The sequence below is a fragment of the Papio anubis genome, chromosome 2 (assembly GCF_008728515.1).
Source record: "Papio anubis isolate 15944 chromosome 2, Panubis1.0, whole genome shotgun sequence".
Lineage (NCBI taxonomy): Eukaryota > Metazoa > Chordata > Mammalia > Primates > Cercopithecidae > Papio > Papio anubis.
In genome coordinates this window covers 107,876,421-107,937,890 of record NC_044977.1, presented here as the reverse complement: position 1 = coordinate 107,937,890, position 61,470 = coordinate 107,876,421, and the positions used below count along the sequence as shown (strand labels likewise).

General features: G+C 40.0%; 1 protein-coding gene across 4 annotated transcripts; it reads right to left on the bottom strand.

The window, feature by feature from the left end:
• Positions 1-4,599: 4,599 nt before the first annotated feature.
• DCUN1D1 (defective in cullin neddylation 1 domain containing 1) lies at positions 4,600-50,034 on the bottom strand. Of its 4 annotated transcripts, XM_021934629.2 has the most exons (8): positions 49,495-50,034; positions 44,512-44,612; positions 29,502-29,718; positions 27,152-27,320; positions 24,469-24,599; positions 10,709-10,791; positions 10,395-10,491; positions 4,600-8,362 (listed from the first exon to the last, which is right to left on the bottom strand). In XM_021934629.2, the coding sequence occupies exons 3-8, from the start codon at positions 29,674-29,676 to the stop codon at positions 8,283-8,285; spliced, it is 735 nt and encodes a 244-aa protein (XP_021790321.1). In that variant the 5' UTR covers positions 29,677-29,718; positions 44,512-44,612; positions 49,495-50,034; the 3' UTR covers positions 4,600-8,282. The 4 variants fall into 4 exon arrangements, with proteins under 4 accessions (XP_021790321.1, XP_021790320.1, XP_021790319.1 ...); XM_021934628.2 differs by lacking the exon at positions 44,512-44,612; XM_021934627.2 differs by lacking the exons at positions 44,512-44,612; positions 49,495-50,034 and adding an exon at positions 44,170-44,372.
• Between the last annotated feature and the right edge of the window lie 11,436 nt (positions 50,035-61,470).

The window sequence follows — 61,470 nt, the reverse complement described above, 5'->3', positions numbered from 1 at the left end:
ATGCAGAGCAGCCCCTTCACACACTCCTGCTAGTAAGAAAACATTGCAAAGTTACAGTCTGCTAGGCTTTAAACTACTTTCAAAAACCACTGAAAATAAATTCCCTACACACTCCTTCCAGATATGACAGAAGTAGAAGTATACTTTTATCTTCAGTATTATTAGCTGGATTTTCTATTTCAGGTTTTTACCAAGTTCCACTCATCAAAAATTATTAGAAGGTGCAGGGTTTCCTGTTTTTAAAGAGGGAAATTTTGAAGAGGGAAAATGTACAGCTACATGTGTATGAAACAGAAATGCAACAATCCTATGTGTAATCAGTTCTCTCTCCAAAATCAGATAAAATGGGGAACTATGTATTATCCTGATGCTTTCAAAGAATGTATTATGAAGTTCCATTGTACTGTCTTTAGATATGCATGCTTATATTTTTAAAAATCACTATGGATATGTAAATTCATATGCCGTAAGACTGTCTTAAAGCCTAAAATTTTTAGTATATTCACAAAGTAGTGCAATCATCACCACTATCTAATTCTAGAACATTTTCATCATTCCAAAAAGAAATTTGTATCTATTAGTTCTCACTTTGTATTCTCCACCTCCAACCCTAGCCCCTGGCAACCGCTAATCTTTTTCTCTATCGATTTGCCTATTCTGGACATGTCATACAAATGGATTAGTACAATGTGTGCACTTCTGTGACTGGCTTCTTTAACTGAGCATAATATTTTCAAGATTCATGCATGTTGCAGCATGTATCAGTACTTCCCTCATTCCTTTTACTGCCAAGTATTATTCCACTGAATGACTATTAAGATTGTGCTTATCCAGTCATGAGTTAATGGACATTTGGGTTTCACAATTTTTAACAATTACGAATAATGCTGTAAATACACACAAATTTTTATATGAACATGTTTCCAATCCTCTTGAGTATATATCTAGGAGATTTGCCGGTCATATCCTCTGTGTTTATTAAATGAGGAATGGCCAAACCGTTTCTCAAAGCAGCTGCACCAGTTTGCAGTCCTATCAGCAACTTACAGATGTTCCAGTGGCTCCACATCCTCAGCAACACTTGTTACTGTTTGTTTCTGATTAAAGCAATCCTAGTGGGCATGAAGTGTTATCTCATTGTGGTTTTGATTTACATTTCCCTAATGGCTAATGATATTAAGCATCTTTTCACATCCTTAGTGGCCATTTGTATATCTTCTTTGGATAAATGTCCATTCAAATCCTTGGCTCAATTATAAATTGGGTTGTTTTTTTCATTAAGTTGCAGGAGTTCTGGATACAAGTCACAGTGTATTTTTAAGTTAAAGGAAAATCTGTTGATATAATAACTTCTTATATACTACATTAACTTTAAAAATATATTCAAGTTAGAATATATTTTTTATTAAGTACATCAAAATTTCACCTTAAATTTGAAAACTGCATAGAAATTTAAAGTGCTAAAGCAATCACTGTTTTTTCAAATAAATGAATTTGAAGCCAAAGAGTGGAGAGTGTGGGGATCCATTGGGTAGGACATTTGAGATCTATGTAATGTAGAAATATTTGAATCCTGACTTGAATTAGAAAAAAAAAAAAAAAGGCACAACTTGAACACTGCTGGATAGTTATTAACACTAACAAACTGTTAACAGTTAAGTCTAATAACAGAATTGTGGTTTTATTTAACAGTCCTTATCTTTTAGACATACCTATTGAAATATTTACAAATGAAATGATTCGCTATCTGGGATTTGCTTCAAAATAAATAGGGGTTCAAAGATGAATGGCATTTAGATAAATCAAGAATGAACTGATCATGTTAAAATGAGTTCATTACGCAATTCTCCTTTTACATGTATCTTACATACCCCATTAAAATTTTTAAAAAGCACTCACTCCAATGTCTCCTAGGTATAAGAAGACAGGTGGCTGGCAGCAACTGAACGGTATCAACTAAACTTTTATAAATTCAAAGAGTCATTAATTCTCAGTTATCTCAAAAGTAAAATCTCTGGGAAACTTAATATTAAGACAGTAACTATCTGCACACAGTAATGTGTATAAAATTTAATTACCACCAGCAGTCACAGACTAGTCGAGCAGCTGTATCAACCATGGTACAAACAGTAACAGAGCAAAAGCACCAGTCATCAGCACCACTCTTCACTGACACATTTCTTCTCACCAGAGATCACTGAGGGACTGGAACCCCCATCGGAAGTATTATTACTACCCTCACTGACTACAGAAAATACTACCTTCAAGAGAGTACGTGTCTACAGTAACTAATTTTACAGCAATCCCTCAGGCCACTTGAAACTCACTCAAATTGCACATCCAATCAATACATGAGTTGGGATGCCTAGGCGTAACTTACACACATAAAATATATACCCACCAGAATGGCTGTCATCAGAAAGACAACAACAAGTATTGGCAAGGATGTGGAGACACTGCAGCCCGCATGCACCTGGCAGGAATAGCTCTAAAAGTACAGTCAGTTTGGAAAAAGTTTAGCAGTTTTTTAAAACGTTAAATATAAATTTACCACACAACCTGACAATTCCACAACTAGGAATCTGAGATGAAAACATGTCCACACAAAGACGTATTTATGAATCTTCATAGCATTGTTATTCACAATTTAAAAAAACAACTAATTGTAGGCCAGTCAAATGTCTATCAACTGGTGAATGGATAAACAAAATGTTGTATATCCAAACAGTGAACACTAAATCAGCAACTAAAGGAACCACACGCAGGTGTAAGCTACAACATGGATGAACCTCAAAAACATGCTAAGTGAAAGATGCCAGATATAAAAGACTAACTGCATGATTCTAACTCTGTGAAATTTCTAGAAGGGTAAATCTGTACAGAAAGCAGATCAGTGTGGCTGCCTGGGGCTGGAGGTAGGAGTGAATTAACTGCAGAGCAGCATGAGTAAATTTTGGGGGCTGATGGAAATGTTCTAAAACTGGATTGTACAATTCCTAAGTTTACTAAAACCAATTAATTGTACATTTACAATCGGTGAATTTTACAGTGTGTAAATTATACAAAGCAATTTTTTAAGTACCATTGTAACAAAGTCTTAGAAATCACTGTTTTAAAGCTCTGGCTCAAAGCTCATTCATTTGATATATTCAACACAACAAAGTCTACTACTAGGATTAAGAATATTAGCATTTCCTTGAAAACTAAACACACTACTTTCAAAGGATTCCAAGTACACCCATCTCTAAATCTTACTGATTAAACATTGCTCTTTTAGCTATAAGTCATGTGACAAAATCACTGTTAACGATTCAATTAGCATTGTCCCTTAGCCATTTCATTAATTTGTCTTCCCCCAACTTTGTGCCCTATGGTATTTCTTTTTGTAAGAATCTCTTGCTTGCTATTGGATATTGCCCAAGTTTTCCATCAGATATAAGGTTTTCTCAGAATATTTCATAACCGGAAATAAAATTGTAATATTCATATGAACATGTATTTGAATACATATATACTTTTTAAATATAAAAGGAATATGTTCCTTTTAGTTTGTTTGCTCATTAAGCCACTTACATGATGCCCCTAAGTTTCAAACACTTCACTGTTTCCCATCAGGCTTTGCTTTTACGACGTGGGTTCAAAATTCTTCTTTTCAAAGCAGTGCTGCCTTCAGTGACCAAGCTGGCATGATTTTTAGTCAGACTCCATTTCTTTCCATTCCTCTGACAGATATGCCAAAGAGGTAATAGTCCCTCTAAAGCCAATCATTAAAAAAAAAATTTAACTATTTTTCCCCAAACCAAATCAAATATGAAACACTAACAGCCTACAACAGATAAAAGTCAAACACCACAAAGGAAGTGGGAAGGGGCCTGCCTGCTGTGGCCCTACCTCATGAAGGACAGCAACCCCAAGTTATAGCTTCAAGACCAATGCTCGAAAGTATTACAAACTACATTATGATTTCTGCACAGCACAACAGCAAAAACTTAAACTGAAAACAATCATGAAGCACTTGTAAGTAAATAGAAACTGGGGCTATACTTTAAAACACTTCAAATCTCAATTTAAAAAATGGACAACTATAACATGATTCCCTTTAAATAATTTCCCTTTAAAACTCCATAAAGACATTACTTATTAAGAATTCCACTAACTACAAAGGCTGTGCATCTTTCATCATAACTTCCTTATTTGTGACAGATTTTTAAAAATTAACCAAAGGAAAATAAAAAAACACATTAATAGGAAACATTGACCCTAGTGGAAAGTTGTCAAATAAATGAGTTGGTGAGCAAGAAATGCTACTTACTAACAGGTAGGAAAGAAAATGAGATAGCAAGAATGCTCTGATAAAATCATTTATGTAACTGTATTATGAGTTTGAAAAAATAGCACTATTTGCCTCCAGAAATCAGGTACAAATAAAGCAAATATTTAAGAAAAATGGCAACAAATTAGCAAAGATAAACCTGGAAAAGGGCATTTGTACTATTAGGAATTTTCTCATTTATCTTAACTACGAAATACACACCCCTTTCCCTCAGAAATCAAAGATAAAGGTGTCATGATAAATAACTTCACCACAGTTCTATGAAATAAAAATAGAAATTATTGCTATATTATGATTGTAAAAATGGAGGCAATAAAGAGTTCAGAAATATACTCATTTATAATCAATTAAATGATGAGTCATAATTTGAACCCTAATTATCACATTATGTAGAAATCACAATTCAGGTTTTGTGTCCTCATTTATACGTTAAATAATTCACATTTAAAAAACATTTTATCATTACATTATCAAATTTGATAAAATCTTATGAAAACATCTAAGTATTCAATATAAATCATATTGTTAAAAGGTAACATTTAAAGAAAACTACTGAGGTGCCAGATAAGTATTTTCTGTTAAATATACACAATTTAACATTTAGAACTACATAAATTAATTCTTGCTAAAAGTTGATTCAGTTTTACAAAGGCATACTTTGTGAACCATGGTAAATTTCCCCAGCACCACTTTCTTTTTATTCCAAAACTTCTTCGATTAGGTTTAACTTTCTCCTGTCATTCATATGTGAAAATTACAGAAGGTTTACAATACGTAGTCTTAATAGTAACATGTTTAAAAACCTAAGCAAAGTGTACATTAAGTTAGCTACTACTACTCACTTCTTATCATCAAATAAAAAATAGACACTTCATTCAAGTCTGAGGAAAAAATAGTGTACCTTGCTTAAATAAGAATTCCCCAGTAAAGATATTATGTAAAAGATTTCTCATGTTATTTTGTTGAGTAAATTTACTTTCTCTCGCTAAAACTTTTAAAAGTCTAAGGAAGGACATGTACTTATAATGCCATATTACACAAGTACAGTATTGTTAATAAAGCAGCCCAGTATCGTTGTAAACATTTTAAATGTAGTAAACAAGACTTGACATGTCTTTTCTCCCCAAAACATGCCATTACAATGCTCTTTCCATGAATAATTATTCTTCCTGGAAAAGTTTTCAGGGATATTTTTAATCTATAAAAAAAATACACTGAAATATGTGAAAAGATTTAGTCATGGCAATTTCACTGAAGCTTTTATTGCCTCTGTTGGTAATATAACAGGGACTGTAAGAAACACAATCGAACTTACAGAGATATGCAGATGATATTCACTAAAGATAATCTTCATCTCAAGTATTTTTTATATGTGGGCACTTCTAATTTTATACATTTTTCTATTTAAAAAGCATTACATTTTAAAATGTGTACCTGTTTTGACATTTGGCAAAAAGGAAACTGTACCTATGGTTCAGTTTAAAACAAAGAATCAGCCTGGGGAGTTTACCAGAATGAGGACTGAAACGCTTAGGAGTTAAAGCAATTCAAGGGGTGTGTGTGTCTCTCTCCCTTCCTCTGTCAACTCTCTCTCTCTCTGGCTCTCTCGCAGACACAGACTCAAACACACACAGCCATATGTGTCATCATTTTTTAGTACAAAATATTCCCTGTAACCAGACATTTATCTTCAGAATAATCACACCACATTAAATCAGTCTTCTCTTTTCAGCCCTAGTAAAAATTTTGTTTAATTCTAAGATGCCATCATAGTGAACAACCTTAACTTTTATGCTACATAATTATATTCAAAGCTTTATGTATTTTTGTTTATAATTACACAGTAATTATAAATGTTTAGTACCAACCTGATGACAAACACTATTTTGTTGAAAAGGTTTTGCATTTAAAAAGAAAAATATGTAAAATCCAAGGCACTAGGCCACAAACCAATATCAGACTTTTAAAGAAAACACTTTATATTGGAAAAAAAAAAAAAAAGCTAATGGGATCTCATTTCAAAACACAGCATATGTGAATTAATCAATGTGAAACCAATAACCATAACTCAAAATCTTCAAGACAGGAAACAAAACAGTACATATATATAGATATATATATATATCTTTTAAAAATTTTTCATAATTGAAGTTCTTTATATTTACAAAAAATGAAATCAGGAAATACTGAAAGCAGCAGGATTCTTTTTCCTTTTTCTTTTAATAACCAATTACAGTAGCCTGAATAGAAATTTCAAATTTTTCTTTTGGTAAAACTGCATTCTTGAATTAAAGTTATGATTGGAATATTAATATGTTTATAGGGAAAGCTTTCTAGTCTATTTCAAAATCATGTACATAAAAAGCAGTTTTGATATGTCATTGTTTCTTAAAATAATTTCCATATTTGCATAAAATGTACTGCTATTCTAAAGTACATTCCTTTGTTAATATCAACCCTAGAACCTTAGAGAGTGCCTGGATGTATATCCCAAGCAGAATGTATTCCTATCAAAAGACCATAATCATCTGACATTTGAAGTTTACATTTCTAGCCTGCCTTACAGAAATGTTTAAGAAAGCAAGAAACCCTTCTTCACATGTCAGTAAGGGAACAGGGAAATGACCATTTTCAGCATAAAAGCAGCTCATGGGTCTTGTAATGAAAAAAATACATACAAGATAGCATTCTGCTTTGATGAGAAAACTGAGCTAATCTGAGTGAAACAAAAACAGTAGAGAGACTAGAAGCCAGATTGGTATTTTGCATCGTGTATGCTTGTTTGAAAATCTTCACTCCTGAAGTATTTGGCAACCACAGTGATTAGCAGTTAAAGCAATTTCAACAAAATAATAAGTCATCGAAAATGGACTATTTGTCTGAAAGAGCAGTACCTATATTATAAAGATTGAACTTCATGGCTCATTACAACCATTTTCAAAATTCAACTGCAACTATCTTCTTATAAATTAAGAGAATTTCATTTGTGTTCCATAGTGCGATGACAAAAAAAAAGTAAAAACAAAACAAAAAAACCCTCATGCCTAAATTTAGAATATTGTATTGTGTAGCAATCCAAAACATTCAAAACAAATTAAATAGTTTAACTTATGTGACAGGCAGATAAGCATTTCAAAAGCATAATGAAGTCCAATTATGTAGTGCATAATGTAGACAGGAGAAGAATCTAACATTATGCAGACATTTTCTAAATAAAAGCTCCCTGTAGGACAGCTATATATAAACATGGGTAAGGTAAGCGCAGACAAGTTCTGTGGAACCTTTTGAAATCAAGAGTCTAAAACACAATACATTTTTCAGGTAGGCACCAAGTTATCCTAAAAAATTTTCATGTTGGTTATTCTGACATTGTTTTTTCATCAGATACTCACATCAACAACACATGTGATTTGCCAGGAAAAAAAAATTCCCCCCAAACCAAAACACCATTCCAGATCCAGTACACTTAAATATATCACTCTCATTGGAAGTGCTATTAGCATAGTCTTTGCAACTAGCCCAAAGCGTATATTTAAGAAGTTTTTATAAATTGTTTTGTGATGTTCATATGTTTAATTCTTATGCCAACTGTTTTCTGATGAAGACAGCATTGTGCTTTATGCGAGAATGAAAACCTCAAAATAATCACCATAAAGCTTCTAAGACTTATGGGAGAATAAACTAGGATGGTCCACAGATATAAGATGAAATCCACAATGTTGGAATTATAAATGTTTAGAGCGGCCCAGACTAGAAGACAAGCCCAAACCACCATTAGAAGAATGAAATACGATATGGTCCAAGATGTATCCTTAAAGTTTTGTCTCAACCCTCAGTCTGAATTGTGAGGATTGATCTTCAGTTCAGTCCAGCCAGCAGAAATTGACTGTGCAATTTTCTGTTGTATTTATTGTACAGACTATGTACATTCTAGAAGGTTCCTTTAGTGCTACACTGTTGTACTTTTTGTCCCAGCAATTTGAGGGCGTGCAAATTCCACAAAGTCATCAATAAGAACAGGCCATGCTCCTGGAAAAAAGAAAAAATATGAAAGAAAGAGAAGGGAGAAAAAGAAGAAATAAGACTAATATTTCAGCAGAATCCTTTTTTTAAGACTGCCTCATAAGTGTTAAAGTATATCATTCTTATCTATTCCCACTGATTAAGTCTTTCAAAACTCAAACTTTTTGGAGTTTTTACCCCAAATATTCCTTGTATTCCTTGTGACTACTCCCAACATTTGGTTGTTCCTTGAGTGATAAAAATAACTTGTCTGGTAACTAATCAATAATATGATTTTCTGAAGGCCACTGAAGTCAGGCAATGGAAGTAATTTGGTCAAAACTGGCAGACTGAAGCAGGAGAATGGCGTGAACCCGGGAGGCGGAGCTTGCAGTGAGCCAAGATCGCGCGACTGCACTCCAGCCTGGGCAACAAAGCGAGACTCCCTCTCAAAAAAAAAAACAAAAACTGGCAGCCTAAGGAGGGGCTATGATATGATAGCATGCTGCCAGTGCTGAAGGCATAGGAGGAGAAACAAGTTTTCAAGCATTCTGTGGCCATCTCACAAAGGAAATTAACAGCAAGTGTCAAATTCCATCCTATTTCATGCTAATACATTACTAAGAGGTGTAAAATTCAATATATGCATGCCTCTACACATTCAGATGCCCATCTCCAACTCAGAAAGCTCTCCATTTTTGTGTAAAACGTAACAGAAGACACAATTATTAGGTATACGCATGATTCAACATTTCTCACTTTGGAGGGAAGATTATAAACGACAATGAAAATGAAGAAAAGAAATAACATCATCCCTGATTAGCCTTAATGATTCCAGGACACTTTTAAAGACACCAAGATCACAGGGGGTTTTTCAAAAAAAATCTCCATCCTGCATCCTGCCAATTCTCAAGTGGACTAGGGAAATATGTATGAAGAAATCAATGTAAATCACTGCCACATATAGAAAAATACAAGTCCACATCCTAGTAGTGGATGGTAGCGCCATCTTTATACATTTATGAAGAAATAGCAGAAAAGTATTCGGTGACTATTTACTGAATGCCAACAGTACTATATTAGGCAGTTGAAGTAAGTTTCAACAAAAAAATAGGCCGGGCGCAGTGGCTCATGCGTGTAATCCCAGCACTTTGGGAGACCGAGGCGGGTGGACAATAAGGTCAGCAGTTTGACATCAGCCTGGCCAACATGGTGAAACCCCATCTCTACTAAAAATACAAAAAATTAGCTGGGTGTAGTGGCAGGCACCTGTAATCCCAGTTACTTGGGAAGCTGAGGCAGGAGAATAACTTGAACCCAGAAGGCATAGGTTGCAGTGAGCCGAGACTGCGCCACTGCACTCCAGCCTGGGCAACAGAGCAAGACTCCATCTCAAAAAAAAAAAAGTCACTGAACTTAAGGAGTTTACAATCAAGCTTACACAGAAGACTAACAGATGAAAAAGATATACAAATAGGTACAAAAGTACATCAAGTAAAAAGGTTCCTAAAGTAAACTGAAAACCTAAAACATGGATGAAAATTACTCATGCCTTTCTGGAAGACATGAATGCTGAGTTGGAATTGAAGGAAACAGAAAAATATAGACTGGTAAATGTATGAAGGTATTTCATACATTCAGAAGAGCATTAAAAAAAGCCTGGAGCTGGGCACAGTGGCTCATGCCTATAATCCCAACACTTTGGGAGGCCAAGGCAGGAGGACTGCTTGAGGCCAGGAGTACAAGACAGTAAGACCCCTACTTCTATAAAACATTAAGAAATTAGGCACTGTGGCGCATGCCTGTAGTCCTAGCTACTTGGGAGGCTGAGGCAGGAGGACTGCTGAGCCCAGGAGTTTGAAGACTTGCAATAAGCCATGCTCGCACCAGTGCACCCACCATGGGCAACAGTGAGACTCTATCTCAAAAAAAAAAATCATAACAAAAGCTCAGAGGAGGGAATTCCAACTCCGAGAAAAACAAAAGTACTGAAGAAGTTCAGGGGTGTGTGATAAAAAGACAGGTCAAAAAAAATTGGTGTGGAAAAAAATTTCATTACCTTCTTCATCATAATTAGACATGTCATCTGCAATCATTGTACTGAAGTCTAAAAGAAGATTCCAAGTGTCTTTTGGTATTGATCGTTTATGATGTTCCTATTTAAAAAACAAAAACAAAATACATTTGTATCACTAAAATGAGCTGGACAAAAACAGTTTGGAAAATTTTAAATACAAGAATGCAAAACAACTGTGTAACAAAATTCTGGTAATCAAATTTCTCATTCTATATTCAATACATTATGTTAATTTATCTTTAAACATAGCAGAATTTTAGAGAAAACAGAGAGAAATGCAGAAAATGTGAACTTACCAACAAAAATTTATTCCATAAGTCTAAGAATTTAAATCTTCCATTAAGCACTAAGTTCCAGTAGGCAATGGCCATTTCTAGATCTGAAATATTAAAAAAGAATTATGTGTTTAAATGCTATACATATTTGTCCCTGCAAAAATCACAAACAAACAAAAGGTAAGACCAAAGAAAGTCTAAAAATAAAAAACTTGTATCCTGAATAGTTTTGTATTAAAAATTTCCTATACAAATGAGTCCAAAGTTTATATCCTCCTTCTTCAAAAATGACCAGGGCCTTTAGGGCAAAAAGTGATACTACTTATCTCACAGGGGAATTCTGTATTTTAAATTAGATAATGCAGTTAAACATAGTACTTCACAAAAGTGTTCAAATATTAGTTACTGTACAACAGGATTTCTCAACCTGGGTACTTCCAACATTTTAGGCCAGATAATTATCTGTTGTAGGGGTGCTGTCCTGTGTACTGTAGGAAACTTAGCAATCTCTCTGACCTCCACTCACTAGCTGCCAGTAGCAGCTTCACTCAACCCCCCAATGGTGACAATCAAAAATGTCTCCATATATTGCCAAAGACCACCTGAGGGGCAACCCAGCTGAGAACCCCTGAGGTACACCTACAGGTTGGAATGTGAAGGACTGCTCCTCAATCCTAAGTAACCTTATGCTCTAAATTGTTTACTGACTGATCCTGACCACAAAGAGACCATTAAAAATACTCATCTAAAACTTAAAATTAATAAGAAACTAAGAATTTCTTAAAGTTTGCCAAAGACAATATAAATGACTTTTTAATTGGGCATGGAGCAGAGAAGGGTAGAGAAGGCAATAATGCCGCATGACAAAGGACTAACTACACTGATCACACGACAGAGAACTACACTTATCACATGACAGAGAACTATGATCTCTTTCAAGGAACCATAGTAGTTAAGAAAGTATCTAGTTTTTATGACTGAATTTACTCCTTCAGCACAAGAAAAATTAAATCCTAAGTAACTTAAAAGTCCTTTTATTGATAGATGACATCTCAAAACCATTTTTTTTTCCTAAGTCGGAGTCGCTCTGTCGCCCAGGCTGGAGTGCAGTGGCACGATCTCGGCTCACTGCAAGCTCCGCCTCCCGGGTTCCCGCCATTCTCCTGCCTCAGCCTCCCCAGTAGCTGGGACTACAGGCGCCCACCACCACGCCCGGCTAATTTTTTGTATTTTTAGTGGAGACAGGGTTTCAATGTGTTAGCCAGGATGGTCTCGATCTCCTGATCTCGTGATCCGCCCGCCTCGGCCTCCCAAAGTGCTGGGATTACAGGTGTGAGCCACCGCACCTGGCCAAAATCATTCTTTATAATTGAGAAACCATGAGAGATTAAGAAAGACAAAAATTGGGGCAAGTGTTGCCCCAATTTTTAAAAGCAACAAAGAGCCGGGCTCGGTGGCTCACACCTGTAATCCCAGCACTTTGGGAGTCCGAGTCAGGCAGATCACAAGGTAAGGAGTTTAAGACCAGCCTGGCCAACATCGTGAAACCCCATCTCTACCAAAAATACAAAACTTAGCTGGGCATAGTGGCGGGCGCCTGTAATTCCAGCTACTCGCGAGGCTGAGGCAATAGAATCGCTTGAAACCGTAAGATGGAGGTTGCACTGAGCCAAGATCACACCACTCCACTCCAGTCTGGGCAAGAAAAGCAAAACTCCGTCTCAAAAGAAAAAAAAAGAACAAAGAGTAGGCTAGGCGCAGTGACTCTCACCTGTAATCCTAGCACTTTGGGAGGCCAAGGCGGGCAGATTACTTGAGGTCAGGAGTTCAAAACAGGCCTGGCCAACATGGTGAAACCCTGTCTCTACTAAAAATACAAAAAAATTAGCTGGGTGTGGTAGCGGGCGCCTATAATCCCAACTACTTGGAAGGCTGAGACAGGAGAATTTACTGAACCTGGGAGGTGGAGGTTGCAGTGAGCCAAGATCACACCACTGCACTCCAGCCTGGGCGACAGAACAAGACTCAGTCTCAAAAACAAACAAAAAAGAGCGAACTTATGCTAATTCGCTGTCAAAAATGGATGATTTGTAAGAAATCAATTATAGGCTCCATGCAGTGGCACATGCCTATAATCCCATCACTCTGGGAAGCTGAAGAGGGAAGACTGCTTGAGGTCAGGAGTTCATGACCAGCCTGGGCAACATAGCAAGACCCCATCTCTAGAAAAAATTTAAAAATTAGCCACTCGTGGTGGTATATGCCTGTATTCCCAGCTACTCTAGGAAGCTGAAGCAGGAGAATCCTTTGAGCCCAGGAGATCAAGGCTGCAGTAAGCTATGATCATGCCACCACACTCCAGCCTGGGTGACAGGTGAGGTCTCTTAAAAACAGACAACACAACATAAAAAACAATACCTACCCCCCCACCCCCACATACACACACAGTAGCTGGAAATCTGCAAGACTGACCCTTAACTTTCTTAAATGATGGAGACTACATATTCCTCAACTAGCAGACTGAAATACACAGTAGGCATTCAGAAACTGTTAAGTGGACAAACTTCCTACGGTTTCACATACAAACGTACTTACCTTCAAATCCATCATCATCTTCCTTCAAACTCAACAGAAGAAACTCTCCTTTCTTCTATCCAAGGATAAGCCCCTTACACCTCTATTCTAAATCCAATACCATCCTGCCTCTTCAAGGAATCTTGTCTGTTGATTCACTTTCCCCTCTTCTCTACATCTCCAACTTTACCTTGTTCTCTGGCATTTTGAACTCCATCAAGAAACAGAAACATATCTTTTTTTTTTTTTTTTTTTTTTTTTTGAGATGGAGTCTCGCTGTGTCGCCAGGCTGGAGTGCTGTGGCGCGATCTCGGTTCACTGCAACCTACAACTCCCCGGTTCAAGCGATTCTGCTTCAGCCTCCTGAGTAGCTGGGATTATAGGCACACACTACCACACCCTGCTAATTTTTGTATTTTTAGTAGAGATGGAGTTTCACTATGTTGGCCAGTATGGTCTCGATCTCCCAACCTTGTGATCTGCCCACCTCGGTCTACCAAAGTGCTGGGATTACAGGCATGAGCCACCGCACTCGGCCAAGTTATCACTTATCTTTTAAAAATCTTTCTTGGATCTTTTTTTTTTGGTCAATCAAAATAGGTTTATTTATTTATTTTTATTATTGTTATTATTTGAGACAGAGTCTTGCTCTGTAGCTCTCTTGGATCTCTTATCACCTTTACTGGCTATACCCTTTTTCTCCTTCCCTTCACAGGTAATACTGAAATAGCACTCAGAATCTCCTACTTTTATACATAATTTGTTTGAAAATCAAATTCTGACGCCCATGTTTTAAGAGAACTAAAACATGCGTAATACCAGCTGGGTGCAGTGGCTCACAGATGTAATCCCAGCACTTTGGGAGGCAGAGGTGGGCGAATCAACTGAGGTCAGGAGCTCGAGACCAGCCTGGCCAACATGGCGAAACCCCGTCTCTACTAAAAATGCAAAAAAATTGGCCGGCATTATGGTGGGCACTTGTAATCCCAGCTACTCGAGAGGCTGAGGCAGGAGAATCACTTGAACCCAGGAGGCAAAAGTTGCAGTGAGCCGAGATGGCCCCATTGCACTCCAGCCTGGGTGACAAGAACAAAACTACATCTCAAAAAAAAAAAAAAAAAAAAAAAATACCTAACACCTATTTCTAATGGCACTTCCCTTTTAATCTTTGCAATCTGTAAAATCTGTAAAGCCAATATTCCTTCCAGGTTGTTCAATTCTGTTCTTTACCAACTCAACGTAAAATTATCTGGCTTAAGTGCCAAAAATGTTCAGTTGAGACTAAATATTTGCTGTTATTAGTGTGCTTAATTCACTTCACTTTAAATGCTTTAAATTTATGAGAACTAAGCATACTGCTAGTGTATTTTTTTCCTTTTCAACTAATTTGTATAAAATTAGGATGACAATGAAATACTCAAATAAGTATTAACCATGTGGCACCTATAAATGCCGATATGTCAAGCTGATATACCAAAATAAGAATCTGACAAAAGTAAAAGTTCAGGTTGTAATCCTGAACATAGTGAGACTTGGTCTCTACTAAAAATCAAAAAAACCAGCCGAGCATGGTGGTACATGCCTGCAGTCCTAGCTACTTGAGAGGCTGAGGCAGGAGGATCGACGAAGCCCAGCAGGTTGAGGTTGCAGTAGGTCATGTTGTGCCACTGCACTCCAGCCTGGGTGACAGAGAGACCCTGTCTCCAAAACACACACACACACAAAACAAAGAAAGTTCAGGTTGTAAAAGAAGGGAATTTTTTTTTTTTTTTGAGATGGAGTTTCACTCTTGTTGCCCAGGCTGGCAGAATCTCTGCTTACTGCAACCTCTGCCTCCCGGATTCAAGTGATACTCCTGCCTCAGCTTCCCAAGTAGCTGGGATTACAGGCATGCACCACCACGCCCAGTTAATTTTTTATTTTTAGTAAAGACAGGATTTCTCCATGTTGGTCAGGATGGTCTCGAACTTCTGACCTCAGGTGATCCGCCCACCTCGGCCTCTCAAAGTGCTGGGATTACAGGTGTGAGCCACCGCGCCTGGTCAAAAGAAGGGAATTTCTTACAGTCTACATTCATTGCCCTGTTTGCCCATTTCCCACACATTCTAATCCTGTTAACCAATGTCTAACCTGTCATCCACCCCAATGAAATTAAAACTCTGAAGGGTCATCAGACCCTCCGGTTACTAAATGAATACTCTTATGTCCTCTCTGCCATATCTTAGAGAACTGAGCATACCTCCTGATAGAACTGTCACTTCCTTCAGCTTCAATGATAAGCACTCTACTGATTTTCCTCCATTCAATCTAGGCTTCTCACTTTCTTTTCCAGGGGCTCCTCTTCCTCCATTCATCCATTAAATGTTGGTGTTTTTTAACAATATGTGTCAACAATAACCACTTTTCTAATCTCCCTCAGATTCTCAAACCTGTATCATTTTTCATGTTATACATTCAACCACCCCTAACAGCTCCTAAATCGAAACCTATCTCTATATTCTAGACTCAGATATCTAACTGCCTGAAGACATCTTCAACTTGGTATCCGCGAACAACTTCAACTCAGCAGGGCTCAAACTGAACTCTGTCTTACCTCTACAGACCTGCTCTTCCTTCTCTCTCTCAATGTCACCACCCACTACAGTATTTCTCAATGAAACACTTCTCATTAGCACTGCCCCCATCCCCACCACCCTGCACCCCCTTCCCATGGCCAGTAGAAACCTTAGGTCATTATGACAAAAACCCTACAGGTTCCCCAGATGTCTCCTGAAAGTGTTGATAATCCCTGAGAAAGGCTCCTTCCTTCCTCATCATATACAACCAACCAAAGTACCTTTTAAATCTATCTCTTCTCCATCCCCACTGGGAAGGCCTAAGTTAGGATATTCCTCATTTCTAACTAAATCACTGGGATAGCTCCATAACCAATCTCTCTTCTAGTCCAGCTTTCACTCCTTTCAAAGGGCCACAGTGCTTTGAGATGGACCTTTCAGGCATGAATCTGGTGTCACTTCCATGTTAAAATTCTTCAATGATTTCCAATTACCTTTAGATAAAATTTGCACTTCTAGTCAAATGAACTCACTTGCAGTTCCTCAAAGGTGGAATGTTCTTTCACCTCTGAGCAAGTGAACATGCTAACCCCTCAACCTGAAATGGCTTTTTTCCTTTGGTCTTGAAAATGTGCATTATTCTTCAAGGCTCAAAAACTATACCCTTTTTGAAGGTATTGCAAACTACCCCAGACAGACTAAAAATGCTCTTGACTCTACGCTCTCAGTGTAAGCAGTCAAGTGTTTTTGAATAAAAAAGGAAGGCTTTAACTCAAAAAGATTAGTAAGTTATAACTAAGAGCTGAAATACATAAGATTAAACAAGGATAAAATGTTAATTGTCACAGGTATAGGAAAAGAAGCCCTTAGAAAGAAGTTTCTAAGTGATGAAGAGAGCAGCTTAGCTAGAGAGAGGTGGTTCAACATAGTAGTTTAGAGTATGAGTTTTCGTCTCTTTAACCCCTAGTCTACAACCAGTTAAGTGACCTTGGGCAACTGGGCTGACTTCTCTTTCAGTTTAAAACGAAGATAACAATAGTACCTATCATTACTGGGTTGTTCTAAGGCTAAATGAGTTAATACACACAAAGCATTTATAACAGTATCTGGTAAATAACCTATCAGTTCTTACTATTACCATTATTTTAAATCATTTAGAATTATTATATTACATTCTGAAGCAGTATTGGAAAAGACAACAAAGTCATTGATAAGGTAACAAGAAGCAATAGCAGTTAAAATAAATGGAAGGAAAATATAGAGAAAAAGAAATAAGCAAGTCCTAATAACAAGCTATTGCCTAAAATTGAATCCTTGCAGAATAAATCCTTAAGTCCTTACAGTAAAATGTAAAATGCAAACAGAGATACTCCCCATGTTATTCTTTCAAAGAGAATCAAAAAGAATAATGTGGGATTTCACAGCAGATCATCAGCTGAATGCAGGATGAACATGGAAATGAATTGAGACTAGACCCAATCACAGTCCCTAAAAGAAACAAAATGTTGCCAGCTCACTAGGGAGGATGGAATGGTGATTTAAAATCCTATTTACAATGTCTTTTTTTAATCAATTTCAACAAATTTTATAACAATGAAAAAGAGATATAACATATATAGTATAAGTCTGTTCACATAAAGTTCAAAACCAGTGCTTCAACAATTTCAAATGGTTCAGCAAATAAAATATGTGTGTACATCCATCCATTGATATATAAAGAAAACGTGGTAAAATGTTAACAATTGGGAATCCAGGTGAAGAATATGCAAAAGTTCACAGAACTATTTTGCTACCTTTTTTGATTGATATTTTCAATTGATATTTTTCAGAACAAAAAGAGGAAAGAGTTAAAAAACTAGACAAAGCTAATTTATATTGTTTAGGAACGCAAACATGGGTAGCAAAGGAATTAAGTCCCTCTAATTATCAAAATTCAGAATAATTTCCAACTCTGGGAAGAAAGATGAGCTTTTGCTGAGTCTCACTGGGATCTTCTGATGCTGGTAGTTTCTTCACTTGGCTGTTTAATGAATTAGCTTTTCCTTATATTTATTATCTATATAAATTCTATGCATTTTTTTCTGTATGCACATTTCACAAGAAAAAAGGTAAAAGCAATGTGATGAGGTATATAAAAATACAAATAAAAATCGCTATACACTTGTTAAACATTATTATTTGAGAATGCTGCTTCTGCTCTGTAACATGCAAACACAAGTAATGAGGCTTTTGCTATGAGTCATTTACTTGAGATCATTTACCAAAAGGCACTTACTGAGGACCAATTTTTGAGGCTAGCAATATAATAATGTCATCTTATTTTTACATGAGGTGGTTCTTTTCTTATACAACCATCAATTCTGAATCTGGTTTAGTTTAGTATTAGGTAATACATCATACACAATTTATATTGTTCATGCCTAAAATCTATTTTTCTATAGCTTTTTCTGATTTCGTCATTAGGATTTCACAGTATCTTTTGTGAAATAGTCAGAAGTTGGTCAGAATTTCACATTCTTAAATTTACCTTTCTTTTTTTTTGAGACTGAGTCTTGCTCTGTTGCCCTGAATGGAGTGCAATGGTGCGATCTTGGCTCACTGCAACCTCTGCCTCCCGGGTTCAAGCGATTCTCCTGCCTCAGCCTTCTGAGTAGCTGGGATGACAGGCATGCACCACCATACCCAGCTAATTTAAACTGACTTTTAATACAGTGATATTAATTCACTTGATGGTCTCCTCCTGTGTTTTCTAAACCAGTATCAAAATCTAAATCATCATCACTTTCTTCACTTCTTCTATGGTTGGAACTTAGATTCTATTTTCAATATTTTCTGTTTTTCCTGGTTCTTTATGGAACAGAATAGCAACGTCTTCTTTCCACATTTTGCGCAAACTTCAAGTTCATAGGCACATGATCTACACGTTATATGAATCCTCCACTGTCTTCTATAAACATTTAACATGTTTTTTAGGTCTGATAATGGTTTGTATTTGCTATATTTTACACGCCACTCAAGAACTTCTTTACAGTTTTACAGTGCTGACATACTCCATCAGGAGGTTTTTGTTTTTATTTTTTTTTTTTTGAGACAGAGTCTCACTCTCTCACACAGGCTGGAGTGCAGTGGCACGATCTCGGCTCACTGCAACCTCCACCTCCCAGGTTCAAGTGATTCTCCTGCCTCAGCCTCCCAAGTAGCTGGGATTATAGGCACCCACCACCATGCCTGGCTAATTTTTGTATTTTTAGTAAAGACAGGGTTTCACCATGTTGGTCAGGCTGGTCTTCAACTCCTGACTTCAGGAGATCCACCTGCCTTGGCCTCCCAAAGTTCTGGGATTACAGACGTGAGCCACTGCGCCCGGCCGCATCATGAAGTTTTGCATTACTTTTCTTGGTCTGAACACTCTTATCAAACTTTTTTTTTTTTTTTTTGAGGCAGAGTCTTGCTGTGTCGCCCAGGCTGAAGTGCAGTGGCACGATCTCAGCTCACTGCAACCTCTGACTCTCAGGTTCAAGCCATTCTCCTGCCTCAGCCCCCTGGGTAGCTGGGATTACAGGCAGGCACCACCATGCCTGGCTAATTTTTGTATTTTTAGTAGAGATAGGGTTTCACCATGTTGGTAAGGCTGGTCTCGAACTCCTGACCTCAAGTGATCCACCCGCCTCAGCCTCCAAAGTGCTAGGATTACAGGCATGAGCCACCGTGCCCAGCTGAACTTGTCATTTTTGAAGCTAAATATATTCCGGTGCTTCTGAGGCCTGGAATGAGGCACGCTGCTCTTCTGGGAGCTCATCACCGAAACCACAACTGCCCCTTACTGGGAGCAGGCAAAAGCCACAATGTCTTAATATACTTAGAAATATCTACAGCTAATACAACATAACAACAACAACAAAACACAGAATGTGGAGTCCTAAGTTCTGAGATCTAGTCTCAGTGCCAGTCCAACCACTCTCCAGTTAGGTGACCTTATTAACAAGTCAGTCTCTCTGGCTATGAGTTTCCTCATCTATATGATGGAGAAGATAATATGCTTTTACTTAGCTCAAAGGGGTTGTTATGAGAACCAAATGGGATTATATAGATGATCATGCTCTTTAAAACACTATAAAATTGTTCCTAAATATTAAACTAAATGTTTAATGAATAATGTTCAAATCATTTAAATCAATTGTAGAGGTATAAGATTCCAGCTGAACCACAACCTACAAGAAAGTGACTCACAGACTTTAGCCTAATAAAAGTTCAGTATGGCCCTAAAAATGATATGGCTGCTAAAGAACATATATAATCTTTGATCAAATTAACATAATGAATAGTCTCACAAAAATTAACAGATCCACAGTGTTATACATTACTTAGCCTCCTTTTGAAATATGATGTTCAACTTTATGGGCTCTATTTTGAAAGACATTGGAAATGTGTTTGGGGTGATAGTAGTGGGAGTAACAAACGTCTCCTGTAAGAATAGTTAAAATAACCGGAATGCTGGCCTGGAAAAAAAACAAAAGGTAACTGAGAGCGGATCTTTAATTTTAGCCTTTGTGTTGCACTGGGGGACAAGTAAGAGCAATGGTAGAAGTAATAAAGACAAAGATGTTAGCTTAATAAGGAAGAACTGTGTAACAACAAGTTAAGGATATTCTGTGATAGGAATGGACGACTTCCTAAAACAATGTGTGTCCAGTCCCTGCATGTGCAAAAGGAGAAGCTGAAGGAGCACCAGGTAAGGATCCTACTTTGGGTGTGGGCTAAATTTTATAGAGGACTTACGAAATCCCTTTCAAATTTAAGATTCAGGCAATTATCAGAAAACAGCAGGCTGGGTGTGGCAGATCATGGCTGTAATCCCAAGATTTGGGGAGGCCAAGGCAGGGTGATCACTTGAGGCCAGGAGGTTGAGGCCAGCCTAGGCAACACGGTGAGTTCTTATCTCTACAAAAAATTTAAAAATTAGCCAGGCGTGGTGGCACACGCCTGTAGTCTTGGCTACTCCGGAGGCAGAGGCAGGAGGATCACTTGAGCCTAGGAGTTTGAGACTGAAGTGAGCTACGATCGTGGCACTACAGTCCAACCTAGGCAAGAGAGCCAGCATCCCGTATCTAAAAAAAATTTTTTTTTAAATGTTTAAGTCAGATTACTAAAGCAGATGGCAACAGAGGAAGCACCGTATCCTGGTATCACAAGAAATAAGGTTATAAAAAGTGAAAAAATAATCAGCCTGGGCAATACAGCAAGTCTTCAGCTCCACAAGAAATTAGAAAATTAGCCTGGCATGGTGGGTGCTTGCCTATATAGTTCCAGCTACTTGGGAGGCTGAGGCAGGAGGATCACTTGAGCCCAGGAAGTCAAGCCTGCAGTGAGCCATGATCGCACCACTGCACTCTAGCCTGGGCAACAGAGCAAGACCCTGCATTAAAAAAAAAAAAAAAAAAAAGGAAAACACCAGTTCTCATTTTAATTAGCGCAGCTATTTATAAACAAACCACAGTGTTGTCACTCACTCTCTGCCAATTTGTTTTGGGCCTTACCTCGTCTCCTATGATCTTCTAATTCCTCTCTGCCAACTCTTGTAATGTAAGAGCACTGTGAACCCTTAGAAAGGCTGTTAAAAAAAACTGTTTCCTTTTTAATTAAACTCTGCAAAAAGCAAGTCATTACATTTCCTGATACCTCACACCAAAGCAAAACAAACCAAAAAAAACCTAGGATTTGTCTCTTACTACATGTTTCTTTCTTTTTTTTAATTAATAGACTTCTTTAGTTTTAGGTTTATGAAAAGTTGAGCAGAAAGTAGAGATTTCCATATACCCTCTTCCCCAGTCAGTTCCTACTATTTTTAACATCTTGCTTTAGTGTGGTATATTTTTTATAACTGATGAATCAATATGAATACATTACTATTGACTAAAGTTCACATTCTACATTAGAGTTCATTCTTTGTATTGTACACTGTATGGTTTGGGAGGGTCTTAAATAATATTTTCATTGTAATTAAATACATATAACAAAGTTTATCATCTGAAACGTCTTGAATGTGCAGTTCGGTGTGAAGTACATTCACATTGCTGTGCCATCGATCTTCAGAATGCTCATCTTACAAAACAAAAGCTCTACATCCTTTAAATATTACATTTTTTTCTTAAGCACAAAACTTATTAGATAACAGAATAAACATACATAATTCTTAAATATAATGCTTTCACATAATTTTTCCTGTAATCTAAAATTCTAATTTACCATATTAATATATCCAATACTTATAAAATTTTAATTTTGCTCAATTTTTACCACATATAATAAAAACTAAGATTCAGTATCAAAAGTATATATTCACCCAAAACACCATTTATTTTGTGCTCCAGTAAAGGGTAGAGATATAACTAAGAAATAGGTTATGTCCCTTTAAATCAACATTTGACATTCACATTATATTTAATCTTATCAAAATATTGTGCTACATTTCTAAATATGACAAAATAAAGATTTTACACATACATGTAAATTCAAAGACTTTAACAGATTTGTGGAAAGGAAAGGGAAAAATAGAAAAAACATCCCAGTTAACTGATGGCCCCAGACAGAGAAACTAATTGTAGGTATCCTGGCTTATTTTGCCCACAAATTGAGGATTTTTCCTTTAAGAATAAAATCCAATCTATATTGAACAATCAAGCTGGCAAGAAGGCTTTATCACTGAGAATTTCGCTTTACAAATATGTTATGAATCTTTGATCAATTCAGTCATGTTTAGTAACTCGTGGGGCCATACTACATTACAAAGGTTATACATTTATCCCTTCCTCTCTACCTTTCCATCACTTCCTCAGTCTAATCCCTGTTAATATAATCTGTTTCTCAATACTTTCCCCCTGCTAATTTAAAAAATAAAGAGGAATTAGTGCAAAAGGCCCCAATTATTAGCCTCTCCAACTACTACTGTATCTTCAAAAACCGAAAAAAAAAGACCTCACTTACCTTCACTGGGTAAGTTACTCAACCTTTCTGTGCCTAAATTTCCTCATCTTCAAATTAAGGATAATAAACGGCTAGCACTTTATTACTATGTATTTGGCACGGCACATAGCAGGTGGTAAATTACTGAATGAAAGGATGAATAACTCAAAAAATTGGTAAACATTAAATGAGGCAATGGTATGGTTTGGATATGGTTGGTTTGTTCCCACCAAAACTCATACTGAAATTTTATCCCCAGTGTGGTGGTGCTGTAAGGTGGGGTCTAGTGGGCAATGTCTGACTCATGGGGGTGGGTCCCTCATGAATGGCTTGGTGCTATTCTCGTTTTTTTGCCAGAGGGAACAGATTCGTTCCTGGAGTGTGTTATTATAAAGCGAGGCTTCTCCTCCTGTTTGGTCTCTCTCTTCACAGGAGTCCACTTCCCCTTTGACCTTGTCTGCCATATGATGATGCAGCATAAAAGTCCTCTGCAGAAGCCAAGGCCATGCCCCACTCCTAGCCTGCAGAATCATGAGCTAAACAAACCTCTTTATACGTTACCCAGTCTCAGGTATTCTGTTACAGCAACATGAAATGGACTTACATACAAGACAAGTAGTATATGTAAAGTACACTACTTAGCACAGTGCCAGGCATACTAAAAGCTCACATTAAATGGAAGTTACCACCATCACCAAAATCTTCACTGGGTCCCCATTTCCCACAAATTCCAATTTAAACCTTTCTGTCTCCAAAAAACACAGAAACAAAACCCTTTCTGATTTCAAAAGAAGTCCGTGGTTATTTAGCTTTCTTGTGTCTCACCAATTTAATCTCCAAACAAGCATTCCCACTAAAATCAAACCAACAACTTCTCTCTTGCACAAAGCCAAGCTTATTGTTGAAATTTTAGACCTTCATAACTATCTTCTCACTGGAACATCTTTTATCTTCCCTTGTCTAGCCAAATACCAAACCTTTTAGTTCATATTCCACCTTGTCCAGGAAGCATTTCCCAACCACTCCTGCTTTTACTCATTTCTCCCTCTAAAACCCTTACACACTTTTATTATTTTGTAATTATCTACTAGCACTATCTAATCTTTTTAGGTAATTTGCAAATTACACTGTATCTTTTACTCTCATATCCTTTAGCTATCCCAAAAGCAAATGTACAAATACAAATGGATTGATCTAAACTTTTATAGTGATTATTTCTGGATAAGATTATGAATGATAAGCATTTCCTTTTTCATCCTTATAGTTTTCAAATAAATCATAACAAAAAAGAATAAATTTATCTGGCATTCTATGACTCAAATCTTATAGTGCTATTTCTATAGATTCTAAGATCCTAAAATATCTTCAGGATCATGAATGAAAAAAATGAGTACATGAATGAATGCATAAATAAATAAATGTCAGTGGAATTTTAACAACTATCTTCTATACTGACTGTAGTTTTCATAAAACAAAAATCAGTGGTTCACATGTAGTACCCAGTGTAAACTTATTATTCAGTGTGCATGGTATTCTCTGATTAAAAGTTTCCTGTTTCTAATTACTTTTCAATAATTGGTATTTTCATGACTTTATGCTCAAAACACACAACTTTCTATTACAAAAATGACACTGTCAATGTATTTGAATATATCTGAAACACCAAATATAATTTTTAAAAGTTCTTACCTAATCCTTTTTGTCCTGGATTCTTTGCAAAATTAAAAGTAAACTGGTAAAAATCCTTAAATCGTCCTGGTTCTTTCAATTCTTGTTCCATCTTGGGTATCTGGGCCTTTAGTTTTTCTATGCTGTCACATCTACATTGTAAAATTAAGTTTATAAAAGATTAACTTTTTCACTATAAATTAATAACTTATTTATTCCCATGAGGGCTTACATTTATTTCCTAGAACTACTTTTTTAAAAATCAAATAGTTGGAATTCAATCTTTTCATATTACATAAATACAAACATGCATGGAGGTTAGCTGCGGGAAGAAGTCTACAGTGATTAAATGTTCTAAATAATTACTTTTAAAAGAAATGGGCTATTCGTTTTAATTACATAATTCATTAGGCTATCAACACTTTCACTAGTAGAAGTCAGCTTCAGTGGATAAATAAGAATGTATAGTAATCAGCATAACAATCATTTTAAACTGTATTAGACACTACTGACACAGTACTTAATCGCGTTTACTATCTAAATTAACTAAAAGTATAGTCTCTTCCTTATGAGGAAACATTTCTTTTGGAAACTTGCTTCTTGTCATATACAAAGTATAGTAGTAAACAGGTGAACCTCCTACCACCTCCAACTGAATTACCTCAAATTAATATTAAGCTTTTTCTGTACGTGCAAAACATTCAACTTTCAAAGAGTTTGAAAAGCTCTAAGTACCAAGCCTTTACTTTCCTAATACAGCCTTATGGTAGAAATACGCTATTTCTTATAGATTCCACAAACAAATCCATTTTTTTCCTTCTAATCATTTTTTGCTTTTATTTTCCTTCTATATGCTTTGTAACACCTTCCAGATCATTAGTTTGTAAATTAAAATTTTGATTTGAAAGTTGATTACATATTATATGAATTCAGTTTCAAATTTTTAAAAACATTGCTTCCTTAAGTTCTGATGAAACCTGTCCTAGCATAGAAAATCCCAGCAAGTTCAGGATGGGCCTGGCTTTGGCTGAAGGACATAGTGTCCAGGCCAGTTAATTTACTGCCTCTCAGCTTTAAACCTACCCTTCTTTGCCCTACTTTGTGATATTGGACTACAAACTGTGAGACGTCATTTTTCTTGCCAGCTGGCTCAGTGTTAGGCTCTACCAAGAGCCAACGAAAGGCTGGAAGAGGAAGAAGGAACTTTTCTGATCCCAGTTTGTTTTCTCCAGAGGGCAAGGGTTTTAGTGTGTGGGAAGGTCCCAGCAGTATCCACCAGTGGTAGCAATCTCACAGCCTGCAGCAAGTGGCCTCTAGGCAGCTTTTTCACCAGCATTACAGGTGGCCACACCCTCTCCCTTCAACCCCCAGGTCTGAATCTCAGCCTTGTGGGGATCTCCTAAGCTTCTAAATTTCTTCCTTGTCTGTGCCCTTCCCTGACTTCCCAGAGGTGGTAGCAGCTTGCTGCAACTGCTACCTGTTATGCCTTGGAGTTTCCTTTTATCCTTTTATCTATTTGATAGAGTAAAGCAAGTCTTTAAATTTTCCCTGTTAAAATTACAGGTGTGGTCTTTGTTTTTTGTTTTTGTTTTTGTTTTGTTTTTGTTTTTGTTTGTTTTTTTGAGATGGAGTATCGCTCTTGCTGCCCAGGCTGGAGTGCAGTGGCATGATCTTGGCTCACCACAACCTCCGCCTCCCGGGTTCAAGCGATTCTCCTGCCTCAGCCTCCCAAGTAGCTGGGATTACAGGCATGCGCCACCATGCCCAGCTAATTTTGTATTTTAAGTAGAGACGGGGTTTCTCCATGTTGGTCAGGCTGGTCTCCAACTCCTGACCTAAGGTGATCCACCTGCCTTGGCCTCCCAAAGTGCTGAGACTACAGGCATGAGCCACCGCACCTGGCCCCTGGTGTGGTTTTTGTGTCTTGACTGGACCCTGACTGATTGCAATGTCAATCAGGCTCAAATCATGACTCTCATACTACCTAATTCTATAATTTCTCTGTACCTCAATTTCTTCATCTCTAAAATGGGGACAGAAACACTATTCTTAAAAAGTTGCTGTAAAGAGGTAGGTGAAATACTTAGCACAGTTAACTGAAATAAAATAATGTTTAATAAATGTTAGCTATTATCATTTAATAGTGGCCCTCTAAAAACAGAAAGGGCAACTTGTTACCTACCAACAGACTGATTACTTCTGTCTGCAACCTCATTAAATATGGACAACTAGAGGTCATAGGTAAAACCTCTACCCATGACTTTTCAATCAATTTACCCGAAGACATTCAGCTAATCACCTCTCAAAGTGTAAGTGAAACAAGTAGTAACTTCTAAGGCATCTTCCAGTTTTTAAATTCTAGGATTTTATAAACACAGGGTTCACAGTCTCACATTAGGAAATAACTTTAAAACTTGGTCATTTCACTCTTCCATGGTAAATATTTATGCATAATTTTAATACTAATGAACCTGCCTTAGAAGGAAATGATAAGAATATATCCAAATAGAAGAGGCTGTACTAACTATACAAATAACTTGACAAACCCAGAAAACTGTGTAACATGGAAACTAGCAAGTTAACCCATTTCTATTTATACCAATGTTTGTAGGCCAGCAAATCTTTAAATTTACACTAAAAAATTCATGACATAATTCAGTTCCACAGTAACATATCTAATTTCCTTTTGTAATTATATACTCACCCTAATTCTGTCATGCCATCCATGAACTCCTGTTTGGAGAACTCGCACTGTGTTGCTGCTCTGAACTTCCATGCAATAATCAACACACTAATGCTGGCTGGATCGAGTGCCAGGTCATCACAGAACTGCTGTATGCCATCTATTCCAATTTTATTCTCATCTTGAGGGTCTTTAAAAATAATAATGCAATATTAAAGTAGTGTCATATTATGCTACATTACTAAAACTGAAAAAGATAATGCTTTATATGTCATTTTTTAAATGACCACAATATATGGAAGGCATGAAACAGTATTACTCTAACATACACTTTCCCATTATTTAAAGCCATTCTCCTCTCTAGGAAGGCATGAAACAGTATTACTCTAACATACACTTTCCCATTTTTTAAAGCCATTCTCCTCTCTAACAGCATTCTTTTTTTTTTTTTTTTGAGACGGAGTCTCGCGCTGTGTCACCCAGGCTGGAGTGCAGTGGCGCGATCTCGGCTCACTGCAAGCTCCGCCTCCCAGGTTCACGCCATTCTCCTGCCTCAGCCTCCGAGTAGCTGGGACTACAGGCGCCCGCCACCCGCCGCCAGCTAGTTTTGTATTTTAGTAGAACAGAGGTTTCACCATATTAGCCAGGATGGTCTCGATCCTCCTGACCACCGTGATCCACCCGCCTCAGCCTCAAAGTGCTGGGATTACGGGGCTTGAGCCACTTTGGCGCCCGGCCTGACAGCATTCTTAAAGTGTACAAAAGAGATACATGCAGATGAGACATGATTTTTTGAGGCCGGAGTCTGGCTCTGTCGCCCAGGCTGGAGTGCAGTGGCGGATCTCAGCTCACTGCAAGCTCCATGCACCCTCCGGGTTCGCCATTCTCCGCCTCAGCCTCCGGATAGCTGGGACTACGAAGCCGCCACCTGCGCCCTGCTAGTTTTTGTATTTTTTAGTAGAGACAGGTTTCACCGTGTTAGCCAGGATGGTCTCGATCTCCTGACCTCGTGATCCGCCCGTCTCGGCCTCCCAAAAGTGCTGGGATTACAGGCTTAATTTTTAGCGCCCGGCTTGAGACATGATTTTTTTAAGTCTCATTTATTCATGTGAAATATGTCCCATACTTATACACATTCAGAAAATCAGACATTCGTATATAGGGACATGGGATTCTAATTCAATATATCCATATTTTGCTTAAGTAGGCATTCTGAACAGAAATTCTTTTTTTCTTAGAACAAAGTTCACTTTCCCACAATAACCACTTCTTAAGAGTATCAGAAAAACTGTAAACTAAACTATGTAATTCAACCCTAATCTCAACAATGTAAATATCTTTTGTTTAAAGAAAAAAATCAATACTTATCAAAGAGGCAAAAATTTTAAATAACAAAGAGAAAGAGGCAGTCATAGACTGCTATCCAATATGATTTGCTAGCATCTTTTTTTTTTTATTTTTGAGACAGAGTCTTACTCTGTCGCCCCAGGCTGGAGTGCAGTGGCATGATCTTAGCTCACTGTAACCTCTGCCTCCCAGGTTCAAGCGATTCTTCTGCCTCAGCCTCCTGAGTAGCTGGGACTACAGGCACACGCCACCACGCCCAGCTAATTTTTGTATTTTTAGTAGAGATGAGGTTTTACCATATTGGACAGGCTGGTCTCGAACTCCTGACCTTGTGATCGGCCCGCCTCGGCCTCCCAAAGTGCTGGGATTATAGGTGTGAGCCACCAAACCCGGCCTTGCTAACACCTTTCTTAAAGTAATCTGGCAATATCTCCAGCAATAAAAAACATGCACATCATTTGACTTTAGAGCACAAGTTATGCATAAAACATCCCATATTCAGAAAAACTTTGAAATTCTGTAAATGTATTTCTGCAAAAACATAAAAGATATGGAAGGATCCACACCATTGGTTACTCAGGAGAATGAATAAGGAGAATGAATAAGGAAAAGACAGACAAACTATTAACCTTTTCTTATTCCTCTATTATGCAGTTGAACTTTTTAAAAACTATGCATTACTTTATAATTCTTTAAAGATTTAGTATGCAGGTTTTCTTAAAGACTGGTTCAGCTGAGTTTTATACATATGAGGGGAGAAAAAACAGTTCCCCATCCCCATGCTCAACTTGGACAATGGGGGAGGAAAAAAAAAGGAGGGCAGGAAAATAAAGAGGCCAAGAAGAAATTTTAGTGCAAAGAAAATAATTTCTCCTCAGAGTTCTTGAAATAACCCTAAGATCTACAGACCTCTATTGGACACATCCACCCAATTTATGTTATATATAGTATTTGATTTCTCACAAGCCCATCACTTTGGAAAATCTGGTCCAAAATTTATTTAAAGTCACAAGCAAGCACTCACCTTTGTATCTATTGTACAGTTGTTCTAACTTCTTCCTGTCCAATGATCCTTTTACACTCTCTCGTATATAAAGTTCAGGATTTTGGAAAAAATTATCTGTTGCAACATCTAACTTCCAGTCATTTTGAGATAGACAACTTACTGCTGTTTTTTCACTAGATTGTGTGAAGATCATAAACTGACGAACTTTATCCTTCTGCGATGATTTCAACTTGTTCTATTGAAACCAGAAAATAAACTGAAACTCTATGTAAAATCACGTAAGACTAAATATTTCTATATGGCTGACAAAACATTCTTAGTAATACTTTTTCCTCATAAAACATTAAAACAGTTTAACTTAAGATTTATTTTTGATCTATTATTAATCAGAAAGACTAACTTTTAAAAAAATATGAAACAAAAAATATGGTACAGTTTTGGAAGAGAAATAGGACAGAAGCGAAGGAAGCTCAACCACCCAGTGTTTCTCCTACAGTGGGTCCTGAGAGCATACAGAAAGGCTGCAGAAGGGAAGCGGTGCTACTCTCCAAACCTGGACAAGCACAGTGCTCTGAGATGGATGCACAAGTAGTGGTGGGGAAGAAGTTGACATGATCTGACCAGTGAGCAAATGCCCCTGGGGAACCATGAGATTAACAGGTGTTTACTGCAGTCCTAATACCCACTATAAAGGATATGGGGCTAGGGGGTGGGGATCCTCCCTCCCCAACACCACCTACCTTGTTTTCTTGCTGTTTTTATCAAACAGGAGGAAGCAATAAAATAGAAGGATTTGACATTTCTCCTAGTCGTATTCAGAAACCAAGAAAATTATCAACAAAATTTCCGCATATTTTCACTCACATCAGGAGAAGCATCCTTCCTACCGCAATAATTTTTTTTTCTTTTTCCCCTGGAAGAATCACGTCATTCCCTTAGCCAGAGCCTAGCAGAGACCCTTGGTCTCTCCAAACAGCCCTTCTACCTCTTCTCAGAGAGGGGAAGAGATGAAGAGATAATCACCTCTTCTCACTTGCTGCACACTGACAAGGATTCATTTCTCATCTGACCTAAACCCACAGGAAAAGAAGGCAGGGTACTCTCTCCCAGTATCAAAGACTATGTTCTCCCTTCCCTCTCACCCAAGCCAGCCTCCGAGCAACTGCAGCCTCATCACTGTTACTCTTCCTCCTCCCAAGCTCCAATACCATCTTCTAGCAAAATACTTGGGTTCTTCCTGAGTTACTATTGTAAATGAAGAGGGAAAACTTGAGTAGAATACTCATGAATAGACACAATATTCTGTGGTTGGCTGGGCGCGGTGGCTCATGCCTGTAATCCCAGCACTCTGGGAGGCCCAGGCGGGTGGTTCACCTGAGGTCAGGAGTTCGAGACTAGCCTGGTCAACATGGTGAAACCCCGTCTCCACTAAAAATACAAAAATTAGCTGGGCATGGTGGCAGGTGCCTATAATCCCAGCTATTCAGGAGGCTGAGGCAGGAGAAATGCTTGAAATCGGGAGGCAGAGGTTGCAGTGAGCTGAGATAACACCATCACACTCCAGCCTAGAGGACAAGAGCAAGACTTCATCTCAAAGAAAAAAATATATATATATGTACATACATATATATATATATATTTTTTTTTTCCTGTGGTTTAAGCAACACATTTGAGAGCCCCAGATGCTCTCATCTGGCCCAAACAGACAGATCATAAACATCAACTTCCAGATTAGACAGATCAGAGAACCCTAACCAGAAGGTTACGGCATTTGTTCAAAAATATCACTCAGGTTGTTATTAGTAGAAATGAGACAAGAACAAAGAGGTCTCATGAATCTGAGTAATCTTTCCATAAATCACACTGCTTGCTATACATAATTACAAAGCTTTTGAGATTTTACAACATATTTCTACCGATCACAGTAAAAACAACACTATACAAAATCAAATATGAAAACTAACCCTATCTCCCTATTTCTTGCAATATGAAAAATGTCTATGCTCTAGAATCTGATCTGTCAGTCACACTCCTCTCTTTGCAAATATGTTACTGTTAAGATTACAGATTAAAATCTCAACCTCTGTACTCCACTAAAATTGAGAAACTATAAATTCACTACTCTTCTGCTACTTCACTAATAACTCTACAACATCTGGACATCAGATAAGTCATATCCCATTGCAAAACACATCCCTCAAGTGTCTAGGATTCTTCCCTTTGGAAAACCATCTCCTCCTTGAGATTTACTGTTCAATGACAACAAACTCACAATGAAATCAAATGCCAAGGAAGATAACTGTCCTAATTTAATTTTGCTTAAATGAAAGTTAACAAGGAAATCATTTTGATTCCAACTTTTGTTACTGAAAATTATTTTAAAACTTAGTATATCTTTCTCCCTTGAGTGATAGAGTACCCTAACATATGTTTTAATTCTCCTCTGAGAAAGAAGGTAAAGTACCAAAGGTTCACTGTGATCATCAGTGACCACCGTATAATGGTGCAGGAAGTGTTGGAGAGTAACCTGCAAGTATGCCAACCACAGACCATATCCTGGAAAATACGTAGGTTTTTTTGTTTTTTTTAAGAGACTGGGTCTCGCTATGTTGCCCAGGCTGGTCTCAAACGCCTGAGCTCAAGCAATCCACCTGCCTCAGCCTCCCAAAGTGCTGGGACTACAGGAGTAAGCCACTGTGCCTGGCCTGGCAACTACTTTTTAATTAAACCTGATACAACTTATTGGCGTAATTTTTCCCCCATCCTCCTAAAAGTTGGAGGTGGCAAAACAAACAGATTTAGCTGGGGTTTTATCATATAGTTTTAAATCCAGTGCTCTGTTCCCTGCAGGGTCTATCACCTTTGTTGAAGGGAGGAAAGGAAAAATCATAGCTTAAGTCATTTCTCCAGGCCAAAAAGAACTAGTCATTCTACTATTCTATTCCTATCAAAAAGCAGGATAATAGAAGACCAGGGAAACAAAGATAAAAAACTGTCTTACCCACACAAACTAAAAACAAAATAATACAAACGAATTAATTCCATGTCATATCTTATTTGAAAAATATGTTTATGTAATATATTTTATATATATACACACACATACACACACACACACATATATAAATGTAAACTTTTTTTTTTTTTTTCCTGAGACAGTGTCTCACTCTGTCGCCAGGCTGGAGTGCAGTGGTGCAATCTCGGCTCACTGCAACCTCCACTTCCCAGGCTCAAGCGATTCTCCTGCCTCAGCCTCCCGAGTAGCTAGGATTACAGGCACGTGCTGCCGTGCCCAGCTAATTTTTGTATTTTTAGTAGAGACAGGGTTTTGCCATGTTGCCTAGGCTGGTCTTGAACTCCTGACCTCAGGTGATCCAACCATCTCAGCCTCCCAAAGTGCTGGGATTACAGGCATGAGCCACCGGCCAGGCCAAATGTAAACTATTTTAACTGGTTTGGTATAAATTTCCATTATACAGGGCAATATCAATATATCTGAAGAAACAGGGTGCACCTACCCATTTCCAACAACATAAAGGCTACTGAGTTACACTGGGCCAAGAAGTGACAGTATGGACTCCAGCTAAGCCAAGTGATATTGACAATCCCATTCCTATGAAGTCTGATAAGTACCCTCCACTTCTTATACTCACAATGCACTCTTCCCATTTCTTTGTCAGCTCTCTGTTCCTAGAATACATTGTAACACCCAATTCCCTACTAAGGGAATTCAATTCTGTAGTCTCAAAGGCTATCCTAGAATAAAGCTGGAGTATACCAGACCAATTTAGGGGAGCTGTAACACTCCTATCCCCTTTTCCGAAGCCACAAAGACGTACCAGGCAGTGTTCTGATGTTGACAGTATGGCACCAAAGGTTTAAATTTTTATCAACATAAGGAAGAGAAAAAGGTGACTAACCAGAGAAGAATTATTTTATAGGGGATGAGAGGGTGGATAGAAAATTGAGGTGGAAGAAAAAACAGATGGATTTTTTCTCTGTTTCTACTACAAACACAGTGGGGAACTTCCCAAGAGCAAAATCATGTGACAGCTACAATGATTCAGCACTCAAATGTAATATATGCCATTTATTTAAATACTTATTTAAAGGGAATAAACTAATCATTAAATAAGATCAGGCAATACAATCTTCAGTATTCCAATGTTAAAACTACCTAGATATTATGAAGTTTTCAAAAAAACGCAATAGTGGAAAGGATGTAAAATGCATAAAACAAAATATATTTTGCTTTTTAACTCTGGCAAAAAAAAGCAGGGGGAGAGGAGAAATGCTATCTCTTGTAACAGAAAGCTAATTACAACAGTATCAAAGATTACCAAAATTAGAAATACTGTCATAATCTGAAGAGTAAAATGAATTTATTTGCTCATCTTTCCAAAATATAACATGCCAAGTTATCAACACATATTGTTTTATTCTTAAATCTAGCATATTTGCATTTTTTTTTTTAACTCAAGAAATTCAAGAATTAGAGAATCAGCCAGGTGCAGTAACTCACGCCTGTAATCCAGCACTTTCGGAGGCGGAGGCAGTAGGACTATTTGAGGCCAGGAGTTCAAGACTAGTCTGGCCTGGATAACACAATGAGACCATCGCTACAAAAAAATTTTTTTAATTAACTGGTTGTTGTAGCGCACACCTGTAGTCCTAGCTACATGGGAGGCTGAGGTGGGAAGATGAGGATCACTTGAGCCCAGGAGTTCATGGCTGCAGGGAGCTAAGACAGCACCACTGCACTACAGCCTGGGTGACAGAGCGAAATCTTATCTCAAAAAAAAAAGAAAAGAAAAGAAATTTAAGAATCACATTTAAAATAATAGCTTATCTGAAGAAAAAATATTAATAAAGTTTAAAAAGTCTTCCTATTAAAAGTATTTCCCCAAGGAAAAACAACAAACATGAAAATGACTTTCTAGTCAACTAAGTCCTAACAATTTCAAAATAGAAATAATTTTAATAAGTTATATTTTTACAGGAAAAAATTAAGATCCATTTTATTTCTATTGTCTTGAATTTTTATCTTCTCATCCTTAAGTTTATATTTCTGCCTGAATTCCAGAAACAGACACTTAGGCCTTTATATCTTTAGAGGAATTAATTTTCTAACTCAATTCTTGTTAACTTAGGATTTGAGGAATCTAGCTCACAAAAGTTAATGCTTTCAAAATCAAAACACTTTTATGACCACCCATAATTCTCACTAAAAGCTCTGTATGTTGTTATGTAATTATCATATTGACAGTTTAACTTCATCTGAAATTTAAAGAGCTAGTTTTAACTTTAGAAGATCATACTTTCCATATATAATACATGGTATTCAGCAAACACAGGAAAACGTTACCAATATCCAAAACTACTCACTCACAAAAGGCCTTCCAATAGACTATAGGTCCGAAGTCAAAAGTGCAGGAAAAAATCAATTCAACCAATGAGCCTACCTACAACTCCTAGAGCAGACTTTCACCTAGAAACCAAAGTTCTACTCCAGGAAAGTCAGCATAGGAATCTAGGCAGGAGTAGCTCTATCTCTTTCCTTCCACCTGTACAGAGAGGCAATATAATATGATTCGCTAGAGAAGAGTGCAGACTTTCAAACCAGACTGTCAGGATTTTAACTCTACCGGTGCCACTTAATTGCCGTATCACTTTGGGAAAATTAATCTTTCTGCGCTTCAACTCCTTCATCCGTAAACAGAGTGTTGAGGTTACATGAATCAATTCAGGTTAAACTCTTAGAACTGTAACTAGCACATGGTAAGGACTCCACATAAGTTCATAGAGGAAGAAAGATGGACAAGTGTGGTGGGCTCACGGCTTGTACTCCCAGCACTTTGGGAGGCCAAGGCAAGAGGAACACTTGAGCTCAGGAGTTCAAGACCAGCCTGGGCAGCATAGCAAGACCTCGTCTGTATTAAAATTAGCAACAACAAAAAAGTAGCCAGGCATGGTGGTGCATTCCTGGAGTCCTAGCTACTTGGGAGGCTGTGGTGGGAGGATCACTTGAGCCCAGGAGATAAAGGCTGCAGTGAGCTATGATGGCGCCACTGCACTCCAGCCTGGACAAGAGAAGGCATGCGATCCTATGTTAAAAAAAGAAAAAAAAAAATACTCCACAAAAAAAATTTAAATGGTAAACTATAATAAAACTAGCAGCTAACATTTGAGCTTCTACTGTGTGCCAGGCACTGCACTAGGTACTTATTAATCCTGCAAGATGATTCCATTTTACCAATGAGGAACCAAACTTCCAGCATAATTTATCTACTTATTCAAAAAGTAGCAGAGCCAGAAATGAAGCCCTGCTGCCTGGTTTCAAGGCATGCAGTTTTGCCATTTACTATATACTGCCTTCAAGTGAAAAGAAAATCAAAAGGGCAAAAGTGCAACCACTGACTGTTGAAGGGAGAATTGTAAGCAATATTTCTTCACCTATTTTAATGGAAAAGTAGTCAAATGTGAACGATTTGCATTCCAACTAAAAATTCTCCATTAAGCATTCTCTCACAACCTAACTAAAAAGATAATTTGGGGATTGAGCTTCTATTTAGGGTTTGTTTTTTTTTTTTTTTGGTTGGGGGTAGGAAGGAGAAAAGGAAGAGGATAAGTTATTTTTAAGACAAGCAATACAACAGAAAGAAAAATGTGTTTATAGTCCTGTCACAGTCTATTTTAAAAACAGATGGCTATAATCTATAGCTTTAAATGTACAGAGGTTGAAAACAAAAAAAATCACAAGGCACTCGAAGTCAGGGTTCCCTTTTCCAAAGAGAAGGCTTGAAACTCAGAGAAAATACAAATACTTATATAGGTTATGGCCAGAAAATATATGGAAATATGTACAATTTCAAATACTAAGCAAAACGAACAAAACCCTCATAGTACTCAAATCTGAAGTTTAAAATAATTGCTTATGGATAACAATTACTTATTCATTCTTAAATTTCCTGCACTTTGAATAACTCTTGAAATTAACTCCTTCTTAAGAGGTGCTGAGGCTGGGCAAGGCAGCTCACGCCTGTAATCTCAGCACTTTGGGAGGTCCAGACAGGAGGACTGCTTGAGCCCAGAGTTCAAGACCAGCCTGGGCAACATAGCAATATCTGGTCATGCACACCTGTAGTTCCAGCTACTCAGGAGGTTGAGGTAGGAGGGTCACTTGAGTACAGAAAGTTGAGGCTGCAGTGAGCCATGATCACATCACTAACTCCAGCCTGAACAACAGTGCAACACCCAGTGGCTCACGCCTGTAATCCCAGCACTTTGGGAGGCCAAGTGGGGGGTGGTTCACCTGAGGTTGGTAGTTTGAGACCAGTCTGACCAATATGTAGAAACCCCATCTCTACTAAGAATACAAAATTAGCCGGGCATGGTGGCACATGCCTGTAATCCCAGCTACTTGGGAGGCTGAGGCACGAAAATTGCTTGACTCCAGGAGGCGGAGTTTGTGGTGAGCCAAGACCACACCATTGTACTCCAGTCTGGGCAAGAAGAGGGAAACTCCGTCTCAAAAAAAAAAAAGGCTCTGTATTACATTAGTCCCCTCTTATCCACGTGGGGGAGGGAGAAACATTCCAAGACTTCAGTGGATGCCTGAAAACACAGGTAGTATAGAACCCTATATATACACTCTGGTTTGTTTGGTTTTTTTTTTGACCTGATAACTAAGAGAGCTACTAAGTGACTAACAGTAGGCAGTGAATACAGCATGAATAAGATGGACAAAGAAAGGGATGACCAACGGCTCCAACAATGAGATTTCATCATGCTACTGAGAACAACGCACAATTTAAAACTTATGAATTGTTTATTTCTGGAACTTTTCATTAATATTTTCAGATCACCAGGTGATTGCGGGTAACTGAAATCAAGCAAAGTGAAACCACAGACAAGAGGGTACTACTGCACTACTAAGTCCATAGGAATGATATACATACTATGTGATTATTGTGCACGATGATATATTATGGCAACCTACCTTTCAAAAATTCAGAAGTGACCGGGCATGGTGGCTCACGCCTATAATCCCAGCATTTTGGGAGGCCGAGGCGGGCGGATCATGAGGTCAAGAGATTGAGACCCTCCTGGCCAACATGGTGAAACCCCATCTCTACTAAAGATACAAAAATTAGCTGGGCACGGTGGCGTGTGCCTGTAATCCCAGCTACTCGGGAGGCTGAGGTAGGCTGAGGTAGGAGAATCACTTGAACCCTGGAGGCAGAGGTTGCAGTGAGCTGAGATTGCACCATTGCACTCCAGCCTGGGTGACAAGAGTGAAACTCCAGCTCAAAAGAAAATATTCAGAAGTATATCTGTAAGATTCAAATAGATTATTGTAGACTTTTGTATACTTTTCTTCACAGGTTTTTAAAAAGTAGGCAACTAGTGAAAATTTAAAAGATTTTCTCTCCACCCCTCAGAATTACTAGTTAAAATTACTAGTCAAAAGGCCAGCCTCGTCTGGTCTTTCAGGAGGTATACTCCTTTGGGAGGCTAAGGGGGGCAGATCACTTAAGGTCAGGAGTTTGAGACCAGCCTGGCCAACATGCTGAAACCCTGTCTCTACTAAAATACAAAAATTAGCCAGGCATGGTGGCACATGTCTGTAATCCCAGCTACTCGGGAGACTGAGGCAGGAGAATCGCTTGAACCCAGGAGGCAGAGGTTGCAGTGAGCCGAGATCGTGCCACTGCACTCCAGCCTGCACGACACAGTGAGACCCTGTCTCAAAACAAACAAACAAAAAAATGTTATTTTTGCTAATTTCTGATGATAAATAAGAAATAACCATCTTAAAATACTTGCATTAGTCATCATCTCGATTGATTCTCTCAAACTTATTGCTTGAACTTCTAACAAGAAATCCAAGTAGCTAATTTAAATTTACTTTCCTCTCTCCACTAACATTGTTTTCTAAAGTAATCTCAAGTTAATAAAGGATTACTGAGGCAGAAAGAAAAAAAAACACCAAAAAAATGAAAAATTAAATGAGATTTATAAAATTCCATAGTTAAGATCTAACATACTATATTTCTTAGAGAGAATAAATGATCCTTGAAAAATAAAATCTTCTAATTCTAGTATTTGATATTTTCTCAAATCCTAAATCAGGAAGTATTAGAATCCTCTGAATAAACACTCCACGTTTATTAAAACGAAAATACCCTACTCTAATGAGGGAATGGGCTGCAACTTATCTCTGTGTTGAGTGATTCAAAAGTACTATAGATTTAAAAAAAAAAAAAACTAAATCCCTTAAAATTTTATAATACAGACAGGCAGCCTAATCACTCTCAGTGACTAGGTACTAATTACATAAAACAAATTCAATAAAATAATAAAAGACTGTATTTCAGTGACTGTTTTTTCCTTCTGTTTTGCTTTTTCTTGTGGGGGTGGGTGCACACCTAAAGTGGCTATATAAATTAGTCAAGAGCTTGTTTCTCTCCACAAAGCAACTGAATCCTATTTGGAACTATTTCTTTTCATCAAATTTCATGGCAAACACTACCATAACTTGAACTCAATACTGAAATTTTAAAGGAGTTTTCTCCCAGATTTTCCTTATGCTTGACCCAATCTGTAAGAGCACAATCAAAGTAGCCACTTGACCCAAATGACCTGTTCTTTTAAAAAAAAATTTTTTTTAATTAACACAGAATTTTTTTTGTTTTGTTATGTTTTTATTTTTGAGACAGTCTAGCTCTGTTGCCCAGGCTGGAGTGCAGTGGCACGATCTCGGCTCACTCCAAGCTCCACCTCCCGGGTTCACGCCATTCTCCTGCCTCAGCCTCCCAAGTAGCTGGGACTACAGGTGCCCACCAACACACCCAGTTAATTTTTTGTATTTTTAGTAGAGATGGGGTTTCACCACGTTAGCCAGGATAGTCTCGATCTCCTGACCTCGTGATCTGCTGGCCTCGGCCACCCAAAGTGCTGGGATACAGGCCTGAGCCACCGTGCCCAGCCAAAAATTAACACAGAATTAATTGTACCTCCAACTTTCTTACTATATGCACCAAAAGTTATAATTTTTCAATTACTTAATGTTTACATCAAATCATTTGATTATACATGGAAACAACTAGGTCACTATTATTCAGCATGACAAGGAAGAAACCAGAGTAAAACTAAACAAAGATTCTACATCTACACTGAAGGAGTGCTTGCTGGGTTTAAAAAAAAAAAAAAAAACCACAGAAAAATGGGAGTAGGTAAGGGTCAGGGGGAGATAAAGTGTGGAACCAGAGACCAGAGTTCTAACCCCTGCTCTGCCACACACTAGCATCAAATCATTTAGAATGCTAAGCCTTCATTCCCGATATGCTAAATAAATTTAAAAAAAAAAAAAAAAAGGTAGTAATAATGCCTATTTCAGAAGTGGGAGTGGAGATTAATGACAACTGTAAATTGTCTGACTAGCAGAGTGTATCTTCTCAATAAACGTTAATTTCCTTTCTTTGTCCCGAGTTTTCTGCATACAGTCACTGAACGAAAGGCCCAGTTTTCTGCATACAGTCACTGAATGAAATACAAACCACTAGAACATATTCGACAATCTATCAAAGAGGTTTTGTTGTGTTTTTATTAACCCTAGTGTGGTTAGGTATACTTGATAATCCATTAGTTTTTATTGAACATTAGACAGTCATCTTAAACAGAATTCAAACCTCTGTACACAGAAGCTGCATGGTAAAGAAAACTGTAGTAAGGGTCTTTTGAAAAAACTGCTTTAAAAAATAATTATCTGTAATACTGTTACAGCACACTACGGAACAAAAAAAACAAGGTATATCATACCACTCAAAATCCTTCAATGGCTTTCCCTCTCTCTAGGATAAAAGCCCAATACCCTTACAGTGCCGACCCATGCCTATCCCCACTCCTTACCACCTAGGCCTTATCTGCTCCAATGATCCCCTGTATATACACATGTACACACGTACACACACACACTGCTCCAGCCACACTGGTCTCACTGTTCCTCAAGATTTCTACCATATTTCTTCATGGTTTATTCCCTCATTCCCTAGTCTGCTCAAAATGGTCTCACCGGTGATACAGATACTTAGTAACCCTACTTCCATCAATGCCCTAGCACCCCCAATCCCCTTCCCTAACACTGTTTTCTCCCACAGTACTTAACACCTTCTAACACAGTAAAGAAGAAAACTATATACCATGTTTATTATTTATGTCTCCCTACTAAAAGGTAACCCTCACCAGAGTGAGAATTTTTGTCTCTTCTGTGATACATACATCCCTCCAGTGCCTAACACTGTGTCTGGCACACAGACGTATAACAATCATTGAAAAGAATTGATACTCTCGTTTAATTTACTTGTAGATATGCAAAGAATGTGCAACAAGTTATGAAAAGACAACCTTGAATAGATCTACATCCATTTGAATTTACAAATTCTAGTATTTGTTGACAACATAATCTTAAATTTCAAAGTTCATATATTTTTAAAGCCATTGAAAACATAGGCATTAACATCACTGATCACCCATTAATATGAATTGTGTTACTTAACATATTCATTAATAACACGTGGTTTCCTCTAAGTGATCAATATGATTTAATTTCAAATGTAATTTTCTGGATTTCATGAGTAAACAGATTTATATATACCACAAATACTGGGGGAAATGGTAGACGAGGAGAAAATAGTTTCAGTTCTGCAACCAACAATCCTGCAAACTTGAACCTCAAAACCTCCTTGATCTTCAATTTCTTCTTGTGTAAAAATGGGGAGGAGTAAATTAGATGATCTCTAAGTCTATGTCAGATCTAAAAATTCTATGATGCTATGAGTCTAGAAAACCATTAGAATCACAAAATGTCTATGCTGGATGAAACTTTAGAAATCATCCAGTCCAATCCTGCCATCTTATAAATAAAACCACCCACACGTTTTGAACACTTTTTAAAAATATGTTCCAGGCTGGGCACAGTGGCTCACACCTGTAATCCTAGCACTTTGGGAGGCCGAGGCAGGTGGCTCACCTGAAGTCAAGAGTTCGAGACCAGCCTGGTCAACATAGTGAAACCTCGTCTCTACTAAAAATACAAAAATTAACCGGGTATGTTGGCGGACGCCTGCAATCCCAGCTACTTGGGAGGCTTACGCTGGAGAATCGCTTGAACCCAGAAGGCGCAGGTTGCAGTGAGCCAAGATTGCACTATTGCACTCCAGCCTGGGCAACAGAGCAAAAACTCCATCTCAAAAAAAAAAAAAAAAGTTCCAAAGTAACAGAATATTATCTAGTTTTGGAGTCATTTACAGGGGGGAGGGAATAAGTTAACAGAACAACTTTTTTACTTATACAAAATATTTCAAATATCCCATCATTTAAGTTTGCTCTAGAACTGACAATAACGTACTCTAGAAACGGGCTGCAGCTACAGACACCAAAAAACTCACAGCCCAAAAACTGTATAAAGAAACAATTATATGTAAGATAAGTTTATAATGAAACAACTTCTTAACTATAAAATTCTTACTGCCTAACTTCTATTAGGGCCAGTGGTGAGTCTCTTTCCTTTCTTCTTATATTTTTTAAGAGACAAGGTCTGTTAGCCAGGTTGGAGAGGTGCAGTGGCAGGGCTCACAGCAACCTCAATCTCCCAGCTCAAGTAATCCTCCCACCTCATCCTCTGGAGTAGCTGCAACTACAGGCTAGCACCAGTATGCTTGGCTAATATTATTTTTTTTCCCCTTGGGATGGAGTCTCACTATGTTACCCAGGCTGGTCTCAAACTCCTAGGCTCTCAAGCAATTCTCCCGCTTCGGTGACCCAGGGTGCTGGGATTACAGGCATGAGCCACCGTGCCCTGCCCCCATGGTGAGTTTCTAAACCAGAGAATATCACAATTCTCACGACATAAACTGAGTTCAGCCACAGGATATGTTTTTAATTAATATCTTGTCACCAATGGTAGAATTACATGGGTTATAGCTAAGTTTCAAAAGTAGCTAATTTTAATATTAACCAAAAGAATAGCAGCTTACAAGCTGAACTCTCCTATGAACCACTTGAATCCTGAATTCCTGAACAGGTGATGACTCCAGATCTAGGGGATGATGCAGATCTGGAACCATCCTGAAGAGCACACATTTCAGCTGTGGCTGAGTGCTTCCCAGGGAATTAATGTCATTACTTCGAGCTTACTATACTCATCTAAATGCTAAGAGTCTGGAAACTTCAGGAGTAATGTCTGCGACCATGTAAATACTTAAGAAACTAGAAACTGTTTAGACTGCCTGGTGGATCTCTGAACACTGTAATACTAATCCATACATTAACCTGCACTTTACAGGAAAGTTTTCTTACAAATTCAAACTGTAAATTCCTACACAACTTGCCACAGAACATAAATGTTAAATATGTGGCAGACTAAACCATATATCCATACATGACAACAAAATACTGCCAAGCTGGAGGATGGGACTAGAAGTGTCGTTCAGCAAAAATAAGACCAACTAAAAACAAAGACACTGGGGCATTCCCTTAACACAGGCGCACACACACACCCTCCTCAAAGAGGCCTTTATGTTCCCCATGAGCAAAAGGACAACAATATCATTTTTACTATTCATACAGTAACCTGCACGGAATTCAACTCACGCTCAGACTGTACAATGCCAAACAGCGCTTCTGAAACACGAAGAGCTTCCAGCAGAGTCAGGTACTTAATTACCAAAGTAAACAACTCGACCACAAGGGTCTGCAAGCCAAGGACTTTCTTCTCCCCCGCCCCCCTCCACAAAACAAAAAAGGAGAGTAACTTGACAAACTGTTTTTAAAAATAAAAAATAAAAAAAAATCACAAATGGCCCTTAACTACTATAATAAAGCAATTACTCCTCCCACCCCCAAGCAAATAAAATAGGTGCTCGAAAGGGCGCTCGCTAGTCTGTGTTCCCTAATTTTATGAAATGAGAACAGGTTGCACTTCCGTACCCCCTCCCCCAAGCTCAGCAGTCTCCCATGTTTTCAGTAGAGAGGTAAATATAACCTCCACCAACTGGCCAGGGAAACTCTCCTTCTCCAAAAGCATGGGACGCCTCGAGAGGTGATGGAGAAAGGAAAAGGGCTGATACCCCGCCCCAAGCAAAACTGCCTGGGAGACTTGCGGGGTACTGGAGCCGGGAGCGGAGGAGGGAGAGGCGCGCCGGGAAAGTCTTTCCTTCTCCCCGGCCGGGCGAAGAGGGAAGCCCCGGCTTCGGGGCGGGGGGAGGCTACTCACCCGGAACCCCAGACCCCAGTCCCCGGCCAGACACAATGGAGCCGGCAGAGGGGCAGGGGCAGGGCCGTTGCCCCATCCCCTCCCCCCGCCCCAACGCCTCCCCCACCCGTGCCGGGCCCCGAAGAGGGGCACCGGGGCCGCTCCCCGCGCCCCAAACTCCCCGGGGCTCCCGACTAGGCCCGGCTCCGCTCCGCCTCCTCGGCTCTCGCGTAGCGGCGGCGCCCGGGCGGGAAGGGGCGAAGGAGGAAGGGAGAGGCAGGCAGGAGAACCCCCGCCTGGGAGCGGGACGGAGGCCGCGGGCCGAGGCTCGGGGCTGCAGGGTCACCGCGGGGCGGAGGGCGGCCGGGGCGGGGGTGCGCGGCAGCGCCGGCCCCCAGCCGGCAGGGCGGGCGGGCGGCCGCAGTGCCTCACCATGTTGGTGTCCTCCAGGCCTCTCCCCTCCTCCTCCGGCTCCGCAGCGAATGGACGGCGGCGGCGGCGGCGGCTCCTCTCACGGGCTTGCCGGGCTCCCGCTCATGCGCAGTGCGGGGCGGCCCGGCGCGGCCCGAGGAGGCAGCCCCGGGCCTCGGGGAGGCGGAGGGACGGAGGCGGGCGGAGGGCACCCCGCGCGGGGCTTCCCCCGAGCGCGGGGGTCCCCCGGGGCGGGGGCGGGGGGCGCGGCGGGGGAGGGGCGGGCGACGCAAGCCCTCCGCGCGCCGACATCCTCCTGCCGCGCCGGGCGGTCTTTAGTGGGGGCGCCGGGGGACACCCCACCTCCGTTTCCTACGCGGTTCCTTCCGGACGGTCACGGCCGGGTCTACGCGGGCTGGAAGCGGGGACGAGCGGCGGCCGATAAGTTGAGCGGCTGGGGGCGGCTGAAACGGATGGTTGAGGAGCTTCATCCATCCCAGACCTCCCCTCCCCATCAGTACCAAAAAAAGAGAGAAGATAGTGGAAACACCTACCCCCGCCCCGTGTTTTCTTCTTTTTTCCCCCATCTCAGTATCAGACTTAGATCCGTTCCCTCGCGTGGGCATCCCAGGGGAGACCTTAGTCCAGCCCTGCGGTAGCTGTCACTCTGTTAGTGAGGCCCAGGCTCTCCCCAGACCTGTGTCAGCTGGGAGACAGTGGGGCAACCCTAGAGTGGGATGGGGTGGGGTGCACTGGGACCCAAGGCCCGGCTGCGGGAGTCCAGGTGGCCTGCCTACTGCTAGCTCTCAGTATCCCCTCAGTTCGGCCTGTCCAGGGTAAGATTCGGGAAGCAACTACACATTTTTTCACTGAGGGTCGAGTCAGGCAGGGCGGACAGTCCAGGTGTGACCTGCCCTGGGCGCTAAGTCGGCCGAGGCTGAGGAGCACTAGGATTCTGAGCTGAGGATCAAGTGGACAAATTCGTGCTGCAAGTGGACAGAAGACTCCTGTGGAGTGAGTGGTCCTTACCCTTCAGAAATGTAGTATCCAATTGGAGAGGTAAGACACATTCACACAGGAAGGAAATAAAACAGCTAAGAAAGCAAACCCACTCAGAAAATCACATCTGAAACTGGACCAAGAGCTTACCTATGTTTCAGAGCAAGACCCACCTGAGTAGACCCGTTATCACCATCATCACCAGCACAGGCATTAAAAGACCAGATCAACCCTATAACTAACGAATTTGTTCTCATCAAAACAACAGAACTTCTGTAGTAACTCCCAAAGGCCTCCTGAATTTCTGGAGCTAGCCATGTACTGGGAGCTCCCACCGCTGTACCAAGGCAGGTTTCTGGCCGCCACAAACCATTCATCCATTCTTTCCCCCAATATTTAATGGGTGCATGTGAATGTGCCAAGCTCCTTGCTGGGCTCTGAGTAAACAGTCCTGCAGGGACAAGCCAGATCTGCCTCATGCAGCAAGCCTGAAACTGGACTATGTCCGCGGACGTTCTCCATGATTACCTAGCTTTTGACCTAAAGTATTAACATAACACCTAGGGTGTTAATGAAGAGGATTCATGTGTCTCTTGCTCCACTCTGTTCTACTCCATTGAAATAATCGTTTGTGAGTTTTCCTAAGCTCTACCAAGGTATAGGCCTTAGTTATTCTAATTGACCTCTCACCTGCATTTGAACACTTCCTCCTTGAATTTCCTGTTCATTTTCCATGACTCCACCTTCTCCTGCGTCTCCTCTTTGCTCTGTGACCACTCTCCTTTGCTGGCTGTACTCTCTTTGGGCTTTCATGACCATTCCTGAACATCCTTCTGTATACAACCTGTGTCACGCTGTCACATTCCCACGATGTCAAGTACTGCCCATATCCAGAGGAATCCCAAATCTTGACTTCCAGTCCCCAAGTGGCAGGCCTAAACACTCATTCTGGTCATTCCACAGGTCCATCAAGCTCACCAAATCTAAAACCTTATCCCCAAACCCACTTTTCCTCCTGGCTTTTCATCAAATCATCCAAACTAGAAATCTAAGAGTCATCCACCACTCTTCCTGCCTCATCCCCTTACTCCACATCTCATCAATTTTCCCTCCTAAATGACTTTTAAATCTGCACCCTACTATTTCTTAGCCAATTCTTTTTGTTGTTGTTTGACATGGAGTCTAGCTCTGTCACCCAGGCTGGAGTACAATGGTGCAATCTTGGCTCACTGCAACCTCCGCCTCCCAGGTTCAAGCAGTTCTCCTGCCTCAGCCTCCTGAGTAGCTGGGATTACAGGTGCGTGCCACCACATCCAGCTAATTTTTGCATATTTAGTAGAGACAGGGTTTCACCATGTCTGTCAGGCTGGTCTCGAACTCCTGACCTCATGATCTGCCCACCTCAGTCTCCCAAAGTACTGAGATTTTTCTTTATCATCTCTCCTCATCTTATCAATAACTTCTTAGCTAATGTTCCAGCCTCTACTTCTCCACTGCTCCATGGTTGTCTTTCTATAATGCAAATTTGAATTTGTCCTTAAAATTCTCCAAGGGCTGCATAAGCATAAGCCTCTTTGGCATGGCATTGAAGTTCTCTCTAATCTATCTGCTCCCATTGCCATTTTCCACCACCCTCCACCCAAATGCACCTTATATTTCAGTTTTCACAAACCAAGACTGCCATACCTCTGCATGTTTCCTTGCTTTCTCCGATTCTCCTATCCCTGGCTTCCTAGCTAATACTGACTGAGGGCTTTCCATGTGTCTGATACATGGAAAGCCCATGACACATAGTAATTTATGTAATCCTCACTGCGACACATACTAACTCATATAATTCTCACTTCTACCCTATGAGCATGCCCAGTTATTATGCCCATCCTACAAAGGGGAAAATGGAAGCACAGAGAGATTCAACAATATGCCTAAGATTCCCTAGCTAGGCCAGGCGCAGTGGCTCATGCCTGTAATCCCAGCACTTTGGGAGGCCAAGGCGGGCAGATAACTTAAGTTCAGGAGTTCAAGACCAGCCTGGCCAACATGGCGAAACCCCGTCTCTACTAAAAGTACAAAAATTAACCGGGCATGGTTATGCATGCCTGTAATTCCAGCTACTCAGGAGGCTGAGGCAGGAGAATTGTTTGAACCCTGGAGGCGGAGGTTGTAATGAGCTGAGATCGCGCCACTGCACTCCAGCCTGGGCAACAAGAGTGAGACTCCGCCTCAAAGAAAAAAAAAAAAATAGATTCCATAACTAGCAAGTAGTAGAGCTGGGATTTGAAATCCCGGAGTCTGGCTGCAGAGTCTGTTCTCTTGACTGCCACATTATATTTCCCACCAAGATGTCAGTACTCAACTCAAAGACCATCTTCTCTATGATTGTCTCCTGACCTGATCCTTGGATTCCAGCAGTTAGGCAAGTTTCTCTCCCTGCATTTCTCTTGACACCTTACATGTACTTCTGTTATACTTATGATATCATATGATAAGCATTTGCCTACATGACCATCTCCCCTGCCGGACTGCACTGCTTAAGGTCAGAGGCCTGGTTGCACAATTCTTTGGGTTTTCAGTGTCAAAGTGAGTGCCCGACATATATGTGCTGCATAGTCAGAGTGGGATAAATTAATGAAAAGAAAGGAAAGAGTTATGTAACTGATGTCTGTCTTAAGACAGTGCCTATATTGTTTGTTATTGTAAAGGAATGCTTGTCCTCCTTGGCAGATGTATGTTATACCATATGGTCAGATGGTAAATGTAGTAGCAACTGTATCCATTACTGTACTTCCTGGCTCAGTACTGAATATGAAATGGAGAATTATTACTCAATCGTCGTGATTGGGTGAGATAAACATATTTGTTAAAATTGTCCTGATTATTTTTTAAGTGGAAAAGCATCCTGAAGATAAAGCATAAATTACAATATTTAACAAAATAATATTAACTAATATGCTTATATTACTTGTTTGTCATGTTTCAGATATTTAAATTAAGGCTTTGAGTTTTTTCAAGTACAGGAGTTCTAATGACTTTTCCATAGTAACAATCTCAGTACAATAATAAGAAATAAGATGGAAACATCTAGCCAAAATTGACTCTCTTGTCTCTCTATCTCTCCTCTTCTCTCTACCCCCTCCCACCCCCAACACATACACACACACGCCCTCTCACTGTATACCTAGAACGATGAAAAAATTAATACAGCGCTCATAAATATGTAAATACTTGTTGCCACAGAAGCTTAAAATTTCATATTAAGACATAATATTCACTGATAAAATAGTTGCAGTTCTGCTCAAGGAAACATGTAAAAGTGAGGATTTCATACTTCTAGAATCTGTCTTTAGCAGAAAGAGCAGAAGTAATCTGAAAAGACAGATTGCTAACATTTCTGGTAGTTCATCTAGCTAAAATTAAGCCTGCAGGGTGACTATACACAGACACAGTTCAAAGCCACTAGTCTGAGATACACAGCCACCACCCTCCCACACTTAACTTGGGTGCTCTCAATTTTGCCCAACATTTACACTAATGTCCTTATTGGATTCAAGCTTGCTGATTTATAAATACCTAAGGGTAAATGCGATTGACTGATGGAGCCTATTTTGTTTTCAGTAAAACATGGCATTTAGATCTTATGAATTCAGAATTATAACCATGTTTTAAAGGGTAAAGCAGACAGGATTAGGCCTCAGTCAGAGTGGGCCCTAGTGAAGCCACAGGAAGTCTAACATGAAAGCCACGGTTTCAAAGCTCATACCAAACTTATCAGTGGAGGCTAGAAGCAGAAGAACCTTTTGGCTCACCCGCCAGTGTTACTGGTGATGCCAAAGGAATGACTGCATGAGCCTCTTTCCTCCATGTTAAGAACCATTCTAAGGCCAGACGCGGTGGCTCACACCTGTAATCCCAGCACTTTCGGAGGCCGAGGTGGGCGGATCACCTGAGGTCGGGAGTTCGAGACCAGCCTGACCAACATGGAGAAACCCTGTCTCTACTAAAAATACAAATTTAGCTGGGTATGGTGGCACATGCCTGTAATCCCAGCTACTTGGGAGGCTGAGGCAGGAGAATCGCTTGAACACGGGAGGCAGAGGTTGCAGTGAGCCAAGATCGCGCCATTGCACTTCAGCCTGGTCAACAAGAGCAAAACTTTGTCTCAGAAAATAAAAAATAAAAGTAAATAAATAAGAACCATTATAAAAGGGATTCTTAATCAGGATGAAGGGGTACACCTCAGGAACTGCCCCTAGGAAATTGGGCACCATTACTCCTTTCATACAAAAGAACCAACAAAAGCAGTATTTCAGTGGGTCAACTTCTAAATAGGAAAATGGGAATATTCACCAGAGCCAGTCTGTCGCCTCAAGGTACATGTGGATCTGTGGATTTTAACTCCTCCACCCTCATGGTAGAGGCATGGGCTTACAGTAACAGCTAGGACTGGAGACCCAGCAATGAGAAACTGTCCAAGACCACCAATGATGATGTCACAATGTCCCACTGTCCCAGAGCGTCTACCCTGGACCTCCCTGCCCCAGCTTGGCCACTCCTAGATGAGACCAAGGCTCAGCCTGGGGTGTTTGTCCTTGACAGCTCCAGTCAGTTGCAGAGAATGAATTCATTGAAACCATAATGAGTGAAACAGTTCCACAGGTAGCAAGCTAGAGGGTCCTCTAGAATCCTGGACATTTGTCCCTGGATACTTTTGGAAATCCTCACTGAGACATTTTCCACCGATGATGACAGAGGGATGGTGGTATTGAATCACCCCCCGCTTTCCTGTCTATTCCATGGATAGTATATAAAGCATGAACATATCTCTGAGCCTCAGCATTCTCAATTACAAAATGAGATGGAGTTGAATTACAATAAATCTCCGTCAAACCGTAACTTTGTTTGATTCCTTCCTGGTAGACTATTGTGAGCTGCCCTCAAAGATCAGAAAAGTATAGCCAGTTGCATTTTTTCACTCATTCATTCACTATAAATATATGAAGTGCTGAGACCAGCACTCTCTGACAAATATGATGCAAGCCACAAATACCGGGCAAATAAGAAAGTTTACCTTTCCTTGTAGTGTCATTTTACAAAGTGAGGAGCATCCTGATTGCTGAACACGTGGAGGTGCCTGCAGAGCGTCACCCCATGAAAGCTCTGCACCTTCTCCCACAATGCCTTGCCCTGTGCTTCTCTTCATCTAAATTGTCTTCTGTATCCTTTATTATGTACTTTAAATAAACTAGCAAATGGGCCGGGCACAGTGGCTCACGCCTGTAATCCCAGCACTTTGGGAGGCCGAGGCTGGTGGATCACCCGAGGTCAGGAGTTTGAGACCAGCCTGGCCAACATGGCAAAATGCTGTCTCTACTAAAAATATACAAATGAGCCAGGCATGGTGGCGGGTGCCTATAATCCCAGCTACTCAGGAGGCTGAGGCAAAAGAATTGCTTGAACCCGGAGGGTGGAGGTTGCAGTGAGCCGAGATCATGCCAATTCGCTCCAGCCTGGGTGAAAGAGCGAAACTTGGTTTCAAAAAAATAAATAAATAAACTAGCAAATGTAAAATAAATGTAAAAAGAAACAACAGGCTTCACCTGTTTTGTTTCTAGCATCTCTCTTTTTTTTTTTTTTTTAATTTTTTTAATATTTGAGACAGTGTCTCTCTCTGTTGCCCAGGCTGGAGTGCAGTGGTTCGGTCTCAGCTCACTGCAACCTCTGCCTCTCAGGTTCAAGTGATTCTCCCGCCTCAGTCTCCCAAGTAGCTGGGATTACAGGCGCCCACCAACACGCCCGGCTAATTTCTGTATTCTTAGTAGAGAAGGAGTTTCGCCACGTTGGCCAGGCTGTTCTCGAACTCCTGACCTCAAGTGATCTGTCCACCTTGGCCTCCCAAAGTGCTAGGTTAACAAGCATGAGCCACTGCACCCAGCCTGTTTATAGCATCTTATTTGACCCAAGATCTCCAAAATATCAGCATTTCAACATGTGCTTAATATAAAATATCAATGACATATATTATATTCTTTTTGCAAGTATGTCTTTGAAATTTGATGTGTATATTATTACGCCTAACATATATCTTAATTTGGACGAGCCATATTTCAAGTGTTGCCTCAGTTGGTAGTGGCTACCATATTGACCAGCATGTGCCTCAGCAGTGGTTGTGCTGGAGTAGATGCTCAACAATTGAGAGTAATAAGTACTCTTAACTTCAAGAAATAAGTGAAAACCGAAACAAACCTGAAATATTTATATATAACCAAGAGTAAGCACAGAAATATTTAGTATTTGGAAAGTTAGCATAGTTCAACTGCAAAAAAGCATGTGGTAAGGGGAAATAATAATTATTCTTAAAAAATAAATATCTCTTGGATGAATGTTTTCAGTGTAAATAGCAAACTAGGAAAACCACATACACATTTATAAAATCTTCCAAGCACCTATAATTTGCTTGACCCTGAGCATGTCATCCTGTTCAATGTGGTTTCTGCACAGGGATTTTTCAATCAAAATAAGACATATGAAACTCAGAAACACATTTCACAAGCAGTTTAGAGTTTCGAGGTGTTTTTTGTGGGGCTATACAGTAAATAAATGTCGTTTTCTCCATTGCCTTCGTGATATGTCACACTTTTAAAAGAAATTATTTGGGCTGGATGAAGACAGAAGAGTTTGGAGAAAGGGAAAGTTTTTGTACAAATATAATAAAACCAAAAAAGGTTAGTATCAGGGTCAGGTTAGCCTATAGCACTGTGAAAGAGAATTAAAAAAAAAAAGAAAACAATAAAAATAACACAATGCTAATATTGTGAGATGAGCATTTTGAGAATGTATGCACCAAAAGAAATCAATGAAGGGGCCGGGCATGGTGGCTCAAGCCTGTAATCTCAGCACTTTGGGAGGCCGAGGCGGGTGGATCATGAGGTCAGGAGTTCGAGACCAGCCTGGACAACATAGTGAAACACCATCTCTACTAGAAATAAAAATTTAAAACAATTAGCTGGGTGTGATGGCAGGCACCTGTAATCCCAGCTACTTGGGAGGCTGAGGCAGGAGAATCGCTTGAACCTGGGAGGCAGAGGTTGCAGTGAGCCGAGATCACGCCACTGCACTCCAGCCTGGGCAACGGTGTGAGACTCTGTCTCAAAAAAAAAAAGAAATCAATGAGAGAATCTAAAGGTCACACACACACACACATACACACACACACACAAACGCACAAATAAAGGTGCAGCCCAAACAGCTTAATCTGTTGTGGGAGATGAGAGAGACTCCTTCAGGACATTTGGGCAGGGAGATGACAGGGCAAAGGTCTTTAGAGATCAAATGTGGCCCAGCACGGTGGCTCACGCCTGTAATCCCAGCACTTCGGGACACCAAGGCGGGCGGATGAAGAGGTCAGGAGTTCGAGACCAGCCTGACCAACATGGTGAAACCCCATCTCTACTAAAAATACAAAAATTAACTGGGCATGGTGGTGCACGCCTGTAATCCCAGCTACTCAGGACGCTGAAGCGGGAGAATCACCTGAACCCTGGAGGCAGAGGTTGCAGTGAGCTGAAACTACGCCACTGCACTCCAGCCTGAGCAACAGAGCAAGACTCCATCTCAAAAAAAAAAAAAAAGAGAGAGAGAGAATAGAGATCAAATGTAACATAGCAGCTCTTAATTGACCAAAGGTATAAAAGAGAGGAAAATGCTGTGGCCACAGATCACCACATTGAAGCAAAATAATTTTGTGGACAGCCTGGCCACAGAAGGGAGATGCAGGGGATGGGAGCTAAGGAGAGAGGAGGAGGCAGAAAGGTCCATGTCAAGCCTGCCAGGGTGAGCTCTGGGGAGGTGTTGGTGACAGCACAATAGGCAGATCAGGTCTAGCTGGAAAGAACTGCCACCACGTGGGAAGGGTTAAGAGAGAGGAAGGGATTATTTTCATTCTTGATCAATAGGATACAGCCCTACAGAGTAACAGCATAGCTGTGAAATGTGTAAGAGAATCCCTCGCTCAGTCTGTGCAAGTGTGGTGGAGCAACATACCTTGGGTGAAGTCTATGGCACAGAGCCCAGCTTCCTAGTTCACCACCAATGAGCCAGCTGTTTTATTGGGTTGGTTGTTTTTGTGCCTGAGAAGGATCTACAGGTTGATCCCAATCCTTCAGATGGATGATTTTTTTTTTTTTCTTTTTTTTTTTAAGACGAAGTCTCACTCTGTCGCCCAGACTGGAGAGCAGTGGCGCAATCTCGGCTCACTGCAAGCTCCACCTCCCGGGTTCACGCCATTCTCCTGCCTCAGCCTCCCGAGTGAGTAGCTGGAACTACAGGCGCCCGCCACCGCGCCCGGCTAATTTTTTGTATTTTTAATAGAGATGGGGTTTCACCGTGTTAGCCAGGATGGTCTTGATCTCCTGACGTGATCCGCCCACCTCGGCCTCCCAGAGTGCTGGGATTACAGGCGTGAGCCACTGCGCCCAGCCGGATGATTTGACTTCATCAAAATTGGAAATTTTGCACTTTAAAAGACATCATTTAAAAAGTCAAATAACAGCTGGGCGCGGTGGCTCACGCTTGTAATCCCAGCACTTTGGGAGGCCAAGGCGGCAGGATTACAAGGTCGAGAGATTGAGACCATCCTGGCCAACATGGTGAAACTCGTCTCTATTAAGAAATACAAAAAACTAGCCGGGCGAGGTGGCGGGCGCCTGTAGTCCCAGCTACTCGGGAGGCTGAGGCCGGAGAATGGCGTGAACCCGGGAGGCGGAGCTTGCAGTGAGCTGAGATCCCGCCACTGCACTCCAGCCTGGGCGACAGAGCGAGACCCCGTCTCAAAAAAAAAAAAAAAAAAACTACAAAAATTAGCTGCGCGTGGTGGCGGGTGCCTGTAGTCCTAGCTACTCGGGAGGCTGAAGCAGGAGACTCGCTTGAACCCGGGAGGCAGAGGTTGCAGTGAGCCGAGATCGCACCACTGCACTCCAGCCTGGACAACATAGTGAGATTCCGTCTTAAAAAAAAAAAAAGAGAGAGAGAGAGAGAAGAAAAAAACCAAGCCAGACAATGAATCATATAACTGATAAAGGACCTATATCCAGAATATGTTAAAGACTTTAAAAACTCAATAGTAAGACAAGAAATCCAATTTTATTTTATTTTATTCATTTTATTTTTAAAATTTCTTTTCCAAGCAATACTACAATGATTATTTTTAGTCATACATCCTGGAGTGCCTGTGTGGATATATCTGTACAAAAAAACTCTTCAAGGCCGGGTGCAGTGGCTCACCCCTGTAATCCCAGCACTTTGGGAGGCCAAGGCAGGCAGATCACGAGGTCAGGAGATCAAGACCATCCTGGCTAACACGGTGAAACCCCGTCTCTACTAAAAATACAAAAAAAATAGCTGGGCATGGTGGCAGGTGCCTGTGGTCCCAGCTACTCGGGAGGCTGAGGCAGGAGAATGGCGTAAACCCGCGAAGCGAAGGTTGGCCACTGCACTCCAGCCTGGGCAACAGCGAGAATCTGTCTCAAAAAAACAAACAACAACAAAAAACCTCTTTAGAGAGGAATGACTGAATTAAAGGATATTTTAACACATATTAATGCTTTACCAAATTGACCGTCAAAAAAGTTATGCCATGTACTCCCATTACCAGTGTGTGTGATTGTACGTTTCCTACAAATCTTGCCAAATCCATATTTTTGTAATCCCCTTTACTTATTGCCAATCTAATAGGTAAAAATAACAATATCCTGCTGTTTTAATTTACATTTTTAAAAATTTAGCTGTTGTGTTCAAGGGTATAGGTTTGTTATACAGGTAAACTTGTATCATGGGTTGTTGTTTGTTTTTTTTTTTTTTTGGTGATTATTGTTGTTGTTGTTGTTTTGAGATGGAGTCTGGCTCTGTCACCCAGGCTGGAGTGGAGTGGCAGGATCTCGGCTCACTGCAACCTGCGGGTCCCGGATTCAAGCAATTCTCCTGCCTCAGCCTCCCGAGTAGCTGGGATTACAAGTAGAGACAAGGTTTCACCATGTTGGCCAGGCTGGTCTCGAACTCCTGACCTCAGGTAATCTGCCTGCCTAAGCCTCCCAAAGTGCTGGGATTACAGGTGTGAGCCACCTCGCCACGGGGGCTTGTTGTACAGATAATTTAATCACCCAGGTACTAAGCCTAGTACCCATTTGTTATTTTTCCTGATCCTCTCCCTCCTCCAAGACTCCACTCTCTGATAGGGCCCAGTGTGTGCTGCTCACCTCCATGTGTCCATGTGTTCTCGTCATTTAGCTCCCACTTATAAGTAAGAACATGGAGTATTTGGTTTTCTGTTCCTGTGTTAGTTTACTAAGCATAATGGCCTCCAGCTGCATCCATGTTCCTGCAAAGGACATGATCTCATTTTTTTTTAACGGCTGCTATAGTATTCCATGGTATATATGTACCATGTTTTCTTTATCCAGTCTACCATTGATGGACATTTAGGTTGATTCCATGTCTTTGCAATTGTGAATAGTGTTGCCATAAACATACGTGTGCATGTATCTTTATGATAGAGTGATTTATATTGCTTTGGGTGTATGCCCAATGATAGGATTACTGGATGGGATGTGATTTCTATTTTAGGTCTTTGAGGAATCATCACACTGCTTTCCACAATGATTGAACTAATTTACACTTTCAACAACCGTGCATAAGCATTTCTTTTTTTCTATTTACTCACCAGCATCTGTTATTTTTTGACTTTTCATTAATAGCCATTCTGACTGATGTAAGATGGTATCTCATTGTGGTTTTGATTTGCATTTCCCTAATGATCAGTGATGCTGAGCTTTTGTTCATATGACTATTGGCTGCATGTGTGTCTTCTTTTAAAAAGTGTCTGTTCATGTCCTTTGCCCACTTTTTAATGGGTTTGGGTTTTTTTTTTCTTGTAAATTTAAGTGTCTTATAGATGCTGGATATTAGACCTTTGTCAGACGCGTAATTTGCAAGAATTTTCTCCCATTCTGTTGTCTGTTCACTCTGTTGATAGTATCCTTGGCTGTGCAGAAGCTCTTTAATTTTATTAGATCCCATTTGTCAATTTTTGCTTTTGTCACATTGCTTTTGGCATCTTTGTCGTGAAATCTTTGCCCGTTCCTACGCCCAGAACGGTGTTGCCTAGGTTGTCTTTCAGATTTTTATAGTTTTGGGTTTTATGTTCAAGTGTTTAATCCATCTTGAGTTAATTTTTGTATATCGTATAAGGAAGAGGTCTAGTTTCAATCTTCTGCTTATGACTAGCCAGTAATCCCAACACCATTTATTGAATAGGGAATCATTTCCCCATTGCTTGTTTTTGTCAAGTTTATTGAAGATCAGATAGTTATAGGCTTGCGGTCTTATTTATGGGCTTCCTATTCTTTTCTATTGGTCTATGTTTCTGTTTTTGTAACAGTACCATGCTGTTTTGATTACTATAGCTGTAGTATAGTTTGAAGATTGTTAACTTGATGCCTCCAGTTTTGTTCTTCTCATTTATTTATTTATTTATTTATTTATTTTTTGGAGTGTGGTGGCGCAGTCTCAGCTCACTGCAACCTCCCAGGCTGGAGTACAGTGGCATGATCTTGGTTCACTGCAACCTCCACCTCCCAGGTTCAAGCGATTCTCCTGCCTCAGCTTCCTGAGTAGCTAGGACTACAGGCGTGCACCACCATGACCAGCTAATTTTTTATTTTTAGTAGAGACAAGGTTTCACCATGTTGGCCAGGCTGGTCTCGAACTCCTGACCTCAGGTGATCCACCCGCCTCGGCCTCCCAAAGTGGTAGGATTACAGGAGTGAGCCCCCACACCCGACCCAGTTTTGTTCTTTTTGGTTAGGATTGCCTTGTCTATTTGGGCTCTTTTTTGGTTCCATATGAATTTTTTTTTTTTTTTTTGAGACGGAGTCTGGCTCTGTCACCCAGGCTGGAGTGCAGTGGCCGGATCTCAGTTCACTGCAAGCTCCGCCTCCCGGGTTCCCGCCATTCTCCTGCCTCAGCCTCCCGAGTAGCTGGGACTACAGGCGCCCGTCACCTCGCCCGGCTAGTTTTTTTTGTATTTTTAGTAGAGACGGGGTTAGCCAGGATGGTCTCGATCTCCTGACCTCGTGATCGCCCCTCTCGGCCTCCCAAAGTGCTGGGATTACAGGCTTGAGCCACCGCGCCCGGCCTCCATATGAATTTTAAAATAGTTTTTTCTAGTGTTTTTTTTGTTTGTTTGTTTGTTTTTTGAGAGAGTCTCACTCTGTCACCCAGGCTGGAGTACAGTGGCACTATTTTGGCTCACTGCAACCTCTACTTCCTGGGTTCAAGCGATTCTCTTGCCTCAGCCTCCCAAGTAGCCAGGGCTACTGGTGCATGTTACCATACCTGGTTAGTTTTTCCTAGTTCTGCAAAGAATGTCAATGGTAATTTAATAGGAATAGCGTTGAATCTATAAATTGCTTTATACAGTATGGTCCTTTTAAGGATATTGATTCTTCCTATCCATGAGCATGGAATATTTTTCTCTTTGTATCATCTCTGGTTTCTTTGAGCAGTGTTTTGTAGTTCTCCTTGTAGAGATTTTTCACCTCCCTGGTTAGCTGTATTCCTAGGTATTTTATATTTTTTTGTGGCAGTTGTGAATGGAATTGCATTTCTTATTTGGCTCTCAGCTTCACTGTTATTAGTGTATAGGAATGTTAGTGATTTTGCACATTTATTTTATATCCTGAGACTTTGCTGAAGTTTTTTGTTTGTTTTTTGTTTTTTTTTTTTTAATCAGCTTAAGGAGCTTTTGGGCTGAGACTGTGTAGTTTTCTAGATATAGGATCATGTCATCTGCAAACAGGGATAATTTGACTTCCTGTCTTCCTATTTGGATGTCCTTTATTTCTTTCTCTTGCCTGATTGCCCTGGACAGAAATTCCAATACTATGTTGAATACAATTGGTGAGAGAGGGCATTCTTATGCCAGTTTTCAGGGGGATTGCTTCCAGCTTTTGCCCATACAGTATGATGTTGGCTATGGGTTTGTCATAGATGGCTCTTATTATTTTGAGGTATGTTCCTTCATTACCTAGTTTATTGAGAGTTTTAACATGAATGGGTGTTGAATTTTATTGAAAGCCTTTTCTCCACCTATTGAGATAATCATGTGGTTTTTGTCTTTGGTTCTGTTTATGTGATGAATTGCATTTATTGATTTGAATAATATTGAACCAACCTTGCATCCCAGGGATAAAGCCTACTTGATTGTGGTGGATAAGCTTTTCAATGTGCTGCTGGATTCAGTTTGCCAGCATTTCGTTGAGGATTTTTACGTCAATGTTCATCAAGGATATTGGCCTGAAGTTTTCTTTTTTTGTTGTGTCTCTGCTAGGTTTTGGTATCAGGATGCTGCTGGCCTCAAAGAATGAGTTAGGGAGGAGTCCCCCTCGTCAATTCTCTCTCTCTCTTTTTTTTTTTCTTTTGAGATGGAGTCTCCCTCTGTCACCGAGGCTGGAGTACAGTGGCGTGATCTCAGCTTACTGCAACCTCCACCTGCAGGGTTCAAGCAATTCTCCTGCCTCAGCCTCCCAGGTAGCTGGGATTACAGGCACGTGCCACCATGCCCAGCTACTTTTTGTGTTTTTAGTAGAGACAGGGTTTCACCATGCTGGCCAGGCTGGTCTCGAACTCCTGATCTTGTGATCCGCCTGCCTCGGCCTCCCAAAGTACCGGGATTACAGGTGTGAGCCACCGCACCTGGCCCTCAATTCTTCGGAATAGTTTCAGCAGGAATGGTACCAGCTCTTCTTTGTACAGCTGGTAGCATCTAGCTGTGAATCCATCTGATCTGGGCTTTTTATGGTTGGTAGGCTATTCATTCCTGACTCAATTTCAGAGCTTGTTATTGGTCTGTTCAGGGATTCAGTTTCTTCCTGATTCAGTCTTAGGAAGCTGTATGTGTCCAGGAATTTATCCATTTCTTCTAGATTTTCTAGTTTATGTGCACGTAGGTGTTCATAATATTCTCTGATGGTTATTTGTATTTCTGTGGGGTCAGTGGTAATATCCTCTTTGACATTTCTGATTATGTTTGTTTGTTTTTTGAGACAGAGTCCCACTCTGTTGCCCAGGCTAGAGTGCAGTGGCATGACCTTGGCTCACTGCAACCTCCATCTCCCAGCTTCAAGTGATTCTCCTGCTTCAGCCTCCCAAGTAGCTGGGATTACAGGCATGTGCCACCACGCCCAGCTAATTTTTGTATTTTTATAAGAGATGGGGTTTCACCACATTGGCCAGGCTGGTCTGAACTCCTGACCTCAAGTGATCCACCTGCTTCGGCCTCCCAAAGTGCTGGGATTACAGGCGTGAGTCACCATGCCTGACCCTGATTGTGTTTATTTGAATCTTCTCTCTTTTCTTCTTTATTAGTCTAGCTAGTGGTCTATTTTAATTTTTTCCAAAAAAAAAGCTCCCGGATTCATTGATCTTTTGAGTGTTTTTCATGCCTCAGTCTCATTCAGTTTAGCTCTGAGTTTGGTTCTTCGTCTTCTGCTAGCTTTGGGGTTGGTGGACTCTTGGTCTCTAGTTCTTTTAGCTGTGATGCTACGTTGTCAAATTGAGATCTTTTTAACTTTTTTATATGGGCATTCAGTTCTTGTTTTTGTTGTTGTTGTTGTTGTTTGTTTGTTTGTTTTGAGACGGAGTCTCTCACTCTGTTGCCCAGGCTAGAGTGCAGTGGCATAATCTCTGCTCACTGCAACCTCTGCCTGCCAGGTTCAAGTGATTCTCCTGCCTCAGCCTCCTGAGTAACTGGGACTACAGGCACGCACCACCATGCCCCGTTAGTTTTTTGTATTTTTAGTAGAGACAGGGTTCACCATGTTGGTCAGGCTGGTCTTGAGCTCAAGTGATCTGCCTGCCTCAGCCTCCCAAAATGCTGGGATTATTAGCATAAGCCACCATGCTCAGCCTGATTAGTTCTATAAATTTAGTTCTATTAATTTAGTTCTATAGATTTCCCTTTTAACATTGCCTTATCTGTGTCTCAGAGATTCTGGTATGTTGTATCTTTGTTCTCATTAGTTTCAGAGAACTTCTTGATTTCTGCCTTGATTTCATTCTTTACCCAGAAGTCATTCAGGAGCAGGTTATTCAAATACCGTGGAACTACATGGTTTTGAGTGAATTTCTTAGCCTTGATTTATAATTCAATTGCACCGTGGTCTGAGAAATTGGTTATTATGACGTCAGTTCTTTTTTATTTCCTGAGGAGTGTTTTACTTCTGATTATTTGATGATTTTAGAGTATGTGCCATGTGGTGGTGATGAGAAGAACGTATATTCAGTTGGTTTTGGTGGAGAGTTCTGTAGATGTCTATCAACTCCATTTTGTCCAGTGCCGAGTTCAGATCCTAAATATTTTGGTTAATTTTCTGTCTCAATGATCTGTCTAATATTGTCAGCAGGGTTTAAAGTCTCCCACTATTATTATGAGGAAGTTCAAGGCCATTTGAAGACCTCTAAGTACTTGTTTTATGAATCTGGGTGCTCCTGTGTTGGCTGCATATATATTTAGGATAGTTAGATCTCCTTGTTGAACTGAACCTTTTACCATCATGTAATGTCCTTCTTTGTCTTTTTTATCTTTGTTGGTTTAAAGTCTGTTTTGTCTGAAACTAGGATTGCAACCCCTGCTTTTTTTCTGTTTTCCATTTGCTTGGTAGTTTTCTGCATCCTTTTATTTTGAGCCTATGCACGTCATTACATGTGAGATGGGTCTCTTGAAGACAGCATGCCAATGAGTCTTGATTCTTTATCCAGCTTGCCATGCTGCACCTTTTAATTGGGACATTTGGTCCATTTACATTCAAGGTTAATATCTATATGTGTGGATTTGATTCTCTTATCATGATGTTAGCTGGTTATTTTGCAGACTTGTTTATGTGGTTCCTTTATAGTGTCACTGGTCTGTGTACTTCAGTGTGTTTTTGTAGTGGCTGGTAATGGTCTTTCCTTTCCATATTCAGTGCTTCCTTCAGGAGCTCTTGTAAGGCAGGTCTGGTGGTAACAAATTCCCTCAGCATCTGCATGTCTGAAAAGGTGTCCAAAAAGGATCTTATTTTTCCTTTGCTTATGAAGCTTAGTTTGGCAAGATATGAAACGCTGGGTTGGAATTTCTTTTCTTTAAGAATGTTGAATATTGGTCCCCAGTCTCCTCTGGCTTATAAGGTTTCTGCTGAGAGGTCTGCTGTTAATCTGATAGGCTTCCCCTTGTAGGTAACCTGGCCTTTCTCTTTACCTGCCTTTAACATTTTTTCTTTTATTCCAGCCTTA

Excerpts from the sequence above, each read along its gene's own strand:
- DCUN1D1 (XM_021934627.2), bottom strand. Across the intron at positions 24,600-27,151 it reads GATGGCATGACAGAATTAGG|ATGTGACAGCATAGAAAAAC; the intron begins GTGAGTATATAA and ends TTTACAATGTAG. Across the intron at positions 8,363-10,394 it reads GTCTAATTATGATGAAGAAG|GAGCATGGCCTGTTCTTATT; the intron begins GTAATGAAATTT and ends TCTTTTTTCCAG.